Consider the following 72,089-nt stretch of genomic DNA (forward strand, 5'->3'; position numbering starts at 1 on the left):
CATTAACCGAACCTTTTTCTGATTAAAGAATGAATTTTATATAAGTTATCATTTACGGGTGTGAATAGGAAAAAGAGAGAAAGAAGATACGTCGGTGTGAACAGTAGTACTAGTTTTCCTCCTCAGAGATGTGACAAACTACAATTTCTCCTGTACTTTCACTGTCACAATTAGGCAAGTATGAAACTGAGACATATTTTCCCTGTATGGGGTTCTTTAGTCAAACCAGTGCTTTCAATGTGGAAAACATATTCGATTGTTTACATATAATATACGGACAATCTTTTATTTTAATACTATATGTACCTGTCACAACGCCTAATTTCCTTTGAATTTGGGATGGCAACATGAGTCCTGGCCATCAAAAACAATGTTTCTCATGTATTTTCTAGCTTTTTATATGCAATGAATTTTAATTATAAAAAGTACAGATGGTTTAACAAAATGAGTAACAAGAAAATAGTATATATGTTACTATTGAGATTTGAGGAGGGGAAAAAAAAAGATGCATATTTATTGGTGTCCTTTGAAATAGGACAATAGAGGAAGTTCTTATATTGTAGGACAGAACCAAAATTTATTATGCAGAGATATATATGATGACATCAAATAGATATTTTTTTCCCTCTTGTTTTACATGTACATTTTAATGAAAAGATCGCACCTACCCGGTCCCCAATCTCGTGTCCCAATTTAAATATCTTATTATGAAATATAATGGTACAACCGTACAATTATTAATAAAAAAAGAAAATGTTTCTCAAAAAAGAAATAAAAAAGAAGATGATAATGATCTCTCTAAAATGTCTTTATTTTATCGCAAAAAATTGTGGAACGAGAACGACTTTTCATCAAAATTTGTTTTTTGTTTTATTTTTTATTTATTTTTATAAATGAAAATTACATAAGAAATTGAAGGAGTAAGATCGCCTTCATTTAGGACGTCTTGGAAGTTGGAAAAAAAATAACAATCAAATTGAGATTAGAGGGAATATATATTATTAAAGTTGTCAACAAAAACCAATTATTTACTATTGAGTATTGGCCAAACTTAAGTTGAAGCACATTGCTTATTTTGAAAGGCGATGATTGCTTAGCTTTAACATGCATATGTTGATACATATATATACACAGTTCGCAATATGATAGTGATACAATCCAACAATTATTATTTAATAATAACCATGATTTTATGTAGCCAATAATTACCAGAGGTTTTGAAAGACAAGAATGCAATAGTAGTAATGTAGTATAGTACTGTCCCCAAGAATATGCCTTAGATTTTATTGGCTCTGATAGAGTATGACATTCTTTTGTAGGTAGTAAGAATATATAACGTATCCAATATTCCAATTCCTAAGTTCTATAATATATATATCCACATTGAAGGACTTTGGAAATCCAAATCCAAATCCAAATCTTTATTTTTTTATTCGTGTGTAATCATGAACAGTGGACAATAATTTATGTAATGTAATTTTATATCAGTATAACCATGACCAATTGAGCACTCAACGAATACTAGGGACAGACATAAATTCAATGAAATATGATAGTAGTTTTTTTTTTCCACAACCCTATGTTGTTCATTCTAGGCATCTGCGACCTATTAGAGGACCCACAATTTGAAAGAAGCATCTTGCTTGATTCAATTATAATTTGCTTTACTAGTATTAAAGAATAACAAGCAGCTAATTCATTAATGTGATTTGTACTCTATGTCATTCTCATTCTACTCTTCTTCAATATCCAAAAATAACAACAATAATTAATGACAATGAAATGAATGAATGCAAGTGGTTTTATGATCCATAGGCATCTGTCCCCATCTGTTTAATTTCAGGAGTAGTTGGAATAATTTGGCTTTTTTTTTGGTTTAAAATAAAGTTGAGTCGGTATGTGATTTATATGGTTAATTTATCGATCCTTTGTATTAAACAAAAACAACAAAGAAGTACTCTTTCTCAAAAAACAAAGAAGTACTCATTCGAGAGAGTTTATTGTCATTGATTTATAGGTTTGTACACAAATCAAATAAATTGCATTAAATAAAAGTGTTATGTTCACAACATTCTTACAATATACTTTCACAATAAGTGACAAGTTGTTATAAGATTTTAAATATAAATTCACGATTAAAATTACTTTCTTACTCACCAATTACAGCAAATAACCACCTATTACTTAGAATTATTTATTGTGAATATAATATTTCTCTTAAAAAAAATCAAATAAACGCCAATTATGGAGCATTTAAAGCAGTGAAATATTGCTTCTTAGTTTTATGTCTTCCTTATACGAATATAAGGTAAAGAATTCAGCCAAAAAAAAAAAAAAAAAAGGTAAGGAATATAATTCATCAAAAAAAAAAATCGTATGGGTTAAGGTTCACTTTCTTTCAAGAATAAAGTTTGAACTTTCAAAACTTTTACGTGCATGAAAGGGAACAAAGAAAATCTTTGTATATCTTTCTTTTATCGTTCACTCATCTTGTAATTTCTTTCGAGATAAAAACCCTTCTTTCACAAACCTTTTTCTGTGTCTCACAGAGTGCAAAACGTTAAGCATCATGGCCTACAACACTGTCACTTTATGTAGACAAAGGCTTAAGAAACAAACACAGCCACACTTATTTGTTAGTATATAAGGGAGAATCAACCTTTTTATAACCTGACATCAATTATTCCACAGATTCGATTCTTCTTTTCTCCAGTTTATATGCAAGCTAAATGATAAAAATTGTACTATGATATATAGCAGAGACAACTCAGTGGCTTATGAAATCCCATCTCGGCTTTAGAAAAAGAATGGTACATAGTGCATGGAATGTGATAAAAAGATATAGCTAGGTTGCTTCCCTTGCTTTTTCGCTAAATTTACAGCTCATATCTCCATTGTTATTATCATTATTATTATTGAAATTGTCTGGGTTTTCAACTTTACCATATAATTGCACAATGCATGCTAGGGCATGAGCATGGTGTGGATATTATTGGAGATTGAATACCATTCTTCTATAAATAAGAGAAACATACGTGCAAGCAAATAAGTGAAACATCCGTGCAAGAATATAATTGGTTCTCATATATATGATTTTATAGCTTAGGTTAGACCTCGTGTCACAAAGATAGTTTTTTCAAAGAATGATGTAAATAAACAAAAGCTAATGTCTGTAATTCTTTAAACACATAGATTTGCTGATTAATTATAGTGTCAAGAAACATAAACAAAGAATCAAAATAAGCCTTCTATTGACATTATTTTATCAACACCAACCACTCCATGCCATCTCAATAACATAATGAGAAAATTTGAGTGTCTTGGTTTTCAAATTTGATATAACCTATTAGATACAGTGGTACGAATCTGACAACTGCACCCATTAATGTTTGAATCAAATAGATAGATACAAGATATCTATTTCAATATTTGTTGAGATCGATGAGAATAAAGACTTGCCTAACTTAATCCAAACTTCATGTCAGATGTACACATTACATTACCAGTAGTGGGACAAACATAGTGGCAGTACGATTTGTGGGTCATATGCTTTGAAGTTTGATCCACCATGGATGGCTAAGTCATATCTAACAGTGATCCACATAGCTATTTTAAGTAAGATGCAGCTGTAAAAGGAAGGAAAATGAAGAAATTTTGGGGAGAATTTAAGTCGTATACAATACGTTCTTCTGTGTGTTTCCATTCAAATTTGGATTTCCATGTTCATGACAGCTTGTTGTGAGATTGGATTATTGGGATTTGGGAGATTACTTTCTCACTATTTTCTTTTTAGGAGAAACCAACAAGATGGGGTTAAGAAATAATGTCATATGCGATTGGAAAAGAAAAATGACATTGTTCTACTTTTACAATATGAGTGGTGCATGCATGAGTGTATGTCAATTATAATTGTCTAGCCAAATTATTACAAAGTTTGACATTAATCAATTTATGTAAACTTGAAGTTTTCCCTAAATGACAAACAAACAAACACAGACAACAACCTTTATTGGGCAGTAAAGGAAGTTGATGGACAAGATTATTGTCACTACATATGGTCCCTATGCTAAACTCATTATTAGCCTTGGGTTTTAACTTTTAACCTTTTCATAGCTCTGGAAAAAACAACCTGGGCCATTTGTTTTGCAGTGGAAATTTCAAACTATGGGTGGTGGTACGAATTGTTTATTGTCAACATGTTTATAACATGGCCATCCAAGCTCGAATGAACTTGGAATAAAATGTTATTGGGAATCTGAGTGTGCTCTATATGTTCATGCAAAATGGTAGGCCAGAGAAAATCTACATCATATAGATTCATAATCTTGGTCCATTATTAAGGATATAACAATACGATACCCACTTTGTCAGTTGCAATATCATGATGGAGGATGATGACGACGGGTCATTAGGTCCCAATGTTAACACATCTTGGATTTTCGTGGTTCACATTATCCCAATGTTGCATCATGTATACACATAATGCAAGTAATTTTACACCCCTCTAGGTTTTTTTTATTTTTATTTTTAATATAAGTAAAAATATTATAAATTAAGGCAAAATTAAGGGAGAAATGCCTAAAACTGTCTATAGAGTCAAGTAAAAAAGAGATATTTATGGGCTTATCCCAATTATTGTGCCGTGCTTAACACACAATATTATGGGGCAAACAATTATTGTTCTTGTTTACAAAACAAAAATCCCAACAAGATAGGGAAGAGAGATAAGCTAAAATAGAAGACAAAAAATGGGAAATAAAATATGCATGGAGCATTGACTAAAGGGTGTTGGAAGACTTCAATTACTAAGAGGGAGTCCCATTCAAACTTCAAAGACCACAAAAGAGAGACGGTGGTGGACAACTACCAAATTATGCTCAATTTGTTGTCAATTCCGATGTTAACGACTTGACAATTTGCATAAGCTTACTGAAATGAATGAAGTTCACTTTCTGAGGCAACTTCATAGCTATTTACAGCTAACTGAGTCAAATGTGAAGTCATTAGATTCTTGCGGGAAGAAATGAATACATTCATATATTATTTTACTTTTCAATATTCACCTTTTTTTTCCCTTTCTTTTTTGATGATTTGTCTAAAATTTAATTGTTTCTTTTTATTGGGTTAATAATGGGGTTAAATTTTTTTTTTAAAAAAAAAAACTCAAATTTATAAAGGTGTTACTGTATTGAATAGAATACGATAACCTTAGTTTATGTCCAAAGAGCACTACGTACTTTGTACACAATACATGAAAAAGTTGACCACCTGAGCTTCAACAAACTTCTTTTTGTAAGGGAAGGAAGAAAAATAATCTATTTTGTTTTACATTAACAATAGTTTGAAAGATGATTCAGCATATCTCTTTCACGCTGGTCGCATGCTATATTAAAAAAGAGTTGATATGGAATGCAAGCACTCACTTAATACTGATAGAGCATCTTTATCACAATTATTCATCTTTTTCTTTTGAGTGTGTGTGCGTGTGGTGCTAATCAATGATGACAATTATTCGAAATTATATTTGTAGGTGTTTCAAATCTACGATTAGCTAACAAAAATAGTTCTACACATTTATTAAGGGACCTACTAGAAAAATATTCATTGCAGAGTTTTTTTTTTTTTTTTTTTTAAAGATGGTTAGAAATACTTAGGTACTAAATACCTGTTTGTAAAAAAAAAAAAAAAAAAAAAAAAACTAAATACCTCAATTATTACCCCCAGGTAAAAAATAGGAGAGACTTTGGGCGGGTGAGAGGGGTGGTTGGTTGTGGTGATTTAAGAGAAAATAGAATGGTGGAGCTCGATTATTTTCTCCCTAAGCCCACCAAAATCTAGCCTCTCAATTCGAGGAGAAAATGGGGGATGAGAGGGACTTTGATGGAAATTACCCATTTTACTCCTTCATTAAACAACCGTTTTAAGTTGTTTTTTTTATTTAGGACAAAACTTAAGTATTGTTCTTTAAGTTCCATTCTTAAAATTTAGTCATATGGCTACTTAACTAAAAAAAATATATTTCCATCTTATGAGAAAAAATCCACATGACAGAATTTTAAGTGGAGAACCTAAAAAATAGCATCTAAGTATTGTACCTGAGTTTTGCCTATTAATTTATTACAACTATACATTTTTTCCCCTTTATAAAATGTTTTTAAAGTCATGTAATAGAGTATGCCAGTAAATTTTTACAAATTTTATTTTTAATCAAACAAAATAGTTTTTCATCATTTTATTTTTCTACTCTCAACTAAATACACACAAGAGAAAATTAAAAAAACTCAGTATATCCTCTCCTCTTCATTTTCTATCCCCGAAACAAATGAAGCCTGGGTCCACTCAACATCCCCCCTATACTGAAACCCCTCCTCGTACTAATGATCGTCCAATAGTCCAATCAACAGGCCTGAAATGGGAGTATTTCGGCTTATGTTTTCCACTAACCCACGTCGAAGAATTAACAAAAATAATACAAGATCTTCGCCAAAGAGTAGGTAATAACCAGTTTAGCCAGGACATTGCTCATCAGTTCCTATCTCATACTCCATTGTGTTGGGTTGGGCTTATGCATTTCTAGTCTGGAAACATATTGTCATTGTTATATGGGCTTTAGTTTAATTTAGCCCAATAATTGACTGGATCACACTTGAGAAAATTAGAACTGCCATCAGCTTGGGCTAGACTACTAGGCCCATGATAATGAACTGTCTGCTGAGCAATGCCAGTTTAAACTTGGGCCTTCGCCTACCTAGAAGTGGACCAAGTGGTATCGGATAATCAGGATTACGACAAGCTGGCACGATAAGGTGATTAGGTTCCATGTTAACACACCTTGGATTCGTGGTTCACAGTATCCCAATGTTGCATCGTATATACACATAATGCAATAATAAGTTTACACCCCCTCTAGGTAATTTTTTTTTTAAATATAAGTAAAAATATTATAAATCAAGGCAAAAGGGAGAGGAGCCTAGAACTATATATAGAGTCTCGGACAAAGATCCAACCAGAGAGAAAAGAGATATTTATAGGCCATCTCAATTACAGTGTCCTGCCCAACACGCAATATTGTAGGCTAAACAATTATTGTTCTTGTTTACAAAACAAAAATCCCAACAAGATAGGGAAGAGAGAGAAGCTAAAATAGATGACAAAAAATGGGAAATAAAATATGCATGGAACATTGACTAGAGGTTATTGAAAGACTTCAATCAATGAGAGGGAGTCCCGTTCAAAGACTACTAAAGAGAGGCGGTGGTGGACAACCACAACTACCAAATTATGCTCAAATTATTGTCAATTCTGATGTTAATGACTTGACAATTTGCATAAGCTTATTGAAATGGATGAAGTTCACTTTCTGAGGCAATTTCATAGCTATTTATAGCTAACTAAGTCAAATGTGAAGTCATTAAATTCTTACAGAAAGAAATGTAACGCATTCACATATTACAGGAAGAAATGTAACGCATTCACATTGGATAACAATTTTTGTTAAACATAATACAACAATCTTTTTTTTTTTTTTTTTGAGAAACAAATAATACAACAATCTTTGTCAAACATAATATAACAATTTTTGTTAAATTTTCACATGTTATTTTATTTTTCAGTATTCACCTATTTTTCCCTCTTTCTTTCTGGATGATTTGTCTAAAATTTAATTGTTGCTTTTTATTGGGTTAAAAATGGGGTAAAAATAAATTTTTGAAAAAATCAAATTTATTGAGGTATTACATTGCCTGGTTATTAAATAGAGTAGGATGAATTTTTTGTAGTTTTTTAGAAAGATAATTACAACATACTGCTAATCCTGTAGTTCGAAACCTTTCCCTCTACACCTTTAAGTACTTTATGTATAAAAATGTGTTAATTCAGCTACGAGACCATTGTCAGAGTAGGATAACCTTAGTTTATTACGTCCAATGAGCTCTACGTTCCTTGTACATAATAGTAATACATATAGAATTTGACCACCTGAGCTTCAACAAACTGCTTTTTTGTAATAAGGGAAGGAAAAGGAATCTATTTTGTTTTTTACATGACAATAATTTGAATGAAAGACAATTCAGCATATCTCTTTCACGTTGGTTGCATGCCATTTTAAAAAAAGAGTTTATATGGAATGCAAGCACTCACTTGGATACTAATAGAGCATCTTTATCAAAATTATTCTCCTTTTTGTGTGTGGTGCTAATCAATGATCGCAATTATTCGAAATTATAGTTGTTGGTGTTTCAATAAAAGCCATTTTTTCTCTGTTCTTTCATTCATGAAAATTAATCTACCATTAGCAAACAATAATAGTTCTATACGTTTTTTAAAGGACCCACTAAAAAATATTCATTGCAGAGCTTTAAAAAGTAAACTAATGATAAAAAATTATATACTAAATAAGTAAATATATTGCTCTTGTAGCTCAAACCACACCCTCGTCCGCTTCCCCAAGCACTTAGTGCCTAGAGGGATTCAGATCCTCTAGATTTCCTAATCTACTCTACCAGTAGATTTCCTTAAATTCTAACCACTCTTTAATGATTTAATGGTCAAGATTCTGCCATGTCAGCATTCTACTAAAAACATTCTTAAAATAATAAAATAATGTTGCAAACAAAACAATTAAGAATATTGTTAGTGGAATGCTGACATGATAGAATCTTGACCATTAAATCATTAAATAATGGTTAAGATTTAAGGAAATCTATAAATATATACTAACTTTATTTTCCATTATCTTATTTATCTTCTCAATCAAATAAATAAGTTTTCAATTTCTTCACTTTTTCATTCTCCTAACTAAACATATGTGAGAGAAAACTAAACTTTTTTTTTTTATCATTCTTAATTTCATTATTTTCTATCATTCCATTTTTCCACCTTTCCGACCAACCAAACCCTAATTACACTCATCATATCCGCCAATACTGAAACCCTTCATCATACAAATGTTTGTCGTAGTAGTCCAATCAACTGGCCTGAAATGAGAGTTGGGCAGTGATAACCAGTATAGGGAGGACATTGCTCAGTTCCTGTCTCAAACTCCATTTTTTTTGGGTTGGGCTTATGCATCTCTATTCCGGATACACAGTCATTGTTGTATGGGCTTTAGTTTAAATTAGCCCAATAATTGACTAGATCACACCTGAGAAAATTAGAACTGCAATCAGTTTGGGCTAGACTAGGTCCATGATAATGAACTGGTCCGATCAGTGATGTCATTTTAAACTTGGGCCTTAGCCTGCCATCGCCGATCAGTGATGATGGGACAATCAGAATAACGATTATGTAAAGCTGTTAGCAACTTCAACCCAATGGTTTTCTAATTTGCAAAACAAAGACTTGAGCTTGCCCGTTTACTTCTAATGGGTTTTGGATGCCAATTAGGCCTAATTGGGCCAATCAAAACTAAATTCTTTACCCTTATTTTTTTTCACCTCCATTAGTTCAGAGTTCAGACCAACACACACACACACACACGTACGCACACACACACACACACACACACACACACAAAACCTTCATTTCGAGGTAGACATCAAATATCTAATGGAATCAACTAAAAAAATTATTTAATAGAAAATGCTAATGTTATTACAAATTTTACTGCAAAAAAAAAAAAAAAGTAATTAACCCCAAATAGTATTGATAAAAACTTATTTCTTTGTTAGGATATTTATAATTTCTTTTGAGGAGATTATACTTTAAACCTATAGCTTAGGGGAATAAAAATTAAACCTTTTAGTTTAAAAAATAACCAATAAAATCCCAAGGTTTCAAAAACAACAAATTAAACTCTGTAATTTCAAAGACAACAAAATAAATCATAATAGTGTATGGTAAAGAATTACTGAATTATATATATATATATATATATATATATATATATATATATATATATATATATATATATATATATATAGTCTACCAATTTAAGGTTAAAAAATACAATATATCCTTTTTCTTAAATTTTTTTAAAAAGAGAGTAAATAAAGGCAGTATATTTGAGAAGAAATATGTAACTATATTTAGAGAAATGTCATGTCTACAATATTTTCATAACAAATCCTATGTGGCATGCTATTACATGTTGTTATTGGTGGGGTAGAAAAGTAATTTCAGTGGTAGTTTCAAATTAGAACCAATAACAACTAATTACCTATGATTTGTTGTGAAAATGTTGTAAAAGTACCACCTCTCCTATATTTATATTATATAAAAAAAGACTTAAAAAGAAAGAAAAATATATTTATATAAAATTTAAGAAAGACACAAAGTAATAGTATTAATGATGTGCTTATAAAAAAAATACATCAATGATGTGAATGAATTTAAGTGATATAAAATTTTTCACTAACATTAATGACATGCTTATCAAAAGATACATCAATGACGTGAATGAATTCAAGTGAATATAAATTTTTTTACTAACATCTTGCATAATCGTTCAAGTAACATGATGTAATTGATGCATAAATGAAAGTCATATGTTATAGTAAGATCATGGTAAAGTGATGTTGCATAAATTATAACTTAAAATTTATAAACTGTAAAGAGATTGTTCTTTTAACTAATTATCTTTTGCAAATATACCTAAATATACTTTGCAAGTTCCAACAACTTCTCTTATCTCTTTTATTATATGTAAATATTAAGATTTTTTTTTTTCTCATCTCCTCCACCCAAACCCAAGAGAGGGAGAGATAGCAATGAAATTCAAGAATAGCATGCACGGGTTACATTAGTCTTTCACTAAGGCCATTCTATCGACATACTCTCATAGCATTAGCCATTCATCACCTTCATCCTTGTCTCTTCCTCCACCAATGTTCATGATTATGACCAACTCACCAAGGTCGTGAAGTCCAAATATCAAACATAACTCGACAATCTCTGAATATGTGATTCCTCAAGTATATGTTGTACTACCTTGTCTTTTGGCTTTTCAACAATACAAACACATGATATTCGCAATCATGGTTGATATGCCACTTACGAAGAGCATAGTGAGGAATCAAGTATTTGTTTGGCTCTAAAGTCTAAACATAGAGAAGTTGACCCTATAGGTAAAAGTTGACCCTACTTGCTTGAGGGTTGTCACATTTGGAAATAGTGGACAATTCTCTAGAGCAACAGTTGTTTGTAACAAAACTAATAGCTAATGGAGCAAATTTGGGAGGAGCGATCTAGTAACAAGAATACGGAGGAATCGGATAGAAACGATAAAGAGATCTCGACAAGCCTAGTAAGGAAGAGGATAAAGTGATAGAGAGAGGAGATTTTTGGCAGTGAGAACTATCAAAAATTGTTGAGGTTAACATAAAATTAAAATCGGCATCTCTAGTGATTGGAGGTTACAGGTTATTGGTTGATCAGTGGATAGATTATTGGTTGATCCTTGGAATTGGAAATTTTTATTTCTTGAATTTAAATTGTGCGCAGCATATCTATTATTTGTTTAGTAAAATGATGATGTAGCATATTATTATTGTTTGATGATGTAAAATGAGTTTGCTACTTATTGAATGTATTTTTTTTTTTAATCTATTGAGAAAAATAAAAACAAAATGTTTTCGAGAAAGTTTAAAAAATGGGACAAAATTAAAAAAATAAATTACTTCAGTTAAAATTTACAAAACCTAGAGAAAATAAAAGACAACTAAAAGGGCTTTAGTATGGGGGAGGCAAATAGGTAAAATGCCAAGTTTAGCAATTAAATATAACAAAAGTGTGCTACATCAGTGGAGCAAAAGTCATATTTTTTAACTATTGAGTTACAATGTCCAAAAATAGCTATGCACTGTAGCTAAAATGCTAAAAATAATTTTTTTACTAATATATTATTTTATTGCATTAATGGTGGTAATTGTCGTTTATTGTCGTAAATAATAAATATATATTATTTTATTGTGTTAAATGCTATAATAAAATTCCATGTTAGGTATTTTGTAAAGTAAAATATTAAAATAAATAAAGTAATTTTTTGTAGTGTCAAATTACTAAACTTTTGGTACCACGCTCTAATAGAAATAAACTAATAAAAGTAATTGGCAAAAATAAAGTGATTGATTTTCTAGCCGTCCGATATAGATCAACCACAGACACTACAACCCAAGAGCAAAAAGCGATAGCGTATTGGATCCCAACCCATCTCCAAACTCCTAATTCCTTAAACCTCAGTGAGCTCATATGGCCATGGCAGCAAAAGCAATCAACTCCCCAAAACCAAAACCAAGTAGACCCATCTCCCAAAATGAGCAGCACAATCCAAAACCCCTGAAACCCACATCCACTTCTTCTTCAATCTTCAGAAAAAGAAATGCTGAGAAGAAGAGTTTGTTCCCTTCTCTCCAGCTCAATCCTGATCCCATCGTTCAAACCCAACCCCACACTCCAACCTCTATGCTTCGTACAATGCCAATGCCCCATATTGACATCAAAAGTTCCTGTGATTTTTGAAGGCATTCGAGCGTACAGCCTTTTGAGTCTGAACGATTTGAGGGACAAAGTGCCGAGGAAGCAGAAGACGAGGAAGGGTAGAGGGATTGGGTCAGGGAAAGGCAAGACCGCTGGGAGGGGTCACAAGGGTCAGAGAGCCAGAGGCTCAGGAAAGCTCGGCTTCGAAGGTGGTCAGACCCCACTTCGTCGTCGCTTGCCCAAGCGTGGTTTCAAAAACCCTTTTAGCCTCACTTTCCAGGTACCCTTTTCTCATCTAATTGTTGTGGTACTCTTTGTTTGGTTGGTTACTGAGAAAGTGAAGGAATGTGAAAGAAAATTGGAGTTTTATTTTTTTTTTAAGGATATGAATGGTGGGGTTTTGGGAAATGATAGTTAGATTGGTATCTAGTTGATATATATATATATATATATTATGCTTCCTAATTTTTAATTTTTAAGATTTCAATAGCACATACTTCATTAGTTCTCTTTATGAATGGTGTTTTGTATCGGGTATTGCAGATAGTAACTATGTTCATTCCTTCATAGTGTTGATCCATATGTATATATTTTTCCAATTGTAATTCTTTAGATTACTTCGTGTTTAATTTCACAAGGTAATCTCATATCAATAGAATTCTTTTTATACCTATAAAAAAATAAAAAAGCTTTGTTTTTGGATTTAATTTCTTGTTAATTATTATTATAGAAATTATTGAGGATACAAGTCAATATTGTGATATCTAAGTAAAGAAAATAGTGCAAATATTGTAATAGCATTTTGCTCTAGGTTGGTATGTTATTAGAGGGTCCAGGGGTAGCTCTGTTGGCTTCAAGTTATCATTCATATGCTAAGAAACTGTGGGGGTGAGAGAGGCATGTAACTTGTTTATCATCAAATAGTGTGGTAAAAAGTTTTGAAATTAGGGGACATTCTTATATTGATTGATCAATGCTCGTGCCTTTAAACCACCAACTAAAAAAAAATCTTATGCCCTTAAATTACAAGCTTAGATTGTAGACCATGTTCTATAACAATTTTGGATAAATTTGAAATTTGTTGAAATAATGTTCTTGCTAACAAGTGGACACAATCTTTTTATGTACAGCGGGAGTGCCAATTGATAAGTATTTTACCCTTTCTCTCATTCTCAGGAAAAAAAAGAAAGTAATAAGGTCAAAATGCTTTGACCTAGTGGACAAATGGGGTGGGATTTTGGAGTGTCATTTGCAAATGTTTCTGCTAAGTGATAATGGAGATCACAAGTTAAAAGGTCCTACCTGGTGGATGGAAAAAAAAATTATGTGGATAGCATTTTGGGAAATGACCCAGCCAAAGTGTGGTTGATCAAAATTTTTTGTGGATGGCCATTTTAGGACTTGAACCCGTGAGTGAGTTGATGAAGTTAGAATTTGGGGCCTGGAATATTACTAAAGTTATGGATTTTCGTCCAATATTTCTGCCAGATATTGGGCCATGGAATAAGTTTTATAAGTCACCTGGCTAGTATTTAAATTGTCCTTAGAATTAATGCTGTATGTTCATCTCTATGCTTAAGAAATCTGACATATCTGTAGAGCCTAAGAATCAGGAATGGTAATTTCCGGGAGTCTGGGAGGAAAATACAACAATATTGCCAACTTTGTATGCTTGTTGCATGCTAAAATTTCAATAATTTGGTGGTGTTGGGCACCTTGGCTATGCCTTTTCTCCTCTTAACATTGTTATGTTTATTTTAATTTTTTTTATCACTAATTTGCATCCAAATAAGAAAGTTTGCTTATCTTCTTGGTTTGGATATCAATATTTCGGTGCAGAAGTATTGGCTATGGCAGGAGCTCTTATTATCAACTTTTATTCTCTATCTCTCTCAATATTTAGGATAGATTGATCTATTTTGACATTTTTTGTTAACATAGTGTTCTGTGGTTCGAACCTTACCTCCCTTCTCCCCCACTATCTACCTATCAAAAAAAAAAAAAAAGTACTTCCTGATAACTACTTGAGTATAAATGCCAAGCTTATAAATCTTTATCTTTTTCTGGCAGCCAGTAGGCTTGGGAAAAATTGCCAAACTTATAAATGCTGGGAAGATTGATTCTTCTGAATTGATTACAATGAAAACACTAAAGGTACAGTGACTTTCTTCTCTAGTTATCAAATTTGAACCATTTGATTGATTCACTTTGTCTCATTCTGGCTATAACTATTGCAATAGGATACAGGGGCAATAGGGAAGCAGATAAAAGATGGAGTAAGATTGATGGGACGTGGTGCTGAACAAATAAAGTGGCCAATTCATCTGGAGGTAAATCTTTATCCTTGGGCTTTTTGCTTGTGTTTTCTGTTCGTTGGCCATGGCATCATTCTTGCTTTGCTCTTCACATTGAATTTTTCACTTTTCTGTCTTAACTGTTGCAACTTTTGTTGGCTGGATGATGAACATATCTACCTGGTGGGTTGAGAGCACTGCACTTCTTTTACCAGATGTTGAATTTGAAATAAAAAAGGAAAAAAGAAAACAGAAAAAAATGTCATCTATATATATTCCTCGACTTATATTCTGGTGCCATATTATTTTAATCCCACAATTTAGGTTCAGGTGGTTTCATTATATTTTCAGGGGGTTGTAAAAGTTATCATTTTCTAACATCTTATTTCTGATGTATATGGATGAGAAGAATATATATATCTGTTTGTAAAAGTTCACAGCTAGTAGTAAGTTTGGTGACTCTTGGTGTGTACCATAATTTTATTTATGTGCTGCATTTTCAATGAGACATCAGATGCTCTTAAATTGAGAATCTTACTTATACCTATATATGACGTTGACAGATTTCAAGGGTCACAGTTAGGGCAAAGGAAGCAGTTGAAGCTGCTGGTGGGTCTGTCAGAAGAGTGTATTACAACAAATTGGGCTTCCGAGCACTGCTTAAGCCTGAGTGGTTTGAAAAGAAAGGCAGGTTGTTGCCAAAAGCAGCTAGGCCTCCCCCAAAACAAAGGGATAAAGTTGATAGCATCGGCCGATTGCCAGCCCCAACCAAACCTATACCATTTTCAGTTGAAGAAAAGGAGGAAGCCTCCAGTTCATCTGCTTAATAAACCAACCACTTGGTTTGTTGCCTCATTTCAGAATTGGAACTTTGATGATGAGTAATTATGTTAGCAGATTTTGTTTCCTGTAAGATTCTAGATGCAATCAATTTCAATATGCTTTGGATAAGCTAATTGCTGTGCTTCAAAACAAAATTTGAATTTACAATGAGTCAAATGCTTTCGAGTGACCTCAACAGAGTGAGGAAAGCCTTATGCTTTGTTGTTGTCTACCTTATTTCAAGTGTCTTTAAATTTTTTGTTGAGCATTGCTTGATGGGTTCTAGAACTTCCTGTCCTCAGTGCAAGGACCTCACTGGTTTAGGATACAGATTCCAAGACTATCCAGTTGCGTGACTGGAATTACCATCATTCTGCCCAAAGCCTCAAACTTGAAGTTGATAAGCAATGCTTGTAATGTTTTTTGATTTCTCTTCCCTTTAAACTAATCAAATGGCTGCTTATCCCAAAAAATAAAAAATAAAATGGCTATGCAATAGTCTTTTAACATTTTTAGGATATCATTTTATGTTCAACTGATTGGAGCTATTTTAGAATTTTTATATTGAGTTGATCAGACACAGTGAAAATTGCAGCATTACCCAACGAATATCACCAAGTATTTGCTCTATTCCATTGACAATAACCCTTGATTTTGTGGGAGCTGGTTGAAGCTATGCAAGTTGTCCTTGTGCAATCCATGAAACTGTTTGACACGTATTGTATGTTTTTGGTGACTTGGTTTTATGGCTACTTACAAGAAGCCAAATTTCAAAAGCGAGCTTTGTGTGTGTGTGTGTGTGTGTGTGTGTGTGTGTGTGTTTATTTTATATGGTTCTTTGCACAATGATAGGAGTTTTGCTAGTGACACTTCTCCTAAAAACATCAAATTTGGTGTCACTAGACTCCCAACCTATGTTTGAAATAGATGAAAGAAGTTATCTATGTTTAGGGTTCTTAACCATTTTACAAAAGGAGACACTTTATGCCTAATATCATCCCTAATCCAATGACAAACTCCATCTATGAGAATTTTTCATTCTGCACTCCAAGAAGTTGGTGATGGTAGGCACTTTGTTTTTAGTAATTCCAACGGTAAACAAATATAAGTAAGCTGGGAGAAATACCAAAATGCGCTTACCATACGAGCACTAATAAATCAAGCGTCATTTCAGACTGCGAGTACAAATTTTTGACCATGGAGCAAACATGCTTATTAAGAAAACATTAATCAACTCAAACAATATGAAAAGAGGTGGCTTTGGGGGTATTTAAATCCCAACCATTATTGCCTATGGACTCCAATGACTTCAAGCAAACATGGATTTATGGACCATGAATGCCAACTAATCACTTTCATTACGGATCAAAACTTAGCTCAAATGAACTTTCTGAAGATGGATGACTTTGCAGTTCTTTGATTTCCGAGCCAGTGTTGCATATGGATTCCAATGGCATCCAAGTACGAGCTACTCCTACCATGAAAACCGACCACCTTGCCTTCTGTGGTGGTTGATGTGAAGAATGTTCCTATTTCCTCACCAAATGGACCATACTTCCCTCGACTGGTGTAAAATGTTAGCGACTTTATAACTTTAGGTCGCTCATCTCTACTGACTGAACCATAATAACCAGAGATGCAAATCAGTACTTCATGTGGGTACTCCAATTTTATCTGCAAAATAGCTCAACATGTAAATATAGGATAATCATTGTATGCTCATAAAACAAGGAAATGGTACATACAACTACAATAATAATAGTAATACCCGATGTGTGGCGGTTCCTCCATTACCTCCATGCTTAATGGACCAAACCGCTTGTCCATTTCGATCATACTCAATCTGAACCGAGCAAATGGCTTCTGCTACTCTTGTCAAATATATCTGCTTGATCCCCGAAAACACACCATCATCCCATGGTCTCCCTCCATCTCCACCCCATGGACCTGGTCCACATGGAGCTGGTTCTTTTATCACACCAAAAGCAACCTGGAATTACATAGAAAGCTTTTGATAAATAAACCATCCGTATAATGTTTCCTAGAGGCATACAAATAGGAATGCAGAGAATGCTTCTAAATTACCTCTTCACTTGGTACTTGCTTTGCTAATGCAAGTTTATTGGACCAGTGAGGATTATCTAACTCAGAAACAGCAGGTTCGTAAGGTATAATTGCATTGGAAGCACAATGATTCAGTGGCATTATTTTCCCTTCTATAACATGTACACCTAGAGCATCTAAGAATAAACCTTTCCTCCCGTGGATACCGACAATCTTTCCTTCCTTCAATTTGGTGGCGAAACTGGTTCCTTGTTCTTCTCCAAATGGCCCATACTTCCCTTTATTGGTGTAGAAAGTGAGTGACCTGATAACACTAGGCCCCATGTACATCAGAGGACCATATGAGCCTACTATATGTGTCAAAATTTCAGATGGGAAATCAAAGATTATCTGCAGAAAGTGCACAACAAATATGCTGGTGAATTTTGATCCCAAACTAATAGGTACTGTAGATATAAGTATTTAAACGCTATATGGAAAGAGCTTGATTCACCTTTTCATTTTTAAATCCTCCACTGCCGCCATGTCTGTTTCCCCATATGGCATCCCCATCACAATCATACAAGGCTCTTATCCAAACAATTCCAACATTGCGTGACAAACTAATTTGTCTAATACCTGTGTAGGTTCCATCATCAAATGTAGACCCGCCAGTACCACCCCAGGGTCCATATGTTACAGCGCCATCAACTTTTGAGGGCACCTTCTCAATGCTTGGCACCTGAAAATGAAGCTTTAATCTAAGTTTCATCTTGTGCAACATATAGAAGTGAAAAAGTAAAACTTTTTTTCTCCCTGGAATAGAAATTTCCTAATAGAGATTGCTCAATACTAAGCATATGAAATGAAGCTTTAATTTAATTCCATCTTGTGCAACATATAAAAGAGAAGAAAAGAGTAAACTCCCTATTATTTTTGGACTAGAAATTTCTAAAATAGAGGTTGCTTACCTTTTGTTTGATCTCTACCTCGTTGTATTCTGTAGTAGAAAACTCCCTAGTTTTTTTCTGTAGAGGGTTGCCATATTCATCCTTTTGTCTTACAGCAAGAACTATATCAAAGTTTTCTCCAACACTTCCTTGTATTACAGAGTAGCCAACCTTCTCAGTCCCATTAGCAACGTAGCTTTGTGATTTGAGCATAACATTGGACGAATATTGCTTCTCAACTGGTTTCAAATAAGCTCCAATTGCATCAAGATACCAGCCAGACTTGCCATGGAACCCAACAATCTTGCCCCCAGCCATTGGGAATGAGAAATAGGTTCCTTGTTCAGTACCAAATGGTCCATATGTTTTCCTGTTGCTTTCAAAAGAAAGTGATCGAACAAACACTGGTCCCCATTCATTTAAGCAACCATAGTGTCCATGTATTGAAGTTAGGAACTCATCTGGGCAGTCAAGCTTGACCTGCAAGGCATAAACCCTATTAAACACCTTTTAGATTCAGAATTTTTTTTTCATTGTTTATACTGTACATAGCAACTTCATTGATGGTTAACTCCAAAACAAGATAATGACCAATTTCAATATTGTTATGTAAACATTTCTAGATGGATAATGCTATGGACACAGCAAAAAGCCACAACAATGCTATGGATAATGCTATGTAAACATTTCTTGTATGACTAACCCTGTCTATTTTGTTGCTTCCATTTCCACCATGCTTCTCTGACCACATTGAAATCCCTTTGTTGTCATATTCAATTTGGATGGAGTCAATGCCCACTCCATGAGCTATCACCAACTGCCTCACAGATGAGTAAACCCCATCGTCCCAACACAAGCCATGCTGGCCTCCCCATGGCCCAACTGTTATTGGTTTCTTCTGGCTAGCCTCCAAACTCTGCCGCAACAACATTCAACCGATCAGTCAACTTTCCTAAACTAAAAACAAAGCGACATGCTACAAAACATACCATGTAAAATTCATCCAAAAAAAGGCAAAGAACTGAAACTAGTATCCTTGTTTACCATTTTTCAGCAGTGATCAAAGACTTGAGAGGAAGGTCGAGAGAGCAAGTTGAGGGGCGTGGACAAGTGTTGCACTGACTTGTAAGCAAGATGGGAGAGGAATTTATAAATGAGAGCTTAAAGGATGTTTTTTGCGTGTGGAGATATATAAAAAAAAATTCTAGCTTACAATTTTGTAGAAGCTAATTCTTGTTTCCACTATGGAGGGAAAACATTCAATGGCAGAGAATCAGATACCCCATAAATCCCCAGAAAAAAAAAAAGAAAAAAGAAAAAAAAAGCATCATTTTTCTTGTGTGCATGTAGGGGTGGCAATAGCTAGAAGAGTCCCATTCCCATACTTGATACTCCCATGCATAATGCATCTGTGACAATCATTTGTGACAAATGATTTTACGTTTATTCTTATTCTTATTTCAATTTGAATTGCACAGTCGTTATTCTTTGTCTTATTTTAATTTTTCGTACTACAAAATACAATTAGTCAATTACAGGAGAAAAGGAATTCAGAATAGGGGCCAGCCAGCAGGGTTGGCTAGCTCTTTATTCTGTCTGCCGAATTTGAATATGTTTGTGCATCGAGTTCACGATCTCAAAACATTAAAAATAAAGTTTATTTGGTGCCACAAACTAGTGCACAATTTTGTGCATAACTCGCATATGTGGCGAGTTGTGGTTAGTGGAGAAGTGACCAACTATCAGCCCTCTACCAACCACAACTCGCCACATGGGCGAGTTGTGCACTAATTTGTGGTACCAAACTTTTTCTTAAAAAAATAAAGATAAGGGCAAATCATTGATTATTATTCAGCTACGTACTGGAAAATATAATCACTTTTTTGATGGTTTACTTTGTGCTTTTGTGGTATGGAAATGGTCACTTATTATGGGATATTTACAGGATCTTCATGCAGTACGGAATTTACGTAAGATTTTTCTCTCTAATATACGCAAAGAATCTCGTTTTCAGCATTCTATATTATACAAATCCGGAAATCCCATCACTTTATGCCATCGATTTACCACTCGATTCCAGACCAGAGTGTCGCCAGCTCAAATCGGACGGCTTCTGGCCTTCTTAGTGGTGCAGCTGATGGTTTTATCTACACGTCAAAATTACCAAGTCGAAGCAAATAGCATGGTTTCAAGAACCAAGTTTATATTTTCCAAGGCTGCAAATCTAATTCAAGAAGCCACACGCCTCATGTTATGTTAATTTTCTTCGTTGTCTTCAATAAACCTTTTAAAACTTAGAGTAACCACATTAGTTCTATTTTACACATCTATTTTTACAAAACACTCACATCAATTCATCTATTTTTTCACCTCTTTTAATTAAATAATCAATTTTCTCAAATTTTTAATTATTTCTCTTAACTACTCGAATATATATATATATATATATATATATATATATATATATATATATATATCTATCTATATATACACGCCCTCTCTCTCTCTCTCTCTCTCTCTCTCTCGATCAACTCTCCCCTGAAAAACTCTCTCTCTCGATCAACTCTCCCTAGCTCCGATCCATAAGCACCGAGCTCCGATCTACGATCCACGAGCTCCGAGCTCCGATCCATGAGCTCTGATCCACGATCCGCGATCCACGAGCTCCGAGCTTCGATCCTCGATCTACGAGCTCCGATCCACGATCCACAGGCAAGACTCACGAGCTCCGATCCAGTCAAGCACCGGTCGTTCCGATTAAGCACCGATCTGTGTTTGTGTATTTCTGTTTTATTTTTTTTTGAGCAAGTGTATCTCTGTGTTGATTTGTCTATGTGGATGTGTTTGTGTGTGGGTGTGTTTGTGTGCATCTGAGAAAAAAGAAGAAGATGAGCAATTACTGAGTTTGTTGAGCACGGAGAAGAGAGAGAAAAAAATGTGCGAACAGGAAATCAATAAAATAATAAATGGATGAGTTACAGTAGCCATGTATATTTACACGGTTACTGTAGCTCGTGGATGGATTTGCACAATTTTACACCCTTTTAGAAGAATTGATGTGGAGCATTTTTGAGGCAAAATGTGTAAAAGTTGTATGTTTTTCTATTTTACATGATTTTAGAGGAACTGATGTGGTTGCTCTTAGTTATAAGGTGATTAAAGAGATGAGAATTCAAAAAAGAGACATGTATCTCTATATATGTTTCCTCCTTTATGGATCAAAAGATATAATGCAGAAGCAGCTGGACCCCTGCAACTTTTTCCATATATTTAAAAGAAAGCTGGGCATTGTGGCTTCTGCGGATACCTGAGGGATCAAATTCTAAATGCAGAAGTAAGGTTCTCCAATTTACCCTACCTGCATAGATGGACCTTTGCAACCTTTTTCCATATCTTCAAAAAAAAGCTGAGAATTGGCTAGCTGGTCAGCGGATAAAGTGGTAAACTCTGCAGAAGTACTGAAAACTTTTTATTTATTTATTTGTTTGTTTTTTGGTCGTTTTAATAAATATTGGAAAAGTGGTAGGCTCTCAAAGAACATGGTTCAAAGAGGCTGAGTTTAAAAAACCTTACAAAGTTATTCGTTAGCACCGAACACTGATATAGGTAGTAGGTACCACCTGGCCAACACATGGAGTGAAGAGTGGGGAGAGATTTGGGATAGAGAATATAGTCTCAACCTAAGCTTCCACCCACTGGAGTACTGGACGATGGTGTATTTTTTTTATGACCCAGCCACTTGCAGATTCTGGCCATCATATACATGCAGAAAATTAGAAATGACAATCGAGTTCTGGTCAACCACAATAAACAGGTCTATTTCAGGTTGGAGTTCTCATTCTAATTGTTAACGTGTAGGGAACTAAGAGCTTCTCATCCCATCCCAGACCCTTCCCCTTCCATAACAATTTCTGATCCTCAAACGATTGTTCCATGCAACAAACTTAAATCTCAAATGGGAAATGGCCTTTCTTATCTTCATCAGCTTGGATACTAGTGGCAACTATGCATGCCATCAATAACACTGGGGTCAGGCCTGTCCAAACTCCAAAGTCTCAGGCTCTCAACAGATCTGCTCCTTTTTAGAGCATACCCTAATTGGGTTGAATAAGATGCACTTATTTCAAGTAGATTAACATAAGAAAAAGTGAAATAAATACATCTTGTTGAACACACGACACTGATGTACTCTTTAGTGGGTGAAATTGTTGCAGACCTTGCTCATAACCATGTGCTCATGGCATCCACAAACCATAAATGCCATGGAATGGAACCTATAACATAATGTATCAGCAAAAAGGAATTTAGAAACTTGTTCATTCATATTAGCATCAATAAAACTACGATAAAAAACTTGAATGAGAACAATTTGAGTCCTTCAATTAATTATTTTGAGAGAATATGACGACTCTCAACCTCATAAAAAAATCACTAGGACTTGTACAGATTTTTGAAAATATATGGATTTGGCTTAAGTTCATCATATTGTCGACCCACTCACCCCCTCACCCCCCACCTTTTTTTTTCCTGAAGTCATTATTGTGTTGGCTTGATGGTTGCATACACACCTATTTATGTAATAAGAGCCTTCAGATATCATGCAGCCAGAGAAAAAAAAAATTTTACTTCTACAATATCAACTCTATAAAAATCACATCTTCCTCGTAGACACAACTTTTGCCTGATGAGAAGGATTGCCCTGGTTCATATTGAACCTGCCTTACTCTGTGGTGTGAAATGATGCACCTTAGGACCATAGGCCCTAGGTAATTTGTTGCCATGATAGCTGATGAAGCTAGTCAAGATACCCTGGGGAGATTAAGAAATTAATCAATCAGACAATACCAAAAATGAGTCATTAATCGCATATTTAAGAAAGCATTATTTTAATTGGCAGAAGTTATTGCGGAACAGCATAAGAAGAATTACTTGTCAAATTATATACCAGTTCGTAATCATGGGGTCCAAGCTTTAGGGCAAAAAAGTCAATTGCACAAGAATCTCTGCTATGCAGGACATAACCTGGCTAATTACTCAGTTCAATTACCAACTAGTTCTTATCAGACTTCCCACTTGAGAATTCAAATGCAAAATGTAAGTGCACAATTGCACCTGGCCCCAAGAACAGTTACGGGCCCAGGCCCAATGAGCCTTAAACAATATGAATTTGTAGAGTGTGGGCTTGAAACCCAGGTTAGAAGTATGTGGGGATTAAATGACAAACTAAGGATTTCGAATACTTGGAAACAATAAGGAATATTGTAAATTGGCCTCCTCGGACGTAAGCCGAGAGCTGTTCTTATATTATATCTCTTTCTTAGTCTTTTCTTTCTTTTTAGGTTACAAAAAGTCCTCCCTTTCTCTTCCAGGTTTCTCCTTAAATACTTCTCTTTTGAACACTTTGTACACGTGTTGCCCCACCTCCCCCTTAGCCTAGATATTTCCCTTCTCAGTGCCTTTGAATAGTAACCAGAAGTTTCTCTTCTACTGTTCAGGTGTCACTTCCCCATAAATGCGGCCAGGGTGGTAGGTGCAGGGTCTTTAATGTGGAGGTAGCAGCCTTTATCTTTGACATTTCTTCAACACCGGTGCTTCTGGGGCGTTCTAGGGTTCACCCCTTTTAACCATTGGCCTTAACCATGTCATCCCCTAATCTTTACTATGAAATCCCGAGTTCTTCAATGTTCATCCGAGGATAAGGTCACCCTCGGCTGGATCCTCGGCTCGGCGTATGGGCCGACCCATAGTACTAACAATTTCTAAACCCAGGATCAGGTCGGCCTTCCTTAACACGGCCCAAAAGGCCCACATTCCCATCAGGATCTTTTTGCCCCCCACACAAAATATTAAAAATTTGTATGAGGGCTTCCTTATCAATTAAGTATATGGAAGTAATTTGACATAGAAACAACAACTACCAAGATAAAATTAGAATCAAGTAATATACTAGAAGTGGTTAGAAGACCAAATGTATCTTTATAATTTCAAGCCATAGAAACAATGATTATCAAGATAAAAATATAATCAAGTAAGATTTGAATTGAGAAAAGAAAAATATACACATCTATTTCATCTAATGGCATAATGCACAGTGATTGTAGATGAAAGAAGACTGATGTTCGCACAACATACTTTGCAGAAAATATAATCCATGCCATGTAGATAATGGTAATTACACGCAGCCAGTGAGTCTTGAACCTCCACCTTTTCTTACAATGAGAGCACGTTCCATTGAGCTCATTGGTGATAACTTCATTCAATCATAGGAAAGAAAAAGAAAAAGAAAAAAATGCACAAAATTGACCATTCATGAACAGGAACTTTTTGATGGGTCACACAGATAATCACTGTAGCAATGCAATTTCCTTTAGAATCAGTAACTCAGCTAGTGTCCAAGAAGACTATCAACAAATGGACTTCCTATGGGATAGACACATATCTTCTCATCAGAAACTGCCTAATAAATGTAAATAGATTCAAATCTCTATCCAGCTCAGCACAAAAGCCTACTCATCAGCCTACAGTTCAAAGAAATGCACACAGATATAAAATCTGATTTTTCAAGAAAATACATGTCAAAAGAATATTAAGTAGCCAGGATAAGTCAAATTTTAAGTAAATTTTTTTCACTTACATGCTGTTACAAGATCCATGACAGCTTGAAGTATATCTGGAACCCATCCGACACGCCTCTATTATTTTGATGGAACTGATCTGATAACCAAATTCCCAAATTGTGTCTTCCTAGTTCCTACTCTACCAATAATCCTTACAAGAACAATGCCCATTCTTAAAATGATGGAGGCAGTTTGAGTCGTTCAAATATATTTCACATCCATATGTCGTTGAGATATATTTGGCTGTCCTATGGCAATCTCCACAAATTCTCAGGTTTTTTACAATCCTTATAACTTTAGGTGCAGAAGGAGATCCTATAAGGGCAAAAGCAAATGCAAGTTTTTCACTATGAACTCCACCAATCTCTTCCCTCTTTTCCTCCTCAATAGAAAGTCCATATTGCATATCGAGTCCCTTGACTTCCCCTTTTATTCTTTGTATCCAAGAATATAGCACATCCAAGGACTGATCACCTGCAAGAAAAGTATGGACTCTGTTTTTAACTTCAATCCAGCATTGCCCAAGACATTTTCTTGATGCATTATCTTTTTCAAGCTTTGTCATTTTTGAAGCATCCTCAGACTTCCCACATAAAGCATATGCCTGAAAAATTAATTGGTGAATCAAAAAATTCCCTGGCTCTAAGTCAAGCAAATTTTCCCCCGCACGGATTGCCAAGCCAATATTTCCATGAATCCTACAGGCAGTTAGTAAGGCAGCCCAAGTGAAGGAGTCAGGTTCAATGGGCATTTCTTCAATGAAATCTATTGCATCTGCAAGCCTGCCTGCACGGCCATATAGATATACCATAGCTGAATAATGTTCTAAACCTGGTATAATTTGATACTCTTCCGTGATGCTAGAGAAAGCTTTCTCCCCCTTATCCATCATTCCAGCAAGACTGTAAGCAACAATAATATTTGCAAAGGTACCTCTATTTGGTCTGACTCCAAACTTTTTCATCTGATCAAAGAGATCAAGTGCAGTATCTGCATGACCATGTAAAACATATCCACCAATCAAGGAGTTCCAGGTGATGATATCTTTGGAAGACAATCCATCAAAAATGGTTCTTGAATATATTATATTCCCTGACTTGGCATAAGTGTCAATAAGAGAATTTGCAATAGGAAGTTCAGTCTCTAAGCTTCTACGGAATGCACAACCATGGATCTCTTTTACCTTCTTCCCAGCAATTAAATTTGCACACGCAGGTAAGACACTCAAAATTGTAACTGAATTGGGAATAACATAGGAAGACTGCATTTGTCTAAAAATACCCAACGCCTTGTCCTTTTGCCCAGTTTGCAGGTAACCAGCAATAAGAGCATTCCATGAAGCAGTATCCCGCTTAGTTTTCCCATCATTTTCCATTTTCTGGAAGAGATCCATGGCTTGATCCTCATCTCCATTTTGCATATATCCCGAGATCATCATATTCCACGTCACAACATTTGGCGATACACCTGATTCCTGCATTTTCATAAGGAGTTGATGGGCTTTACCATAATAGCCAGCCTGGCAATATCCTCCAATCATTGAGTTCCAAGTGTATACATCTTTCTCCAATACCGTATCAAAGACTTTCCAAGCTGCTTCCAATTCCCCACACTTGGAATACATGTCAGTGAGAGAATTTCCAACCAATAAATCATTGATTAAACCCATCTTAACAGCAACAGAATGGATTTCCAACCCCTTATCTAGTGATTTCAAAGTTGAACATGCTGAAATTGCACTTGTAATCGTGACCCCATTTGGCTTAACCCCTTCCTGAAGCATATCCTTGAACAGATCCAATGCCCGATTGTTCTTGTTGTTTTGAGCATACCCCGAAATCATAGAAGTCCAAGTAAATACATCAGGAGTTATTCCAAAACTCTCCATCTTCTTCATCAATTCCTTTGCAACATCACACTGCCCTAACTGATTATAACTAGTAATCAATATGTTCCAAGTCACTGAACCCGGTTCAACCCCTTCTTCAAGCATTGCATCAAACAATCTAAGAGCTTCCTCAATCTCACCCTTCTGGCAATACCCAGATATGATTGCATTCCAAGTGGTTGAATCTCTCTCATCCATGTTCTCAAAAAACTTCCTTGCCAAACTCAATTTCCCACTCTTCACATACACAGCCAAAATCGAATTGTTAACAAACAAATAACAACTCATCCCAAGCCGAACCACCAATGAATTTATCAACTTCCCCGTCTCAAAATCCCCGCAATTTGCACACGCCTGCAAGACTTTTGGGAACAAAAAACTATCAGGCACAACACCATCTCCCATCATCAAAAAGAAAAGCTCCACAACCTCCCTCCACCTCTTCCCTCTCGAGCACGCACCAATCATCGCCGACCAAGTGTACAAGTTTCTCTCACCCATTTCATCAAACACCTTGCGTGCATCGTCCAGAGATCCACATTTAGCATACATGCTGACAATCTTAGTCTCAACATATGGGTTTACATCATTAACTAAATTAATACGCGCATGGAGCTCCCGACCCAGTTGAATAGAGTTCATATCAATGCAAGACTGTAACAGATTGATATAAGTATTGGAATTTACCTTGGACCCAGATTGAGCAATGGAGTCAAGAGCGGTTATGACCTCGCTGAGGCGGCCATTTTTGCTGAGGGAATTCAAATGAGCGTCAGTGAGTTTTGGGTGGGTTTTTACGGGGAAAGAGATGGTGGGTTTGGTTGAGAACTTGGATTGGTTGGCTAGTTTGGATGGGATTGGCAATGGAGGGCTAGCGTTGCAGAGTATGACTAAGTTCTCCATAGTTCAACTACGTTTTGAACAATTTCTCACTCTCTTTTCTTAGTTTTCTATTTGAAATTATTTTTGAATTTAGAGGGTAATGTACGGATTGAGATATTGAAGAGAATGAAGCTGAGGATGGAAAGCCAGGCGCCAACATTGTGGGTCCCACGCACCAATATTATCCGAAGAGTGGAAGTTTAGGAGAGAGAGAGAGAGAGAGAGAGAGAGAGAGGGGGGGGGGGGGTTGGGGAACGGCTAAATCCCTTTATTTTTTAAGTATGTACTAAAATTTAATGATTTGTTTTTTCATCAATTATAATTTTTTATATTTAGTTTTGTTATTGGATAAACATTGTTGGGTTGTTTAACTTATTTTTATATTAAAAAAAAACTATAAACTTATAGTTGTTTTGAAAAAATGGATTAGTAAAAGAGTGTTCATATTTTGTAGGTAATGTTTTAGTGCAAGTTCGACATGTATTTTTACCAGACTGTCCTTTAGTTTTGTCTCTACTTGAACCTAGGGGTGTAGGGGTATTTTGGAAAAAAAAAAATCTGGTTCAAATAGAGGAAGCCCCTTAAATAGTAGTATAGATAATTCACTGTGATTTGGGCGAAAATCACTTTACCTACCTGTGGTTTGAAAAGTATCACTTAACCCTTCGTTTGTTTTCCGAAATCCACCTCTGTTAAAATCAGGGCTAAATAGGTATTTTTTCACACAAATTTTGAACATGAAGAAAATACCAAAAAATAAAAAATAAAAAGCTTAAGTCCCATTGCCTCCCTCAACCCTTTGGCTAACTCCACCACTGCCCTCCTCAACCTTAGCTATCAACATCACTGCCCTTCTTTATCTCCTTATAGCTGAATTTTCGAACATAGATGAAGGGCCTGCACTTAACCCCAAATCCCCCCTAAATGCCACCCCCAGATCCCACCCCCTAAAGAAAAAATAAAATTAAAGAATTTCTGACATATGGCATTAGCAATGCCAAGAGAGAATGTGACTGTAATAAAAAGATCCAAGGCCATGCCTTCCTAAAATTTTCGCACTGGCCAAGAAGGAGGAAAAGTTTTTGAAGATTTCTTATCTAATTTTTTAGAATCCTCCAGCTTTCTGTTTTCCTCGCGAATAAGAAATACCAAGACTACTAGCATCATAAGAGCAACTGCTGTGATTGCAAGTCCAATGCCTAGAATCAACATCAGGCGATAGTGATGGTGGTTTTTGGTTAAGGGTGTGCCAAGCATTATTGGGTTTGGGCTCGCAGCAACCAATGGACTTGGAGAAGCCTCGGGCGTGTGCGAAGGTGGGGATGGCACTAAAATTGGAATAATGATTGCAACAAATTATTATCAGCCGCATATACAGCACCATAAGGAGCCCAAAAAAAAAAAAAAACAAAACAAAACATGAAGAGCATAACAAAATCATAGTTAGATGGGGCAATATGATTGGAAAAAACTTGCCTAGTTTCCAGGCCTTTTCTTTATTTCATTCTTGAACAGAACTGGCCTTTCTGTTTATGATGGAGTTAGCCAAAGGATTGAGGGAGGTAATGGGGCTTAGGCTTTTTATTTTTTTGGGTATGTTCTTCATGTTCTTCATCTTCAAAATTTGTGTGAATGGAGAAAGAGACAAATACCACTTTTTGATCTTGTTTCTCTTGCATTTTTGCTCTATTTTTTGTTTTGGGAGGAGAGAGACATAAAATTTAAGCAAAAATACCTATTTACCCCTGATTTTAACAGAGATGGGTTACGGAAAACAAACGGATCATGCCACAGGTGGGTTAAGTGATACTTTTCAAACCACGGGTAGACAAAATGATTATCACCCAAACCACAGGTGGGTTATGTGTAATTACCCCCCCTTTTTATAGGAAGTATGTACTAGTTAGAACCACACAATGTGTAGCAATATATAAATATTATGTCATGAGATGTAATATATAAAAATTAAAAAGTAACAATTACTTCAAGTAATTTTTTTTAAAAGATTTCTATAAGTATTTTTTATCTTTTTATCTCTAGAAAGTACAAATATATCATACTATTATATTTAGTATGTTTGATTAATTTTTTTTAAGGTGAATTATATTTTTCTAACTTCTGTTGTAGCGTGTTATATTTGATATACAAATAAATTTTTTAAGTTTTAAATTTATTATTCAAAATTCTCATCTATGCCCATGGTGAAGGAAAGAACCTGGAGCTAATGGTGATGCTTATGTGGACAATTTGGTTTCGCCAAAATCAGCTAAGGAAGAGCAACAAAGACTACCCCATTATGCCGGTGGTTCCAACTGCACAGGATGCTCTCCAAGTCTTTCGCCAAGCTAATACCACCTCCCCTTCTCAAATTTCTATTCCTGCACCCCCACGAGTTAGGTGGACTCCTCCCCCAGCAAATTCACTTAAGGTAAATTTCGATGGTGCTACTTTTTGGATATTGGGAAGGTAGGTTTGGGAGTGGTGGTCCGCAACGATCAAGGTCAAGTTCTGGCCTCACTTTCACAGTAAATTTCGCTACCTCACTCATCCGATGTGGTAGAGGCTTAGGCAGCAGCCCAAGCCATGCCTTTTGTCCTTAAACTTGGTTAGTCCTCATTTATTCTTGAAGGTGATTTTGAAGCTGTTATCAACACCCTCAGTAGTGCAGAAGTGTCCTTATCCTTTTTTGGCCATATCCTTACATTAGCCAAGGCCACCACAAGAGCCAATTGTTGTATTTCCTTCTCACATACCCGTAGAATTGGTAATTCTATAGCTCACAACTTAGCTAAATATGCTAGACATGTTGGAGGTTTTTGGGTGTGGATGGAGGATGTTCCACCACATCTTTACTTTGTTTTGTACACCAATAACAGTTGAGTTTTTCTTCAATTAAAGTTTCATGACTTCATTCTCAAAAAAAAAAAAGAGAGAGATTATCATGATAATAAAAATTTATCACAAAATTACAATATTATCTTAACTAAAATTAAAATGAAACAAAAGCAATAAAAAATAGACTTTATAATAATTTATTACTAAAAAAATTGATAGGCATATTCAAATTCATAAACATGTAGATTGTATTTTGACATAAACTCAGATTCCTATTTCCAAAAAAACTAAGTATTAACCCAAATCAAAATTCAATCAAAGCTATAAAAGGGAGAGAGAAGACTTTGTAATGGGAAATTAAGGGTCTGATTGGTAGGAGGATTTTTGTTTTTGTTTTCAAAACAATATAAAAACAATTTTTAAAAAATTGAACTTGAAACTAATTTTTAGATAATAGTTTTTATATTTTATGTGTTTAGCTCCCACTTTTAAGAATAATTTTCAAAATACTAAAAATAAAAATGGACTAATTTTTTGGGAGAGCATTTCTATTTTTGAGATTTAAAAAAAAAATATTTACAAAAAGTAACACGTAGTATATATATATATTATGGATAATGATAATGGAATAGAGCTCATCATGTTTTTGTTTTTTTGTTTTTTTAATGATAAGTTTCAAATTTAAAGTGTGAGAATTCTTTTTGTGATAAAGTTAAACTCCTAAATTTAAGAAATAAAAGAGTTTGGACAAATATGTGGGGTTCACTATTTTCAATTTATTTACAACTATGTCATTAAAAACAATTTCTGTACCTTGAAAACACCCCCTAAGCCATTTTCAAAATCCCGTTTTAAATAAGGAAAATAGGATGCAGTTTTTTGAAAACTGTATTTAGAAAATATTTTCAAACAATAAGTTCAGGTGTGGGGCCCACCATTTCATGGATTGTAAAACAAAAAACTATATTTAAATATTCTTACCAAAAAGCCCCTAAAAAAACACAATACAAAAACACATATTAAAAAAAAAAAAACTATTAGCCTTAATCAAAATTATAAGAAAGAACAAAATTCACAGGAAAGTAAAGAGAGAGAGAGAGAGAGAGAGAGAGAGAGAGAGTACTAACAGTTTTTTGTGGGGAAAGTATGAATTGAATAAGAGAAATGATATTGAATTTATACAAAATAAAATAGGGAGAAGAAGAGTCAAAATATAAGAAAGAGAAAATGATGAAGTATAACAGTAAAGTAAAGAGTAGTGAGGAGATAAAGATGTAAAATAGAGAGTAGTGAGAAGATAAAGAGGTATAATAAAGAGTGGTGGAGAGATAAAAAGGTAAAGAGTAAGGGGAAGAGTTGAAGGAAGTGTAATAGTTAATGTGGACTAATAGAGAGAATAAGAGTTATTATATATATATATATATATATATATATATATATATATATATATATTATTTTTAAGAATTGGGAGAAAAAAAGTTTAGAAAGAGAAAATAAAAAGAAGGAATTAAATGGATAATGTGGCTGTTGATATGGCTTAACAAGAGCGTATTTTAGATATATAATATAGATAAACTAAGAAAGATATTCATGTGTCCTACTGCACTTTTTGATTCTATTCATGGGTCCTATTACACTTTTTGATATTATTCATGAGTCTCACTATACTATTCAGCTTATCTTTTAACTTTTTTTTTTCTACATTTTCAGTAAAAAAGTTTTTAGTTTCAGCTAAATAAGCTATTCCAAACATACACTCAATGTCCTTATTTTTTTGAACTCGATTTTAACAAAATCGAATTCTAGGTGGAACTTGATTTTTGAACTCATTTGAACACTCTTGACAAACAAACTCTAAACATCAACCACTTATCATTTGAGGGGTATTTTGTCTTTGGTTGCCGTTAACATTTCGTTGTAGTAAACAATAATTTGCCAAAAAAGAACTCAAGGAAATAATTTCCGAACTACTCAGCTACTACATTTGAGGCGACAAGAAAATAAATCAGTACATTTTTGGTACAGTTGAATTGATAATTTTGTAATTTAGAATGAGAAAAATTCCATAATTGAATCTTGTGTTTTAAAATGTTTTGCACTTATCTTCGTATTTCTCATCAAAATATACGATAATAATTTGCCAAAAAATGGGCACTCATTGCATTTAGTAAATGTCAAATTCTCAAAGTCATGACTCATGATAATATTTATGTATGAGTACTATAAACCATAACTACTTTGGCCCTTATTGTAGTAAAAAACTAAAAAAAGCGTCCTTTCACCATGGTAAATATTCTACATGGAATTTTTCATGGGAATACTTCTTCAAATATGAATTTCACTAGCCAAATATCAGGGCTTACCACCAAGGACTTTAAGTGACAATTTCAGTGTAAAGTATGCATGCAGCAATAAGTAATTAAAAAAAAAAAATCAACATTTTAAAATATAAATTTCACCTATCTGCCACTGCTTCACCTTGTTCTTGTGGCACGTGGTGAGAATGCCTGTTGACTCTTTTTTTTTTTTGGGTAAACGAACTTCTTGTTTATACTTTACCTTCTTCTTTTTTTCTTATTCTTCTTCACTTTCAATTTTACACTCTCTTTCCCATTTCCTTTCTCTCTAGAATTTAGATAGCCATTGTTTTCATTCTCTTTTTGAATTTGTAGAATTATAAACAAGCTAGTATGGATTCCATGGCCATGAGCACTCAAAGGTTATCACCACCACCACCATCATCATCATTATCATCGCTATCTTCATCTACTTCTCTTTATTCAACACCTCAATGGAAACATGACGTTTTTCTCAATTTCTATGGCAAGGACACACGCAAGAATTTCACAGACCATCTATATACTGCTTTGAAACAGAAAGGCATTGACGTGTTTAGAGATGATGAGAAACTCAAACGAGGAACATTCCTTGATCTAGAGCTAATGAAAGCTATAAGAGAATCCAAGTATCACAAACAAAGAATTAAAACTGAATATTCTCATTAATTATTAAGAGTGATTACAGGAACTACATTTATACTAGTCTGTACAAGTGTGAAAGCAAAAATAACTAACTAACAGAATTAACAACCTATCACACGTGCTAGCTTCAGGATTAACAAACCTTCTCACGTGTTGTCACTTAAGTAAATACCTAACTACACTAAACTACATGCCGTATAGAAACTACTTCTTATTGTCGTTTTGTCTATGCTCTGCTATTGATGTGTCTGCACTGTGATCACTGCTATGGCCACTGATCTTGCTAGCTTCTCCTCTGCTCTTGCTACTAATCCTGTTAGCTTCATCTATACTCTGATAGCAATCCTTATTCTCTCAAAAAACTATGTCTTTTCAAGGTGATGTTTGGATGAACTTGCCAAGATCTTACAATGCATGAAATAGACGGGACTCATAGTTTTGCCAGTTTTCTACTATGTGAATCCCTTTGTTGTACAGAATCGGACAAAGACTTTTGCAGAAGCTTTTGCTAGACATGAAGATGATCCTAAGGTTAGCAGAGAAAAGTTGCAAATATGGAAAACTGCATTGAGAGAGGTGGGCAATATCTCAGGATGGCATTTACATGACAGGTGATGTTATGCACCCAATTGATATTGAATTAGTTTAGTGTGTGTTGTGTAGGGGTGACACATATGTTAGTCTAGTGCATTTAGAATTATCCTTATAAATCTACATGATATTTTCTTTTTGGTTGATTCTCGTTACACACTCACTGTTGCACACGAAACGCGATTTCAGTTGTAATTGTAAAATTGTGAATTTCACAATTTTAGCGTTGTGTTGTGTAACTATCATCGTTCTTGAGGGAACATTCAAAGTGTCCCCTGCATACAAACTTGGAAAATATTGGACTTTTGGTAAGAACCTTTGAGTTGTTTGAGCTATGAGGCATGGTAATCATTTAATCAATAACCCTCAAGCCAAACTGACATAGACTTATGTGGTCCAGTTGCCTTCCTCTTCAGTTCTCGGTCATTTAACATTTGTAACCATTTGCTACATGTTATTGTTCTTGTTCATTTCTTTTGCTTGCAGTCTAAATGTAGGAAAAAAAAAAAACTTAATTCAAGTGATTTATTTAAAGGAAAAGTAATTCATTTTTTTTTCTCTTTTTGAAAAATGAGATGATTTTAGTATCAAAATTGAGAAAGAACAGTTGCTTAAATTTTAAAAGAAATTTTTTTTAATTGGTGGCCGAGAAGAAGGAGAAAGGGAAAAAGGGAGGGGGGCCGGCTTTCTTATTTTGGCTAGTAGGGAGGTAATGTGGCTGGCTATCCCTAGCAATCCAAAAAAATTGGACTAAGGCTTGGTTGTTGTAGGAAGGTAATCTGTTAAAAGCCTTAAAAACTTGGGAGTACCTATTTCTCTAGTGAAGCTCGACTTCTGCACTTTTTGACACACTGTGTTCATCATCGTGAACATAAAGTATATTTGATTTTCAATAAAATTACATTACTTCTTTCTCACCAAAAAAATCTCTAGTGAAGCTAAATGTTACAAAATTACCGAACATTTTGTCTAATATGGCTACCAATGTCTCATCAAAGTTAATTTTCTTTACATTCTTTACAGGCCTGAAGCAACAGTTATTCAAAAAATCACTAGAAGGATAGTAAGTGAATTGTATGGTGACTTCTCAAGTCTCTCCAAGGAACTTGTTGGAATGGAATCCCATATGGAGCAAATGATGGCCTTCTTAGGTACAAGGTTGGAATTGGATGATGTTGGCTTTATTGGGATTTGGGGGATGGGGGGAGTGGGTAAAACGGCTCTAGCAGAAGTCATTTATTGCAAAATTTCTAATCAATTTGAGGCTAAAAGCTTTATTTCTGTCGATTCTATTAGAGAAACAGGAAATCATGGTCTAGTTTCTTTACAAAAACAACTTCTGTATGAGATCCTCAAGGAAAGAGAAGTAAATATATGGGATGTGCATGGGGCGATCGATGTGATAGGAAAAAGATTACATAATAGAAAGGTTCTTATTGTTCTTGATGATGTGGATGAAAAAGACCAACGAGATGCATTAGCGATGAGGCACGATTGGTTTGGTCCAGGGAGTAGGATCATCATAACAAGTAGAGATAAACACTTGTTGGAAAGATATTGCATGGATATGATATATAGGTTAAAGGGACTAGAAGATGATAAAGCCCTAGAGCTCTTTAGCTGGAGAGTCTTTAAGAAACCCCGTCCTAAAAAAGATTTTGTAGATCTATCCAAAGGTTTTGTTAAGTACGCTCAAGCCCTTCCTTTAGCTCTTGAAGTTTTGAGCTTCTCCTTGATTGATAAAACAAGAAAGGTGTGGGAAGCTACCCTAGATCAACTAAAAGAAAATCCAAATAGAAGAATTTTGGATACACTTGAAATCGATTATAAGGGACTGGAGTATTCAACAAAAAAACTATTTTTGGATATTGCATGTTTATTCAAAGGAGAAGACAAAAATCGAGTTGCAGATATACTAAAAGATTCTGGTTACTACAAGGATATAGAAATTTTGAAAGACAAATCTCTCATTACCATTTCAGGAGGAAAATTGTGGATGCATGATTTGTTACAAGAAATGGGTAAGGAGATTGTTTGTCGTGAAGCACCTCAAGAGCCTGGGAGACGTAGTAGGTTGTGGAATGATATGGATATTTTTTCTATATTGAAGAATAATACTGTAAGTGGATTAGTATATAGACATAAACTTAGATAAGTGTATATTTTTATAGTTCTTGTAAATGTATCTTGCCTTACTCTAATTTCATTGTTCCTGGTTACTAGGGGATGGAATTTGTTGAAGGCATGGTGATAAACTCACCCCCACATAAAGAAGAATTGAATGCCAAAGCCTTCTCAAAGATGAAAAGACTTAGGCTGATAAAAATCTACAATGTGCAACTTCCTCAAGGCCTTAATTATCTTTCTAATGAACTACGAATGATGGACTGGTGTGATCATCCTTTGAAATCCATGCCAATTAGTTTTTGGCCAACCAATCTTGTTGAACTCATCATGCCTCGCAACTGCATCGAGCAACTACCAACGGGATTTGCTGTAAGTTTTTCATAAATGCAAGTGTCTTTCTTTAAAGGAAACAATAGATTATGTTCTTAACAACTTAATTTTTCATATTTATATACTGCTTTATTACAGAACTTGGACAAACTAAAACTCATGGACCTTAGTGACTCTTAACACTTAATCAATACTCCTGACTTCAATGGATTCCCAAACCTTGAGAGGCTGATTTTTCAAGGTTGCACAAGATTGTATAAGATTCATCCATCTATTGGAGCTCTCAAGCGGCTTACTCTATTAAATCTGAAAGATTGCAAGCATCTTCATAGCCTTCCACATGAGATCAACATGGAGTCACTTGAAATTTTTATTCTTTCTGGTTGTTCAAGACTTAGGAATTTTTCAGAGATCGGAAGAGATATGACACAATTATTGGAGCTTTATCTGGACGGAACTGCCATAGAAGAACTACCATCATCATTTAAGCATATAACTGGCCTGATTTTATTGAATCTTCAAGAATGCAAAAATATTTCAAGTTTTCCACAGGTCATTTGTAGTTTGACTTCTCTTAAAATTCTCAATCTATTGGGATGTAATAGTCAACCACCTAAATCATGGCATTTTCCTGGACTTTCCTTCATCTATGCTACACTTGTTTTATGGAAAAATAGTTTCTTCATTGCCAACATCCTGAACTCGAGCCGATCAACCTGTTTATGCCTAGGTCATTTTCAGGGTTAAGGTCTTTAGTATCTCTAGATCTAAGTGACTGCAATCTGCTGGATGGTGCATTTCCTGGTGATCTTGGATGCTTATCTTCTGTGCACCTTTTAGACCTGAGCAAAAGCAATTTTACACGCCTACCTGATAGCATCTCTCAACTTCCTAAACTTAGATTTCTTTACATGGATAACTGTAGCAAGCTTCAAGCATTGCCAAATCTTCCACTTAGTACACAATTTGTAATGGCAAGAGGGTGTGCTTCATTGCAAAACTATAATGATGTTGTTGTGTGGACTCCGGGGTGAAGCAAGATATACTTTTATTAATTGCCTCAGCTTGGTTGAGGATAAAGAATGAAAAATCATGGAGGTTTCTTTGCAAGATATACACTTCCGACCATTGTGGCAAATATACATGAGGTCACCTCTCTCTCACTCACACACACACACATGTACTGAACATCTTGTTTCTTATTCCTTTTTTCTTTTTTAATAGGAGCAAATTCATCAAAGTGAAGGATTTTACAGCGTTTTACCTTAAACTAAAATTCCAGGCTGGTTTAACCGTCAGAGCCTTGGGTCATCTGTAGCTATCCTATTGCCTTCTCTTCCGTATGATAACAATAGCTGGAGTGGAATTGCTGTGTGTGCTATTTTTGTAGTACAAAATGCTTCAAACGTCTTTCTTGGTAAAGAGTCAAAATATTTTCATGAGTTCATGTTTCATTTGGACACAAATAGAGATTGTGTAGATTTTCCCCTAGTCTTTAATATCCCTAAAGACAAATTCTGCGTTGGTTCATTTGGACTATGGTTACATATATCGTGTGCATGGTTTAAGGATCATTTGGATGAATGCTGCTGCATTAGCACTTCACTTAAAACCAACAGCCTAAGTGTTGAGATTAAAAGTACTAACCCAAATGTGGAGGTTGAAATGTGTGGAATCCATCTTGTATACAAGCAAGATGTTAAAGAGTTAGCGCAAACATTAGTCTAGTGCATGCTAGAGTGCTCAAATGCATTTTATTACCGATATCTTTTACATCAAGTAAATAAGTTGCCAATCTGTAACCATGAAATATATTTTGGTTGCTATTTCACATTCCAAAGGTAAAATTTAAGTCTGAGAAATTTACCTGAATGCATCATTTATGGAATTTCTAAATCAAACTAAAGATTTGTTTTTTGCTACTTGCAGGAGGCCTCAATCCATGACAGAGCTTCTATCAAGTACTGAACATGTACAAGAAGAAGGTTGTACTTAAAGGCAAACATTTTCTTCATTAATTATAGCAGAAACTTCAAAAAATGTATGTCCCTCTTTTTGTTTATTCAGGTGTACCAGTTAGGAATGGACAACGTGAAAGTACTCTATCAAGCAGACTTGATTCTTGGACTAGAACATATTTGAAGGTCTCTATCTCTCCATCTCTATGTATGTGTGTACGTGTGCTTATAAGTGTGTGATTCAGCAAAATATGCAAAAAAATAATACTAATATAAGGAGAATCTGTGCATAGACTTACAGAGTACATACAGTAGAAAAGACAAAAATGTTACAAACTTAGGAAGGAGAATTTTACAACTATCACATTCCACTCTGTTTGGAGAGGGCAGGTCCACACAAGAAACCTAAAATTAAATAAATAATTGCCTTGAAACATGCCCCCTTGGAGTTGAACTTTGAGCCCTAAAAGCACCATTTGATCATATTTGTTTGTGGTATCCCTTTTATGGCCAATATGTTCTTTGCCAACACATTTATAGGATTAAACTAGAATGACATTTTTCAATCCCTATAAATCCGATGCTTTATACTTTCTTTTGTCTGATCCTAGAAATACTATAGATTTTACTAGATAAGCCTTACTATTACAAACAAATGTGTCAACTTTTGAATAAAAAGTAATTAAAAAATTTATTTATTATGGTAATAAATTAACCTTTTCTCTTTCTTTTTTCCTAAAACCATGTTATACAATTTACACTTATGCTAAAAATAAATAAATAAATAAAAAAATTTACAACCTCTTGACTTATATGTTTTAAAAAATGGACAAAGAAAGAACAAATGTTTTTATGAATAGAATCTTTGTATTTTTTGTTTCTAAAAAAATTTCTGTACAATAAGGTGCTATACAAAACTGAGCATATACAGATACAACAGTTGTCTTATGAGGATCTCTTGATTAGACTAAAAGCAAGGACAATTAATGTTCCTTGATTTCAGTCACAATTAAGGGCGAACCAAGATATGCAACATGTGCTAAATGTGCAGTATACAACATGTGCAAAATATTTGATATATTGACATCCCCTTAAACTCGAGGTGGCGCAGAGGAAGCCAACTTGAGTTTGAAGATGAGATTATGAAGATAGCCTTATAGATGGGACTTAATGAACACATCAACAAGTTGGCCTTTAGAAGAAAATGAGTGCAAGTGAAGGCTACCTTGTTTGAGATGAGATTGGATAAAGTGACAATTGATCTCAATGTACTTGGTCTGGGGGCACTCATGAAAGACATCATTTTAGGCAATGTGGATAGCATTCTAATTGTTGTAGTGGACTTATGGTCTGGGGGGCCCTCATATTTGCTAAGAGCCATTGGAGCCGTTGAAGCTTAGACATATATTCAACAATGGCTCATCACTCAGCTTCTATACTAGAATGGGCTACAACAGAATTTTTCTTGTTACACTAAGAAATAAGTGAGGTGCCAACAAGAAACAATAGCCAGCAGTGGAATTGTGATCAATAGGATCACCAGCTCTGTGATATCCCAAATTTGAGTGGAATTGTGATCAATAGAAGCTTAGACGTATACTCAACAATGGCTCATCACTTAGCTTCAATACTAGAATGGGCTACAACAAAATGTTTCTTGCTACACCAAGGAATATGTGAGGTGCCAACAAGAAACAGTAGCTAGTAGCGGAATTGTGATCAATAGGATCATCAGCTTTGTAATATCCCAAATTTGAGTGGATTTGATTAGATTGTATTTTTTGAGTGTGTGTTGTGTGAGAATGTGCTAAGTCCAACATCAAGTGTTTACTAGGTGGATCTTGGGTTTATAAGTGATTATGAAGAACGCCAATTGTAACTTGATTTGTCATTTTGAGGTATGAGCAAAGATTTGACTAGCGCTTTCCTCGGGTCATTACTGAGTTCCACATCGGGTGTTTACAAGTTGAATCTTGGATTTATAAGTGATTATAAGGAGCTCCAATTGTAATTTTACTAGTTCTTTTGTGGCATATGCACAAATGTGGCTAGCGCTTTCCTCGGGTCATTACAAGCTCAATTTGCATCAGATTATGCCTGCAGATCAAGGAAAGACTAAGAGGAGAAATGGAGACCACGGAAAAGTGTTCTCTTCTGCTAACCATTTGGTGATAGAGAGTGCATCTGGAAAAGGCTCTCCACAGGTGGCAGTTAGCTTCGCATTGACCTCCATAAGGACTGGTTATTATCTTGTTGTCAATCAAACCTGCTTTGTACGAGGTCAAACGAGCATTTAGCCTGCAAGAGATAGTAACCATCGGGAGAGAAGGTAACCCCAAGTCCCTACAATGGACCACTATAGGATCAGTGGATGAAGAGAGCAAATTCATAGGAATTGGGAACAAAACCTTGTTAAGCAACAACTAGATTGAATTGGCAAACAAGCACGTGAGGATTGTTTAGGAGAGCACAATAAAATCGACAAGACCTTATTAGAAGAATGCACATATCCAGGAGGAGGCTGTATCTTGTATATAAAATTTGTTATGAGTTTGTATTAAGTAAAGGGAAAAAGAGTAATATCATCGTAATCACCCACATATATGAATAATATTTATGTGTGTTAGGGTAATTTACTTTGTAAACCCTAAACACACCACCTAAGATAGAGTATCAAAGCCCTAATTAAATCCCCACTGCCACGCTAGAGTCCATTGCCAGTGACCACCCAAATCAAGTTGCTTGAGTCGGGCGATGACATTACATGTCCAAGCCTCGAAGCCCAGCCCTCACTGCAATGACCAATATACGAGTTGGCCTCTCTGAGTGCCGTCAACCTTGTTTGACTGGTCGCACTCTTCCTCAGGAAAAGCAACTGTTGGTTATTGATGGGTGTATGCTATGAAGTACTTGCCCAATGGTTCTTTTGAGCGTTTGAACGCTTGACTAGTTACAAAAGGGTATTCCTAGACCTATGGTGTAGACTATTTAGAGACGTTCCTCTCTTGTTGCGAGCTTCACTTTGGATTTTGATATTTTTAGCTGCTGATTGGGTTGGCCACTCTTTCAATTAGACCTCAAAAATGGATTTTTATATAGAGAAATTACCAAGGTTTGTTGCTTGGGGGGAGTCCAGGAAGGTGTGTATGCTACATAAAGCTATCTATGGTTTTGAGCAATCTCCTATGGCTCTGTTTGGTGAGTTTAGTGAAGCAGTGATCAAGTTTAGATTGTAGTGTTGCCATTTTGATCACTCTGTGTTTTCTAGTACCTCTGAAAGAGGAAAGATCCTGTTGATAGTTTATGTTGATGATTTTATTATTATTGGTGATGACAAGGAGGGTGAGGGTTGAATAGAGCTCAATCTCACTGGAGGAATGTGCAAGGATGGCCTTGGGCCATGGGGGCATACTGCATGAGCGGAGAGAAACATCAGAGTGCCCATGTGTAGAGAGACTTGGCTCCATGGAAACATGGCGTATTGATATCCAGTTAAAATAAACGAATAGAAAAAGAACAAAAGTTGTTCTTAATAGATTCTATATATTTTTCTGTACAATGAGGTGCTAAACAAAACTGAGTATATATAGATACAACAATTGACCTATGAGTATCCCTTGATTAGACTAAAATCAATGACCAAAATTTCGCTTCATTTTTGTCACAATCAAGGGCTAATCAAGATATGCAATGAGTGCTAAATGTGCAGTATACAACATGTGCAGAATATGTGATATACTAACATTATAATTAAAATACCAATACAGTAAACTTAGTCAAGCTTGGTTTACATTTACATGTCTTTCAGAATCACTACAACAGTCGCCGTGCTTTTAATCACTGTTTTCCTGGATGTCAAATTCCACAATGGTTCTGCCATCAGAGTTATAGGCCTTCAGTGACGATCCGACTATCTGTGAATTTGTATAATAATCCTGATTGGATGGGATTTGCACTATGTGTTGTTCTTTCATTTCATGATCATCCAACCGACATTCGTTTGAAGTTGGAGTCAAATATTTCTCATAACTTCAGTATTTTTTTGAAGACCATATTTGGTGTCGTCAGTCCATTACTTCCCAGTAGCATCACTGAAGACAACAAATTATTTTTGTTATATGGACATTCATTTCTTTGGGTATCATTCATACCATGCGGGTTGCTTTCACATCAATGGAGTCAATGCACCTGGGTTGAATTCTTGTTTCTAAGCCATAGTCCAGATTTGTCTGTGCTGAAATGTGGGGTCAATCTTGTATACCAGCACTGTATCAAAGAGTTTACACATATAATAACTAAATGCATAACCTCATATGGTGACTATTTGCATTTCATTAATTACAATGAAATCGGTGGAGCTAACAACTCTCATGACCCCGTACACCATCAAAGGTTGCCCATTTCTCAGGGGGAGATTAGTGAGGATCCACACCCTCCCAATCAATTCCACAGATCTGGCCCATTGGTAAGAATTCTATAGTAATTGTGCAAATAGGATTATCCTAAGAAATACAATCAGATCTCTCTAATTGGACACTAATTCTATTTTGCAGGACTTTCATCCGGCCACTTTGTACAATTCCTGTTTCCCTCCGAATAAAATTCAAGAGTGGTTCACTCATCATGGTTGTGGGCACTCTGTGACAATTGGCCTACCAACAAATTTGTTCCGTGATAGCAATTGGATGGGATTCGCTCTATATGCATCTTTTTCAATGCACGGGGATGCAACTGCCTTCCTTAACAATTTGTTTTTCAAATTTTCTCACCGCCTACATTGTCGTTTTCAAACGCATGTGGATGGTATAAATGATCAAATCCTTGTTTGTCATACCACTGAAGAAGAAATCATATGGTTACTTAGTCTAGGTGAATTTATTTGGATATCCTACGTACCAGGTAAGCCATTTAAGGATATATTGCACCATCAGTGCAGTTACATTAAGGCTTCATTTGGAAGTGATTGGCCAGGTGTAAGGGTGCAGAAATGTGCACTTCGTTTTCTGTACCAACATGATCAGGTGCAGTTTGAGCAAGAACTAAGACACTGGGATTCCATCTGTTAAATGATAGCAGGTCAAGAGAAATAAATGAGTGAAACCCTGTTGATTAGTTTGGATTTGGAGGAAATGTCATACTCTAATAAGGAGTTTGGAGTTGAAATATTACTGAGACTGTTTTTATTAATTGGAGACTGATGAAACTAAGATTCCCCTTGGCAAAAGCTACTTGCTGGTAATTAAACAAAAGTACTATTCACTTTCACTCATTAGTCACAATATTGGTTCTTCACAGGGCTTTGATCAATGCCTAATCTATAATTCATGTTTTCTTGGAAGTGAAATGTTGGAGCGATTCAGCCACCAGAGTGACCATGAGCCCCTAGTGACAATACAATTTACTCTAAATTTGGACAATCATGGTAATTAAATAGGACTTGCTCTATGTGCTTCTTATGCAGAGCATCTGGATTTAAGAACTTCTTACCACCTTATTTGTCATGTGAAAACCAACATCGGTAGTGTGAAATTTTGCCATATCTATTGCCCAACTAAAGAAAATCTCATGATGTCACAAATAAGTGGATTCATTTGGTTGTCCTATATACCATGTGGGTTGTCTCCAGATTGGCTGAAACATTGCATCTGTATTACGGTTTCCTTTGCAACCAATTGCCCTGGCTTGATGGAAGCATTAATATGAGGAAGAGTTTAAGAAAATACTAAAGCAGTGGGCGAAATTCTAGTCTGATAATTGGGGTATCATGCAGCATTGGACTATATATAATAGAAATGGAAATAAGTAAAAACACCATGTTGAAGCAAGACCTAGTATTGGGAAGCGAGTTCTAGAATAATCTCTCCTATTGGTCTGCTCACTGCTGCCTTCCCTTCTCAACTTATTGGTAAGTCCTCCCTCTAGTTTTCAAATTTAAGTTAATCCCATAGAGTTTGTAGATAAATCTGATGGAAACATTCTTTCAGATAGAGGACTTTGATTGAATGATGAAACCCAGAGTACCTCGCACTGACAATTTTTTTTATTTTTTATTTTATTTTAAATTATGATTTTGTGATTAGATGATGACAAATTTTACCATGGATTAACTTGGGCTTACATGAACAGTATATATATATTTTTACATTTATTTGTTGGGATGAATATGTTCCCCCCCCCCCCCCCCTGGATGTATAAATGATTTTGCTCCACTTAATTTTAAGTTCAGTCAAATGATTCTAAGCGGCCTTAAATGATTTTTTTTTTAATTTTATAAATACGATGGAATTTTAACCTATGGTGTTTGCTCCATGATGATTTTTCTCTATTATCAAGCCAAGACACTAATTGGTTTTTGGTGTAGATGAGATTCAAATCTTAGATCTCTTGTTTGATGACAAAAAATTTTACAAGTTGAGCTAACTAGAACCCACGGCCTTAAATTTTTGTGTTAAGATTTCTAATATTATATCATATACTTATATACTATATAACAAAAGTCAGGTCGTAGAATATTGCTATGATTGATTGAAAATGTGGTAATAATAAAAGACAATAAGAAGAAAAGAGCAAATAAAATCACTTCCTTGTCAGTGAGAACCTATATTATTATATTATTGTTGTCACTGCATTTCATTGCATTCTAATACGTTTGGGAAAATTATTTTGGGCCAACACTTGGTTTGTTGTCCATACACACCATATTACCAGTGCAAATGAACTGCTACTGTGGTAAAGTTAGGTGAAGATCTTGTTGAGCAGAGTTTTGATAGTTCCTTGCTCAACTCGACCAGTCGACCAATGTTGCATATGGACTCCAATGGCATATAAATAACATGCAGCTCTTCCATGGAACCCAACAATCTTTCCTTCAGTCTTTGTGGAAGTGAAGTATGTGCCTGTCTCCTCCCCATACGGTCCATACCTTCCTCTATTGGTATAAAATGTGAGAGATTTTATTGCTTTCTTGCATTCATCTCCAGCAACAGAGCCATAATAACCACTTATGCAGCTAAGGGTTTCTTGTGGGTACTCGAATTGGACCTGTTTGTTTTTTCGTAAATAAAAAAAAAAGTTACATACAACATATCTACGTTGAAGTTTGCAAATAACTGAGAAGACTAGTATATATGTAAGCACTAGTAAGTAGTGAAATATATATAGTACCACATGGCAGGTGCCCTCCTTGTTTGCTCCATGTTTAACTGACCACATGGATTGGCCATTGCGATCATACTCGAATTGTATAGAATAAATGGCTTCCCCCCTAGTTAGGAAAATCTTCTTGACCCCACTGAATACTCCATCATCCCAGGGCTTTCCACCATCTCCACCCCATGGCCCTGGTCCATATGGAGCTGGCTCTTTCACCATTCCAGCAGGGAGAACCCCTGGTCCACATGGAGCTAGTCCTTGCACCTGTTAGAATACTTGTTAAATGATTAAATTCATCATTGTCTAATGGTTCAAATTTTTGGGGAGTAGTGAATAGTGATTGTCATGATATCAGAGCACATTTTCGAATTGTGTCTCCATTCTATGTCCCATTTAAAAATGGACGAAATTGACCAATATTATTAATTATGGAAGACAATTGCAGAATAGAACAATCAGAGAAAATGCTCAAATCTTCAAAGGAGTACTCAGTACTTACCTCAGAAATTCTAATGTCAGTCTTGTTGAATACATCATAAGAAGGCCGAGGTAGTGACAGTTTCCCTTCCAAGACGTGGACTCCAATACTCTCCACAAACCATCCTTTTCTTCCATGGAAACCGACAATAATCCCATCTATTGAACCAGAGGAGAAAGGGACCCCTTGTTCATCTCCAAAAGGTCCATACTTCTTCCTGTTAGTGTAAAATGTGATGGACTTGACAACTGTAGGTCCCCTTAAGATCATTGATCCATGATATCCGCTTATGTTAGTCAAGAATTCACGCGGATAGTCAAAAGTTATCTGTTCAACAATTAACAAGTAGAAAAGTGTGTATTATCACAAAGGCATTGTATGGATCTCCTAATCAAGATTATCAGACAAAGATTGGAGCTGTGTAATGCTGATTAGTTATTAACCTTGTCTAATCTTAGTCCTCCATTTCCACCATTCTTGTCTCCCCATATGGCTTGTCCATTGAGATCATAACAAACTCTAATGGAAACAAGACCACCAGAACGTGTCACATGAATCTCCCGGACACCTGTATACAGTCCATCATCAAATAGCATTCCACCATTACCACCCCAAGGTCCATATGATACAGCTTGTCTCACACTCTTAGATCCCTTGGCAATCTGGGCAGTAGTATACATCTAGAAGAATTTAAACATGGTTCAGTTTAATCTATTTATACTTATACAATGATAACATAAAAAGATAAACAGGCAAAAAAAAAAAAAAAACACTGACCTTGTCCTTGGTTTCAAATTCCCCAAAAACTTTGTTTGGTATTAGCATTTTATCCTCATTATGCCTCATGTTTGAATAACCCTTGGCAGCTTGAGCAGTGCTAAACACCTAAAACATATTTGTAGGTTATACAAATGTATGAATATGAAAATTCTGGTTTTGACTCCTGATTGTTTGAATTATCAAATTTGATTATCACATGTTTCTGAGGTAAATCAAAATAGTAAAACATTTCCAATGAAAGTGATGTTAGCTAAACTATAAATTTACTACATTATTTTTGCAAACTGATGTGACATCAATTACAAAAAAAAAAAAAAAAAAAATTGACATTGAGTTATTATGTTGACATTAACGAATCACATTTATTATCACGTCAATTTGTAAATGTTATATAGTCAAATTTATAGTATTTTTACCCTTTTTTTTTTTTTTTTACAATTATAAAATCACACATGCATCACCAAGAGGTTGCCCACTGTAAAAGAATTTTGACACATGATTTATCACATGGAACTTTCAAACACTAATCATAAAACAAAGAATCAAAAACACACCTTGTCCGTAGTTTCAACATTGTTGAAAACTTGGTTATTAGACACAAATGAATAGTCCTCTTTCTCTCTTCGAGCCTGCCTCATTTTTGAGGATGCTTTCTCAGCTTCGGCATTAATAAACACCTGCAAAGTAATACAATATGAATGTGGTTCATTTAAATTTTGGTATTGAAGCCCAGTATGTATAATAAACAGTCACTTTGGCCTTGGTTTCAATTCACTGAAAACAACATTAGGTGCAAACACATGATCTTCTTTTTCTTCTAGTTCACTAGTATCCTCAGTTTAACTTAACGCACTTAAAACCACCCTTTTTGACACATTATTTGTCACATAGAACTTTCCAACACTAAACCATAACACAAAGAATAAAAAACACACCTTGTCCATAGTTTCAACATTGTTGAAAACTTGGTTGTTAGACACAAATGAATAGTCCTCTTTCTCTCTTCGAGCATGCCTCATGTTTGAGGATGCTTTCTCACCTTCGGTAGTAAAATACACCTGCAAAGTAATACAATATGAATGTGGTTCATTTAAATTTTGGAATTGAAGCTCAGTATGTATAATAAACAGTCACCTTGTCCTTGGTTTCAAATTCATTGAAAACTACGTTAGGTGCAAACATATGATCTTCTTTTTCTTTTACTGCATGTCTCATGTTTGAGGATCCTTTCCCAGCTCCGGTTGTGATAAACACCTGTAAGGATTTTCCATTACGATTCAGCCATTGAACCTGTGAATTTTTTTTAGAAGCTAAGGCTACCCACCCTTTCATTGGTTTCAAACTCAGTAAAAGGTCGGTTTGGTTGGAACGCATGGTCTTCTTTTAGTGCTGCTGTTTGTCGAATGTATGAGGAACCTTTAGAAGCTTCAGTAGTAGTATAAACCTGGAAAGATTTATAATCTTAAGTATGGTTCATTCAAATAGAATTATGTCTAAGTTATAATGATTTAATAAGAAGAATGTGACCCACCTTATTGTCCACATTTTCAAATAACATATTACCCATTTTTTCTCTGACAGCAACCAAGATGTCATAGCCTTTGGACTTTTCATTGATTCCATTATTATGCTGCAAGAGAGGCTTCAGATACACTCCAATAGAATCAATGTAAAAACTGCTCCTTCCATGGAACCCCACTACCTTACCACCAGTCACAGGAAATGTGAATGGGGTTCCTTGTTGGATACCAAAAGGTCCATATCTTTTTCTATTACTTTCTAACACGAGTGACCTGACAATGAGAGGACCCCATTCAATGATGCTACCAAAGTGGCCACTAATGGAAATCAGATGTTCGTCCGGATAGTCAAGCTTGATCTGCGAAAACAATATGAAAGGAGCTTTGATTGTATCACACTCTCAACATATAATTTCTACACATCATGTACTATCATGAATTAAATGTGTGGACATTCTTTAAAAATATGGACACCAATTTGAAGAGGTGGACATTGTGTGTAAGAACTATATATGAAGTGTAAATTAAAGTTTAACATATATATATATATATATATATATATATATATATATATATATATATATATATGATTTTGTAGATCAAATAGTAAAACATTACTAATGTATATTGGGATGGATATATAAGTAGTCGCAAATCCACATGATGCATGAGAAAATGTAATGCAACATATAAATGTATTTTGCATTCAACAACAATTAATACATAGTAATATATTGTTTTATATAGATGGAGAAGATGTTATTAAAATGACTTTTTTTATAAAAAAAATACCATAATTGGTTGACTAATTTGAACATATTCAAGAATATTATAAAAAAAAGATGTACATCTCCATTCCATGGAATACATGTAACATGTTACATTAAGTTTATATTATTATATAAGTTTATAATACTTTTTTAATTTTCTTTCCAAATATAAGTATAATGCCTATATTATTGAAACTTGAATTTTAAGATTATCTTTTGAATATTTATCATTTTTATTACTTTTTTAAGGGCCCATACTTTTAATTTATAATACCTATTTTTGTTTGTATTTTTTAGCCCAAAGCTAAAGAGTTAGGACTCAAGTAGAATAAAATTTCATCATTTATCAACCTAAAAATTAAGAAATAAAAAACTGAATTTTTGAGTCAAAAAATAAAAAGGCAACCTACAAATAATAATCAATTTAAGGGCCAGCTAGTTAAAAATTGGACTGAATAGACCAAAGTGGAACGAATAGACCAAAGTGGACTGAAATATATCAATTGGACTAAAGTGAACTGCGATGGACTGAAATATGCCAAACAGACCTAAGTGGACTGAAATAGATCATTTGGACCACAGTGGACTGCGACAAACAAAAATAGACCAAATAGACCTAAGTGGACCGAATGAACTTTTTTTTTTTTTTTTTTTTTAAATAGATCGATTGGACCAAGGTGGACTGCAATTAATGGAAATAGACCAAAAGAGGTTAACCGAATGGACCTAAATAGACCTAAGTGGACTAAATTGGATCAAATAGACCTAAGTGGACTGAATTGAATCAAATAAACCAAAGTGGACTGAATGGACCTAAGTTGACCTAAATAAACCAAAATGAACCAATATGCAATATTGATGTGACTCAAAAAGAACATAGCAATAATAAATGCTATGTTTTAGTTTTTAGATATAATAGAGATGAAAATATCTAATGGTCAAATATTCAAAATATTAATCCAATAAAAATTATAAAATTGTGTAAAATCACAAAGTGTTACATCATGTGTAATATACACACAATAAGATTTGAATATATGGTTTATGTTCTACAAAAAAAAAAAAAAAGAATATATGGTTTATGCTCTATGATAATTGCTCTTATCATTAAGTAACACCAATGGATTTCTTTTATATAGTGAGAATTGATCATAAATTATTTATTTGATAACAAAACATTCTACTTTAGGCTAGTGATAATTTTGACCTTATCTGTTTTGGTACCACCACTCCCACCATGCTTCTCCGACCACACTGAGGAACCCCTGGTGTCATACTCAATCTGGATGGAATCGATTACAGCTCCATGGCTGATTATTAGTTGTCTTATAGTGCAGTAAACTCCATCATCCCAGCGGCCACCACATTGGCCTCCCCATGGTCCAACTGAAATGTGGCTCTTCTCATATCCATCACAATTCTGCAGCACCACAATATTCAGTTTGCACTCATTTTTAGCCCCAAAAAAATATCTTGAAAGGAATTAAAACCAAGAAGAACTCATGCATGCATGCATAAAAATGTTAGTGTAATAGACAAATTCCTTAGAAGATTAGCTTGTTTGGTTCTCGAAGGTAAGAAAGATGGTGAATGCTAAAGAATGCTCCATTCTAGTGTTCGTTTAGAAACAGCTTATTTAGCTAAAACTAAAAACTTTTTTGCTGAAAGTATCGTAAATTAAAGTAAAAGTTAGCTGAATAGTATAATGAGACCCATGAATAATACTCAAAAGTATAATAAAACCCATGAATAGAAGTAAAAATAAGCTGAAATTGCAAATAAACTAAAACTTTTAGCTTGTCCCAAATAGACACTTAGTTATGCTCATCCTTTCAGAACTAAATGAAAGTTAGCTGGAAAGTAAGTAAAGCAAGATCAATCAACTTACCATTGTTTTCCAAGAATGACAAGAAACACCACAATGGAAGCGACAAGAATGTGGAACTTGTAATATTGCAAGCGAAACAGATGGAGAGGAAGATCTTTATAGAGGTAATTGGTCATTTAAATATTATGTAGTGGAAGGAGCTTATTCCATTTTCCATTATTGAGATGAAAAGAGAGAACCCAATCTATCAAGAATCATCACAGAAAGTATATAACTTTAATTTGCAGAAAATGTTCCACGCATTTATGGTCCAAATAGCACCACCAATATATATATATATATATATATATGGTTGCTTAGATCAAATTGTTTCATCTTGGCTGAAAAGAATTCCTACTTTCACTTTCTGATACCTTTTGCCTCTGTATTTTCTCCAGACAGAATCCGAATTCTTGCTGGGTGTTAGCAACTTAATTAGCACATTAATTTGGTTCAGTACATATAATAATACTTAATACTGTCGAACTAATCAACCTAAACCAATCTGAACCTGAATGCGTCGCCTAAGGATTTTGTCTAACAAGCCAAGCGCCACACGTTTCTGCACGCATGGGCCACAAGCCTTCCGCCAAGTGTCCCCACATGATTCTAACACGTCAGTCATGCTGTGCCATCAGAGACCCCAGACAATGCCATGTCAACGCATTATGCCACATCACTAATCAAGTTAATGCAAAACTCTTGTATGCGTCGAGCGCATGAGACATATGTCTCACTAACATGTGAGATCCACAATATATGGAGCCTACATACTACTGAGAGATATGTCTCATGCGCTCAATGCATGAGATACCGTCTCTCAAGTTAGCTCGGTGTGCTACGTTTAAATTTATAAAATTTAATTTTTATTATTACAAGAATTTATTTCAAATTGAGAGAATTCCAGTTCCCTTTCGGTATGAGCTAGTTTGTTGTCAATCAATCATACATAATCAATGGGTCTTATTTCATCAAATTGATAAAATGCCCATCAAAGATATATATATATATATATATATATATATATATATATATATATATATATATATATTATGTCTGGATCTTAATGTGGGTCAACTTAGGCTCATCCTTATCATAACAAAGCCATAAATTGATCCCTATTTGGGGATAACATATGGCCCAATCCAAGTACAGCCGAACCCAAACTGCCCAACGTAATATGCTAGGATCGTATCGCTTGACCCTAGTCCGAATGAACACGTTACTCCGTTATACTTGAATGCCTCTCAAACATAGTTACGTCTTCTTACAAATAAAGGAGCAAAATTAGAATTTTATTTATTTTTAATAATCTTACAATGTCACTCGGTTATAAGGTTCTTAGAGTTTAAGAATAAGTTAACTCAACGGGTAAAATTTTTTACGGTTGAATAAGTGATCTAAGATTCAATCCTCGTTTATACCAAAAATCGATTATGTCTTGATCTGATAATAAAGAGTTATTACCAGAAGCAGGCCTCATAGGTTAAAACTTAAAAAAAAAAAAAAACAAAACAAAAAACAATTGTGGGAAAAAAAAAAAGTGTCTTATATATATAGTCAACAATGCCGCTGCAGTCGCACGGACTAGAAATACAATTCACAAGTATAATGGGCCAAGAATGAATTGAGAACGGGCCGCCTTTGAAATTCTGAAGCGCTGGTCTATCTTTGAAGCACGATTGAATTCTGAAGTGCTAGCCCATCTTTGACACGCCTATTTTTCTATATTTTCAAACATCATCTTCTTCTTCTTCTTTTTAATATTTTATTTTTCTGAAGCATGTGTCCATTCTAGATAAGAGAGTGGTTATATATACTTAAAGAAAAATTGCACTAACCTCCCTTTATTTGTTATTACACTCAACCCCTCCCTCCCCTTTTTAATTAATTTGAAATAAGAGTATAGGACACTCACCTCACCTAAAATATAAACTATTTACACTAATTAAATGACTAAAGATCGTTTTAAAAATCTCGAATTTCCTCTTATAGGGAGTGTAAATGACATTTTGAGTGGGGAGTAAAATAGGAATTCAATATTTTTTTAAAGTATTTTTTCAATCATTTTGAGAGATTTGTGTAAATAATTTGCATTTTATAGAAGGTGAGTATCTTATTTCAAACTAAAAGTATGATACTCCAATTTAATTGATTGTGTGATGTGTGTGGGTGTATGATGAGTCCCACATCGGATATATATTGAGTAGATCTGAACTTCATTAACAACTATAAAGAATCTCAATTATGACTAATTTTTTTAAGGTATAACGCAGATATGATTAGTGCTTTTCTTATCTGAGAGAAAAGTAAAAGACATCGTTGGACCAAGGGTAGCGTTGCTCTTTGGTCAGGGAATCGAAAAAAGAAAAGAAAAAGAATTATATATATTTAATATTTTTTTGTTAGTTTAATACATTAATTTTTTCTTAAAATTATTTTTGCACACCCTGACTTAAATTTTATGCACTCTTATTACAAGTATTCCTGACTCTTAAGTGTTTGTGAATTGTAAGTGTCATTTTTTATTATAAAATTTTTATTAATTATATGTGTATGGGTATGTCTAATATTGATTGTGTGCATTACTTTTTTTTTTTAATAATATCATTTGTGTAAATAATGACATGTACGTGGATGTTTGTGTGTACAATATAAATATAATATAACTTTATATAATCTAATAATTAGGAAATAGAGATGATTTGCTACGTGAGTGTGTATAGTTATCATGTTATAATAATTTTTTGTCATAAAATTAGAAAAATTCAAGAAAAAAATTGCAAAGTTAGTGATTATTCAAGCATTTGATGGGTTAAGTAAACACGTAATGAATTATTTTATGTATGAATGAGTGTGGTTGTGTGTGTCAATAATTAATGTAGAGCCAATGAGTTAAGTTTAGTCATTTAGTTTAAATATTTTTATAAAAACAATGACAAATAAATATTAACTGCATAAAAATAAAAAATTTAGATAAACTTAACAAAATAAAATAGTCATAGCTACCCATATTGGCAATAAACACTCATAATGAACTATCGTGTAACAATTCAAAAATTGAAAATTTGTTAAAAATTCATGCTTTTTTTGTTTTTTTTTTTTGTCTATAACTCAATATATTCAATTTCTTTTTTTATTAAATTTTTTTTTAAATTTAAATTCTTAGTGATCCTCCTAAAAAAAAATTTTGAAACCGCCGCGGTTGGTGCAAGAGGTATTGCGGTATAATTCCATGTGATCCAAAGGTGTGATATTTGAGAATGAAATTGGCTTCCCAACTCCCAAGGTGTAGTTGCCATGCTGTTGGTCATGATAACGTACGCCTCAGACTCAGAAGTCAGAACCGTGGAAGTGTGGAACGGCTCGCACCACCGACGTAAACGGAACGGAGATCTAATGGGAGTGTGCGACTGGGACCAAATTAATAGATAGGATTAGGACCTAGGAGATTTAAAAGTAATGGAGAAATTAACGCCAAAGGAACTGGTGTCCCATTGCTTACTGTTTACTCACCTCTAAACTAACAACTATTTCACTATTCTGTGTTTGAACCATTTATATGGGGAAAGGAAACAAAGAAACAAGTACATTATGCATAAACCAAAACAAATGGTCACATCGAGATTTTGTGTCTCTAGAATTAGCCTGAGGATCCCATTTTCCACAACCATCATTGATTGAATTTCAACCTTGTTATACGACGTGTTCAAACTCTAACGCACCATTATACTGTTTTTGCAATGCACTGTTTGATTATGATTAACTAGTCGCAGACTCGCGCAATGAGCGAAAAACATTGACTTCATATTCTTTTTTGCCAAGTAAAGAATAAGAATAGTAATTGAGGATTATAAGTAATAGTCTCAAACTCATCACACAATAATGTGATTACATTGTAATATATATATGAGATGAGTTCAAGTTACATCTGGTATAACTCTTATAAAGTTATACCTTTTTTACACTGTAGATTTGTAAGTAATTTAACGGCTAAAAAAAATATCATTAAATGCTATTACTTTCCACCTCATTCGTAATTAATACTAGCATTTTATCTCTCCTTATTTATTTATTTTCACTTGATTAAAGGGCACAATGTCATTTTTAACAACTAACATTTCTATACTTGGAAAAGAAAACTATATGAGACAAAAAACTATACGGCTAACAACTTACATTGGATAGCTTTTCAAAACTAAAATGAATATGGTTCTAATTGATCACACGGGAGAAAAAAGTAATCAAGCACAAGGAGAAAATTCAATGGATTCACAACCAATTAGTTCCAGTCAACTCTTAAAAAAAAAAAAAAAAGTTAGTTCTAGTCTAATTGAAAATGAACTTGTTCTTCTCAATCAATCAAATTAAAAATCAACTACTATTTCCAAGCACTTAGCTGAAGTTACTTCACCATAGAGGCTCAAAATTTGTGCTTGCTTTTTTCATCTTCACCATCTCTTTCTTGCGGATAGTATTGCCTGTGTGTTGAACTTGTAGATCTTGCCGAAGCTAATAGTCAAGTAGTAAGGAATTAATATGCTATAATTAACATTGTGAAATGGACTTGCAAAAATAATTTCTTTGCTGATACCATTTGTAACAACTTCTACTAATTTGTCTTCTAACACATTTCCGAAAAGTTAGCTTTCATCATTATTATGCTTCGTGAATCAATCATTCACTCAAATCTTGAATGCTAGCTAATATATATCCTTTTTGGTTACACGGTGATGTTTGGATTAACCCTAAGAAAATTGAAGAACTCTACTTCTGCAGAATTGAGAACATATTCTGAAACAATGCTTATGTAACTCCTGTGATATGATAGAAGTTTAGCACTTTAGGAAAACCTTTTTTTTTTTTTTTTCCTTCTTATTTTGTTTATTTCATCTACTGTGGAATTGTTTAAAATTTTATCCATGCCCACATGAATGATTCAGTTCATTCTTTTTCAGATGGCTATGACATGCCTTCAACTCCATTCTAAAATGGCCCTCCAAGCTACCCGAGCACTAGAATAAGCAGAAAGCACATTCAAGGCAAAGGCTGTTGTTCTCCCTTTCAAATAAAAAATGAACTAAAATGACATTGTGCCCTTTAATCAAGTGAAAATAAATAAATAAGGAGAGATAAAATGCTAGTATTAATTACGAATGAGGTGGAAAGTAATAGCATTTAATGATTTTTTTTTTAGCCGTTAGACCACTTATAAATCTACGGTGTAAAAAATGTATAATTTTACAAGAGTTACACCAGGTGTAACTTGAACACATCTATATATATATATATAAAATATTTTATGCAAGTAAAGAAGTTTACATCTTGATTTTTGTATAAATATTTTTTTTTTTGGTAAGGAAACATGTTGCATTTTACTTTCAATTATTCTATATGATAATATTTGTAATACGTTATAATATAGTGACATATGCATCAAAACACAAAACAATTAAAAAATGGAAAATGTATAATTTTTATTAGAACATAAAAATGAATCTTGAAGGTTTCATATGAAAGCTAACATTATTTTGCACTTTTTGAGAAGTTAATGAGCAATTTATTCAAACTTTGTTTCCATTTTATCACATAAGAACTATTAAACAAAGTTATAACAATTTATATTTTCATAATCACTAAACTCATATATGAGAATCAACTATTACAAAAAAAATTTCCCCAAAACATATATTGATTTCTATTTTTCCTTTCCATACAATTAAAAAAATGTGAAAAACTAAGGCAGCTAAATGCATAATTGACCTTAGTCAATCAATAAATAGCATAAAAGGGGTAGGGGAAAACAAACGTATTCACCGTATAATTGTTTATATATGTCCATAATTGTTTTTGTATATATTAACACTCTTGATTTCTATAATTTTTATGTAGCAACTATATCTTGTTTGATATCACCCAGGTCTTCAGCTTTAGGCCAACTCACTGCATATAAACCAATGATCATGAAAAAGAACCTAGCAAGATGAAGTCAAACAGATTTTCTAAATTTTAACAAATAGAAGATCAAGATTATAGATAAATTGATATGAGAGAGAGAGAGAGAGAGAGAGAGGTAACTTTGATAGTAGATATCAAAAACAAACATGTAGTGATAATTAAAAAAATTTCCATCACAAATACTATGCTTATTGGTTTTAAGAGAGATTAAAAGAGAACATATATAAATATAAAAATTATGTAGGGGAAGAGGAAAAGGTATATACAATACATAAGTGTTGAGAGAGGGGAAGGTTAGGGAAGAGGAAGACTTTGTATGTTTTGGTAATTGAAAATTGTATTTATAACTGGTAAATTGCATAGTTAATGTGATGATATATATATATATATATATATATATATATATATATATATATATATATATGTTCCTATAAAAAAAAAATTAAAAAAAAAACTCATCATATCCAATATGGTAACATAATAATAAGTCTGAATAAAGGACTTTTGGGCTACCATATAAGTTTATGAAAAATTTGAGACTTTCCTTCATAAGTGAGAATTTTATGGGTTTTTTTTTTTTTTTTCAATTAGACAGAAGAAATATATAGGTAGGGAACGACTTTCCCCCCCAATTATACCAGAAGGGAAATTGTACGTAGAAATTAATAGTTTTAACTCTTGCCTTTTAGGTTACTTCCATCCCCTTCCCTAAAAAAAAGAGTACTTTTTAGTTACTAAAAAAAATATATGCCTCTTAGGAATAATTTAAGAGGAAAATTATACCCACTTTAGGGTAAAAAAATTGATTACGTATCTAAAAGAGCTAATAGTGAATATTTAAGTACACATTATTTAAGAATTACTATAATAGTGGAATTTGTAGTATGCATCCAAGAATTTTTTTAAGTACAAAAGAAATTCCTAGTTGATTTCCTGTTCTATTTATCTATATATTATTTCTATCTTATTTATGTATAATTAAGGAGTATGATGGATTGAAGCACAACATATCATAGCCAAATTGAACTCAAAATAAGATATAAGAAATAAGTTTAAGCTTTTTTTTCCTCAAGAGAATTAGATAAGTTTAATTAAGCTAACTAAGGTAATATGATTTAATTCGTGTTGGATTGTACAAAATCATTCTATTTGTTTATATATATTGGTTAGCATGATTAAATTAAGTTGCAGGATTTCTTAAGAATGAGATTACACCTAGGTATACGCTTCAATTAAGATAATTTTTTAATTCCAAGTAATGAACATTAGTATTACCGTGGAAAATATAAATCAATACTGCATGCATGTCCATGGTCATAAAATGGATGCAATAGTTAAACATTGTAAGTGTCCAAAAGTTATTTCCTTAAAAATTTTAAATTGTAAGTTTTTTTTTTTTTTAGTGAAGATAAATGGTAAGAATTAGAGATTAGATCTTTTTGTATAACAAAAAATATATATATATATAGTATGTCTGACTTACGATAATGTAATTTACATCATAATTTGTCGAAAAATATATGAAAATAACCATATAAAGCTAAGTTATAATCTCAAATACAAAGAAAACGAGGAACACCATACGGTCCATACCTATCAATCATAATATTTTGTTTCCTCTTCCAAGTTATCCTAAGAAATAAGAAGTTCAAAATTAGCATAGATTTAGATGAGATTGAAAGAACATTAGCAAGAATTTATATGGTATTTAATTTAAAAATTACAAAGCCATTTAGAAAATAAAATAAACAAATGGGAGGCAAATGATCATGTACTAAATCAATAAAACGCATTCCACTTATTTAGACACAAACAATTTTAATGGGTAAAACACAATTATGTAAAAAAAAAACTATAAACATGAATACAAAAAAGAAAAAGAAAAAAAGAAGACTATCATTTGAAAATTCAAAAAAAGAAAAAGAAAAAAAGAAACATGGTATTTACAACCCTAGAAAAGAAAATCCAGTACAAACCTTTACATCGTAATTTTTCAAAAAAAAAAAAAATGAAAATAACCATATAAAGCTAAGTTATAATCCCAAATATAAAGAAAAAGAGGATCATACGGTTCATACCTATCAATCATAATATTTTGTTTCCTCTTTCAAGTTATCCTAAGAAGGTAAAAAATTAGCATAAATTTAGATGAGATTAAAAGAAAATTAGCAAAAAATTTTATGTAGTATTTAATTTAAAAAATTACAAAGCCATTAATAAAATAAAATAAACAAATGGGGAAATGGTCATGTACTAAAACAAAACAAAAAAATGCATTCCAATTCCTTAGATACAAAAAAAATTTAATGGGTAAAACGCGATTATGTAAAGAAAAATTCTGGACATGAATACAAAGAAATAGATTATTAATTGAAAATTGAAAAAGAGAAAAAAGAAACATAGTATTTACAACCCCGGAATAGAAATCCAATACAAACTACAAACCATAAAAATTGCAATAGAAAAGCAAAGAAGTTGAAGGGAAGAAAAAGAAAAACTGACCTCAAATAAACTTTCCAATTTTAATTGTAATTTGGTGACCTCAAATAGACTTTAATTTCAAAATCTATATATAAAAAATTAAAGAGGGAAAATGGGATTGATTAAAGAGGATGTGTGAAGTGGAAACCCAAAAAAAAAAAAAAGGAAAAAAAAAAATTTGTGATGTCGCTATGATGTGGCTCAATTGGAGCGTAGTAATAATAAATGCTACGCTTTAGCTTTTATATATATAGATTATTAGCATCAAAGGTATCATACCATATATATCTTAGCTAATAGCTAATTGGATTTAGAACGATAAATTGAACATTGCCATTAAAACTACAAAGTTAATTAACTTCAAGATTGCTTTTTAAAAGATCAAATTGTGTACTTTTGATCATTAACCTTTGATTTCAAAATCATCCTTATTCTGTAAAATGTATATGGTCCTTCCCATTATGTAATAGGTGGGAAAAAAAAGTTCTTCCTATTATGTAATAGATGGAAAAAAACTGATAACGTAACAAAAAAAAATTTATGAGTTCAATGCCACACCGATGACATGGAGCTTCTGACGACGTGTTAATTTTTTTTATTTTTTTTTATACAAGTTAAAATTTCTACTCTAGCCTAATTTAAGTATATATGTGTGTGAAACTCCCTCTTGGAGACTTGAACTCCGGCCTTTGCCCTCCACACCCCACACCCCACACCCCACATACACTTATACTTATAGAGTAACCATCGTACCAAGGGTGTGCGGTGGTACAACGTGTTAATTTCTTTCATCACATCAACATATTTCATCCCTTAGATCATTAGATGACAGTAATGATATTTTTCAAAGCAGTTTTGGAAGTATAAAGATTAAAATTGATGATGTCATTAATCAGAGGTTAGACTCATTCTACTAACACTTGCAAGAAATATAGAGGCTCTCAAAAGGACCGATAGGGGAGATCCTCTAATGCTTAAATCAGTAGCAAATCAAAGAAAAACTTCTCAAGAAAATTGAGAATGTGTACGTAGCTTCTTAATTAAGAAGGGATTACTCAAACATTTTTAGATTTTCAAGCATACACAAATCCAAAGCAAGGAGTTGGCACTAAAATGACACAGATGAATTACATTGGAAAATTTTCAAACAGATGAGCAGTTTAACTAAGACTTTCCGCAATCATTATATGCTTTATTTGATGAGGTTGTATTAAATTTGGTAATCATAAACAATAAATTTAATGACACAAAAGATTCAGAATTTTTTTTTTCTTACAATTAATTATTCAAGTGTTATGCTGTGCATTCTAAAAAAAAAAAAAGTGTTATGCTGTGTTTAGTGTACACTAAAAATAGTGTCAAAGACTCAAAATGTGACTCATCTAAAAGTATAGAAAGTATCTTATAGGTTTTATACGCTCGGTCTGTATAAGATTTTCTCCTAAAAGTAATATTACACCCCATAACTTGTCAATGTTATAAAATTTTCTACTTAACCAAAGACAATAAAAAGAAAGAGAATATAAAATCCACAGCAGCAAAAATATTTGTTACACTTTCCAATACTTGAGTCGGTTACACAGTAAGTCTTTTTTCATTTTTGCACTTCCAGAATTTAATTTTGTGCCAATCACTTGGCTTCTAGTGCATACTCCATAGTCCATACACACATTACTGGTAAAAATTGAATTGGTACTGTGGTGGGCAGTACCCTTTGGGCTCCCTGCAAACTCGATCACTCGACGAGGGTTGTATATGGACTCCAATGGCATATAGGAAAGAGGATGCTCTTCCATGGAACCCGATTATCTTTCCTTCATCCTTTGTGGAAGTGAAATATGTGCCAGTTTCCTCCCCATATGGTCCATACCTCCTCCTATTTGTATAGAATGTGAGAGACTTGATCACTTTCCTACATTCATCTCCAGCAATAGAGTCGTAATAGCCACTTATGCAAGTAAGGAATTCTTGTGGGTACTCAAATTGGATCTGTTTGTTATTTCATAAAGAGAACATTATATACAGCCCTATTACAACAAACAATAACAACAACAAAATATAACAACAAAACAAAAAAAAAGCAAATAAGTTAAGAGGGCAAAAGTACCATAATTGTAACAAAAAGTTTATGGACACAAAATTTTTCATTAACTTTTTTTACAACGAAATATGTTGTAAATTGTGATTGATGTGTAATAAAAAATATGGTAGTAGTAGGCCTATCACTTATACGGTTAGACCAATCACAATTTATCATATTTGCAAATTGTGAAAAATGTTGTGCCGTAGAAATCACTCTTACTGTAAAGCATTAGCAAGGTGTAACATAGTACCAGATGGGGGGTGCCCTCGTTGCCACATCCATGTTTAACTGACCAAATGGATTGGCCATTGCAATCATACTCCATCTGTATAGAATAAATGGCTTCACCCTTGGTAAGGAAAATCTTCTTGATCCCAGTGAACACCTTGTCATCCCATGGCTGACCACCATCCCCACCCCATGGCCCTAGTCCACATGGAGCTGGTTCTTTCACCATTCCTGCTGGGAGACCCACTGATCCATATGGGGCTGGTCTTTTCACCATTCCAACCATGAGAACCCCTTGTCCACATGGACCTGGTCCTTGCACTGGCCCAGAAACAACCTGCTATAAGATAAAGATTTTAGATGACTAACATAGTAACATGTTAATGGACTAAAATGAGATTATCAGATTAGGACATTTCAATGCTCAAATTTAATTTTGTTTGAGTTTCAAAGAACTAGTTACGTACCTCGGGAATTCTCATGCCACCCATGTTGAATGCGTCAATAGGAGGACGAGGTAGTGCCGGTTTTCTTTCCATAACATAGACTCCAATGCTGTGAACAAACCATCCTTGTCTCCCATGGAATCCTACAATAATCCCATCTTTTGAGCCAGAGGAGAAAGGGATCCCTTGTTCATCTCCAAAAGGTCCATACTTCTTCATGTTAGTGTGAAATGTGATGGATTTGATAATTGTTGGTCCCCTTAAGATTAATGATCCATAATATCCACTTATGTGAGTCAAGAACTCATTTGGATATTCAAATCTTACCTGATCCACAACAACCCACCATAATTTGTATGAGACCAAATTATATATGTACATGTTTCATTAGGCTCAAGATATTAAAACAAAACATGTTGTAAGAAACAGTATAAAAAAACATACCTATAGGCTATAGATATATTTCAAATTTCAAATTTCAAATTTGAACTAAAAACTCAAGACTAAAACAACAGTTATATATGTTATGTTATTTCTTTTATTATATTTCGATTTAAGAGCATGCTTAGATTAACTTGATATAATTTTATAAGATGTTATAAAAATTCAACTAATAAAAAATTAGTTAAATTTAGTAAATATTTATCTTCAAATTTTAGCTGTGTTTTTAAGGAATATAACAGGATTCGTCGGAGATAATGTGTGATAAATTTTTTCATGCACTTATTTAGCCAAAAAAGAAGACTCATTTATTGTCTCATGTTATTATAAATTCAAACGATTTTGCTTTTTTGTTTAATTTAAATCCAATATATAGACTGATCTAATGATTCAAATTATAGAAAAATATTAATACATGAAAATGTTGATGTTTAATATAAATAATAAAAAATGGAACTAAAAATATTAATTTTAATAATTTAATTGCTAAATATAATATTATAACGTTTGACCAAAATAAACAATTTATACTATTTATAAAAGCATTGAATTTTAGTTAACTTAAAATATTGAGTATTTTTGTCTAGTTTGTAAATAAAAAAAATACATATGTATATGCAATATATGGTATCGTATGTATACTTTAGAGCATTCATATTGAATCTTGTAAATGCCATATGTTAGTAATATTTAGCATCAATGCCCAAAAACCCCCTATTACCCAGTCTTGCAAAGTTTTGGAATTGCAACAAATATTACAATTGTGCTACAGTGTCATCCTATTTTTATGATGGTATTGTAGCTCAATTGCAAAAAAAAAAAAAAAAAAAAAAAATCAAATTTATTCCTCATCTCATTCTTTTAATCCTTTTGATTTTTTCTCTCTCCTCTATCTTTCTCTTTCTCTGGTCTTAGTCCATTTCTTTCTCACTCTCTCTTTCCTCACATCTCTAGTGGTTGGGCCTCCATGCCGACGAAGCAAAGATCAAAGCTTCTCCACCGATCTATTGGCTGAGGGGTATTGTGAGTCGGATTTGGTGGCAGAGGAGTGGTGGGTTGTGGGTTTAGGTCGTGGTAGGTTTGTGGCATGGTGGTTGTGGGTCTGGGTCGTAGTGGGTCTCTGGTGGGTGGGGTGTGGTGGGGCATGGCGAGTCATTGTGGTGCAGTGGTGGCGTGGGGTTTTGGGTTTTGTTTGGTTGTTGTGTGTGTGTGTGTGTGTTTTTTTTTTCTCTTGGTGGTAGTGTGTGTGTGCGCGCGCGTGTGTGTGTGTGTTTTTGTTGGTGATTCTTGTGGTTCTTGTTGGTGGGTTTGGTGGTTTTTTTAATGGGTTTGCAAGTTGGCATAGTGGTGGCGTGGTGGTGGTGGAAGTTGCTGGCTAGTGTCTGGTAGGTTAAACGGGATGTGAGTGGTGGTTTTTTAATGGGTTTTGCTGGAGCCCGGATGCCTGGAGAGAGAGAGAGAGAGAGAGTAAAAAAAGAAAATTTAAATAAAGTGGCAAAAGAAATAGAGTTTGGAAAATTGGGTGTGTTGTAAAATGGTATGATATAATAAATAAAGTAACTTTTAAGATGGTAAAATGAGATGTGATATTGATTGTATATATCTCTAAATCAAAGATTGGAGCCATGTGTGTTAACAGATTAAGATATTCACCTTTTCCAATGTCAGTCCTCCACTGCCACCGTTCTTGTTTCCCCATATAGCTTGGCCATTGCGATCATAGCAAACTTTAATGGAAAAAAGACCACCAGAGCGTGTTAATTGAATCTCACGCACGCCTGTATAGCATGATCCATCATCAAATTGCATTCCTCCAGTGCCACCCCAAGGTCCACATGACACAACCTTGGATCCCTTGGCAATTTGGGCAGGACCATTATATACCTATAAGGATTTATATATTTTTTAAAATTTTAATCTATATATGAATGCAATTATTGAATTATATATATGATGCAACAGCAGAAAATACCACCAACCTTGTTATTGTTTACATATTCTCCTACAAACCTATTTGGGAACATATTATCGTCAGTCTGCCTCATGTTTGAATAGCCCTTGGCAACTTCGGCGTATTCACCTAAGAATCTTTTTGGTTGGAACATGTTATCTTCAGTATGCTTCATGTTAGTTTGCCTCATGTTAGAATTACCATTGACAACTTCAGCATATTCTCCTAAAAATCTGTTTTGTTGAAACATATTATCCTCCATCTGCCTCATGTTAGTCTGCCTCATGTTTAAATTACTCTTGGCAACTTCAGTATATTCGCCTGAATATTTGTTTTGTTGGAACATATTATCCTCAGTCTGCCTCATATTTGAATAACCCTTGAAAGCTTCGATAATGCCAAACTCCTGAAGCATATATTTGATTTCGACTTTATACAAATATATAAACACAGCACATAAAACATTTTCCGACATTTGGTTATTATGATTTAAAATTACTTTAGAACAACTAAATCAGCCTAAAAAATACAATACAAATAAAATTATTTTAATAAGCACAATCAAAATAAGAATGGAACAACATGAAAAAAAAAAAAAACCTAAAACTATTAACTAAATTTACAATTTCATTTGCGTAGTTACAAAAACTTGAAATATATAGAAGGGCATTCAAAAGTTTTTTCGTGTGACTTTGAAATGTTTGGGGTCGGTTCCCAAAGTTTTTAGGCATATAATGGCTATTTTTGAAGTTTCTGAAGTTATTTTTGTCATTTCAACAATTATAAGGGGTACTTTTTAATTTTGGTGGTTTAAGGGGAGTATTTTAGTCCTGGTAAAGTTAAAAGTTTTGAAGGTATTTTGATCATTTTGAAATTTTCAAAGTTATTTTGGTCGTTTTGTAAGTTCGGGAGTATTTTCGTCATTTTGAAAATTTTAAAGAAATTTATATTCTATTATTTTAGAACTTTTCAGGTATTTTCGTCATTTTAAAGACTTCTAAAGATGTTTTGTAATTTTTAAGGTTTAATGTTATATGTTTTGGATATTTTAGAGATATTTATATCATTTTACTTTTTAGGATATTTTGGATCTTTTAGAGATTTTCAAAAGTATTTTTATCATTTTAGAGGTTTTAACTCTTAAGGAACTTTTTGGTTATATTGAAGATTTTTGGTGGCATTAGGAGGTTCTAACACTATTTTGGTTATGTTGGAGATTTTGGGGTATTTTGTCATATTAGAGATTTTTGTTTTGCTGAAAATGTTTTAAAACTCCTAAAAGGTACATAAAATATTTTTCAGTCCTAAAGAAAGTGATTTTCCTAATCAACAAAAAATGAATGTTGGACCTTTTTCAATTGCCCGATACGCTTGTGAAGAAAACCTTTTTTTTTGGGAAAAATTGACCAACTAAACAAATGAAAGTCGAAAGCGTAATAACAATTTGAAAACCATTGAATGGTTTATAATATATTTTCATTGAACCACATGACATAATCACATATTTTAATATGTAATTTTTATTACATGGTATATGATATTTAGAGAAAAATTTAAAAACACACCTTATTCTTAGTTTCAAATTCATTGAAAACTCGGTTATTAGGCGCAAATGTGTAGTCCTCATTCTCTCCTACCACCAGTCTCATGTTTGTGTATCCTTTCTCATATGAGTCATACTCTTCATAATTCTGCATCACAATTCAGTATACACTCATTGTAAACCAATAAAATTTGCATGAAAGGATGTAAATTATAAAACAAAGGAAAATACATACACAATAAGAAAAAAATATATGGTATATGCCAAAGATTGATTCTTTAGTGGCTATCCTCGTCTTTACAGAACCAAATGAAAGGTAGCTGAAAATTAAGTAAAGCAAGATCAATCAACTTACCATTGTTTTCCAATAATGAGAAGAAACAGCACAATGGATGTATGGGACGAGGGAAGTTGTATTGCAAGTCTAACCGGAGGAGTTTGAGGTATTTATAGAGAAAAATGGTTTTTTCATGCTAAACACTACTTTCCAAAATAACTTCTACTAAGAATTTATTCTCTAAATTATAAAATTCCTGAACGCAACTTCATTCTAAGTTCTGTTTTTTTTTTTTTTTTTTTTTTTTTTTTGAGAACATTCTAAGTTCTGTTTTTGAAATCAATCAAGAATCACCACCGAAAGCTACTTCACTTTGAACAAAATGATATATATATATATATATATATATATATATATATATATATATATATATATATATATATATATATGATGATATATGTTTCATGCGTCAGCTCCATATATAATTTCATTTTTGTAGGTATATTAGAGTCTAAGGGTCCGTTTGGATAGAACTTATTGCTGAAAACTGAAAACTGAAAACTGAAAACACTGTAGCAAAATAATTTTTAAATGTGTGAATAGTACCGTGGGACCCATTTTTAATATAAAAAAATCTGTAAAGTGAAGTTTGTGGGTCCCATGAACAGTACAGGGGACCCACAAATGTGCTGAAAGTCAACAAAATGCGGCTATTGTTCATGCACAGTAACATGAACAGTAGCCTTGTCCCCCCTGACCCGTGCTGCAGCAGCAGAAGAAGAAGAAAAAAAAAAAAAAAAGAGAAAACTCAGACGCAGAAAACGCAGAAAACGCTGTATCCAAACACCCTCTAAGTATGTGTTTGGATAGGGTTTCCTGCGTCCACATTTGCGTGTTTGCGCGTTTTACTCCTCTCTTTTTTTTTCTTTTTTTTTGGCCACGCATTTCAGGAGCAAATAACACTGTTATGGATACTGTTTATGCACTGTTCATGAACAGTAGCCGCAACTTTTGACTAATTCAACTGTAAATAGTACACTATGTACTGTTTATGGGACTCACAAACTTCACTTTTCAGCAACTTTTTCATTAAAAATGGGTCTCACTGCACTATTCACACATTTAAAAATTATTCTGCTACAGTGTTTTCAGTTTTCAGCAATAAGTTCTATCCAAACGAACTCTAATTCTAATTGGGCCCAAGAAAAATAAAACTCTAGTGCCCTCCATCAAATCTGCCCAAACAAGTTAATTATTATTTAGTTGTTAAGGAAATATATATTTTTTTAATTATTAGAAATAGGACATGAAAGTTGCATTATGTCCCTTTTCCTTTGATCAACCTAATGATTATTTAAAATAAATCATTATTACTAGTATTTTTTAACTTTATTTTTTACATAAAGTAAAATCTTATGATCATTGATATAATTCTATTTAGTCTATGAGGACCTCTTGTAGGTTTAGTTTAGGATCTCAATTCTAATAACCTTGGTTTTACTTGTAAATTACTATTAAAAAAAAACATAGCAAAAATTTTAGAAGAAAAAAATTTCAAAAATTGAATATTTAAATATAAGAAAATGTCACATTCGCCTAAAGCCCCAAAATACATTGAGCTGAACCTGCTGTCCTGGTTCCAAAATTCAATGCCACCCTTCTTGGTAGCACATGGCTGAAGCCTAAAGGTCTCAATAAGGCAATAAGCACCTTTGAATGAATATTTGGGTCAATACCATAATCCAAATTACAGTGGCAAGCTTTTGCCAAATGGAACACTATGTTGCAACCATAGGCCAGTTGATACTCTGTCCACTTCCTTTTATTCTTTTTACTTTTTCAAATGAAGAAGAGTCCTTTGGTCAAAAATCGTCGTCCTTTTACATGTTGATAAGAGTGGAATCCTTTTGACCACTTTTTTGAAACACCATGATACCATATATTATCATGAATGTTAATTTGAAATATTTTTTTAATGATTAATAACAAATCATGTTATGAAGTATAATTTATAGCATCTCAAGCATAACTCAAAAAATTTCAAACATAACATAACTTTTATATTCTTCAAAAAAAAAAAACCTTAACAATTATATCACTATAACAAAAAAAATTTTGAGTGTTAATAATTCTGTGTATATAAAGTTATTATTTATGCAATGCCCATAAGCAAATGATTGCCTCTCGATTACCCAATCTGATTTGCCAAAAGATATTTAATTTATGTGAAAGGAAATAGGCAACTAACTAAGATTCCAATGCCATGGGGCCACAGGCTCTTTCGGGATTGGAATAGTATTTTATATCCTAATTTGAAAAGAAACATTTGATTTATGTTCATCAAAAAATCATTTGATTCATTTCCACGTGATCCAAGCGAGTGTGATATTATTATTTGAGAATTGGCATGTTGTTTACGTTGGTGTTGGTGACGATATCATAGATGACACACTCGAGAATCTGAGAAATGAAGTAATGAAAGATTGAAGACTTGGACAAGTGAAACGTTCGTACCGACGTAAACGGAACGGAGACTTCGATAGTAACGAGAAACAAACGGCGCATGAACGGTGTCCCATTGCTTACTATTTACTCATTTACTAAACTCGGGTTTGATTGTTTGAACCCTGGTATGGGAAAAGTAAGAAAGAAACAAAGAAATGAACGACTTTTGTTTTAAAAAATTTTGTTTTTTGTTTTTTATATAATTTTTTATATTCATTTTTAAACTAATTTTTAGTTTTTTTTTTAGTGTGGTAATATATCAAAATAAAAGTTACTAAAAATTATATCTTTTGATAAACACTAACTATAAAACATAAATAAAAGGTCTAAGATGTATGGATACTTTCATTTTTGGTCACATACCTATATTCAATGTGTATCAATACCTTTAAAATATGTACCAATTTTTATTTTATTTTATACAAGATAGAATTTATACTCTAGCTTAATCTAAGTATATATATGTGCGTGATACTCCTTCCTGGAGACTCAAACCCCGACCCTTGTCCCCCACACCTCACAAACACTTAAATTTTTTTTTTTAAGTGTCAATACTTCTAGGGTATGCCCATGATATGGCTTGAATACCATTGTAATCCAACCTCCAATAATGAGAGATAGCCTAAACGTGTAATAATTTTTATTTATACTTTCTATATATTGGTTTCAATGTTAAAAACTTATTTATTTATCTTATATTTGTTCTTTTGAATCTTGATTGTATTCTAAATATCCTTTTTTTTTTTTGGAGAGGGTTTTAACCTATGGCGTTCGCTCCTGATGATAGCTCTTTATCATCAGACCAAGATACCAATCAGTTTTTGGTGTAGACGGGGATTGAACCCCAGATCTCTTATATAACCATCGGAGACTTTACCAGTTGAGCTAACTGGAATCCACTTCTAAATATCATTTAAATGGCCATGGATTCACTTTATTATTTATTATTGCTCTTAAATTAATATATTCTAAAAATATATATTTAATAAGTAATAAATACACATATCCTTGATGTATCATACTCTAAATTTTTTTTTAAATATCGTATATTTGTACCCGTACTTGTACCCATATCATACCCATATTCATAACAGTGACCGTGCATATTAGTAAAAGCCAAACATACATGACCTCGTTTTTCTTTTCCATAAAATGATTGATTGAATTTCAACTCTGTTAATTAACGAATTTAATGTGTAATCGGTGGCAGTGCCACCTTATGGCCAGACCTTAAAAAAAAAAAAAAATATATATATATATATATATATATAATAATTTAAAATTTTATATTTATTTACCTTTGAAAAAATTTTGGGACCACCCTGAATTTTTTTTATTCCAATGAAATTAAATTTTGATCCATAATTTGAGCAACTTAACAATATATTGGGGTCTTTCAAGCAAAAAGAAAAAACTCAAAAAAAAATTGAACTAAAATATGAAAAAAATATATATATAATAAAACTATTACAGGCTAGGCAATGGCTTGATTTCTTCGACTAAGCACACTGCCCAATACAACACAATTTTCAACCTTTTATTATTTTTTATTACAGTATTATTTTTCCTCACCAGACATATATTACTTACTTCTCATTTTTAATTATTTTTTCTTGTTTATTATTAACCACACAAGTCTTCTGTCTCCTAAATTTTTTCATTTCATACTTTTAAATTTTATCACATCTTCATCTATACTTTTACATCTACGCTTTGCCTTTTTTCATATTCGTAACTTCTGTGTCTTCTACTAGTACTAGTTCGGCAATGCCTCTTCTCAAGTTTTGAGTTTCAAATTTCTTAATACATTTTTTTTTAGCTGTACATGTACCTTTTGTTCAATTCTTTTCTTTTCATTTTTTTCCCTTTGAGGTTTTTTGGTTTAAAGAATACAAATTTGTTTTGGTTTTAAATACAATTTTTTTTTAAGCACAGACTTCATGTCGGCCGAATCTTGAATTTCGGCCGATATTTACTGAAACACCTTGAAACACTCAAAATAGACCGGAATGACCCGAAATTTTTTTCAAAGTGGAATAGGATGGGTTACTATTCCGGTTTGTTTGCCGCCATGGTATTTTCCGACCGTTACGACTGGAACAGAATGGAATTAATAACATTGAATCAAACCTAATTACCTAAAAACTAATAAGAAATAAGATTGTGTAATTTATGCTTCCTAAGAAACACCCTGAACAAAATTCCTGGAACCGCCACTACAAGTAATGCACCGTTCGATCTATCATTTCATTGCAAAGCACGGTCTTTTCATTGAAACAATGATGATTCTTAATATCAATCTACAGGAATCAAATCTCGGCAATAATTTAATAAAAAGTTAATATCTTGGCAATAATTGGGTTTAGATAAAAAGGGGAAAAAAAAAAGTGCCACCAGCTTTTTTCCTGATGGTTCTCATGTTTGAGCTCTTAGGCACAAAGTTATTTAAAAGAAAAGAGTGACACATTTGCTGCATAGACATTTAACCATATGCCTATAGGCATGTTTGTACACTGGCCTTGTTAAGGTAGTTTTGTGTTTAATCATATTGGTTTCAAGTAATTTTTAGGTGCACAAGCCTATGAGAAATTTAAAATAGCGGAAGAAACTATTATCATATATACCTCCGCATTACCATTCAAGTAATTTAAAAAGATGGAAAAGCTTCTGCACAATAGTGATTTATAATGGAATTCTCTCCTAGCCTATGGTCTATGCCTCATAAAACATTTTTGATGGAAAACAAAGCTAGCTCTTTTTAAGCTGTTTACCAAAATTAACATCTATTCACCAAATAACATTTTAAATAACTGTTTACAAATAGAATTTTAATTAGATGGATTTTATATATCACTCTTATATATGATTAAATAAACA

At 33.6% G+C, this 72,089-nt stretch overlaps 4 protein-coding genes and 1 pseudogene across 4 annotated transcripts; 2 read left to right on the forward strand and 3 right to left on the reverse strand.

The window, feature by feature from the left end:
- Positions 1 to 12,171: 12,171 nt before the first annotated feature.
- Positions 12,172 to 15,762, forward strand: LOC142643593 (uncharacterized). Its single transcript, XM_075818285.1, has 4 exons — positions 12,172 to 12,694; positions 14,485 to 14,568; positions 14,655 to 14,744; positions 15,272 to 15,762. The coding sequence occupies exons 1-4, from the start codon at positions 12,317 to 12,319 to the stop codon at positions 15,533 to 15,535; spliced, it is 816 nt and encodes a 271-aa protein (XP_075674400.1). The 5' UTR covers positions 12,172 to 12,316; the 3' UTR covers positions 15,536 to 15,762.
- An 891-nt stretch (positions 15,763 to 16,653) lies between these two features.
- On the reverse strand, positions 16,654 to 28,074 carry LOC142607420 (pentatricopeptide repeat-containing protein At1g19720). The gene is made up of 8 exons (XM_075778951.1): positions 25,284 to 28,074; positions 22,776 to 22,797; positions 19,227 to 19,439; positions 18,545 to 19,003; positions 18,088 to 18,315; positions 17,616 to 17,984; positions 17,299 to 17,520; positions 16,654 to 17,204 (listed from the first exon to the last, which is right to left on the reverse strand). Exons 1-8 carry the CDS (start codon positions 27,929 to 27,931, stop codon positions 16,908 to 16,910), a joined length of 4,458 nt encoding a protein of 1,485 aa, XP_075635066.1. The 5' UTR covers positions 27,932 to 28,074; the 3' UTR covers positions 16,654 to 16,907.
- A 2,060-nt stretch (positions 28,075 to 30,134) lies between these two features.
- Positions 30,135 to 43,798, forward strand: LOC142607503 (TMV resistance protein N-like; annotated as a pseudogene).
- A 1,455-nt stretch (positions 43,799 to 45,253) lies between these two features.
- On the reverse strand, positions 45,254 to 51,431 carry LOC142643555 (jacalin-related lectin 3-like). The gene is made up of 12 exons (XM_075818231.1): positions 51,321 to 51,431; positions 50,640 to 50,852; positions 48,674 to 49,021; positions 48,467 to 48,586; positions 48,277 to 48,396; positions 48,078 to 48,200; positions 47,697 to 47,819; positions 47,140 to 47,247; positions 46,806 to 47,042; positions 46,384 to 46,689; positions 45,897 to 46,148; positions 45,254 to 45,773 (listed from the first exon to the last, which is right to left on the reverse strand). The coding sequence occupies exons 1-12, from the start codon at positions 51,321 to 51,323 to the stop codon at positions 45,468 to 45,470; spliced, it is 2,259 nt and encodes a 752-aa protein (XP_075674346.1). The 5' UTR covers positions 51,324 to 51,431; the 3' UTR covers positions 45,254 to 45,467.
- Positions 51,432 to 61,298: 9,867 nt separating this feature from the next.
- Positions 61,299 to 62,863, reverse strand: LOC142643583 (jacalin-related lectin 3-like). Its single transcript, XM_075818274.1, has 3 exons — positions 62,517 to 62,863; positions 62,072 to 62,386; positions 61,299 to 61,727 (listed from the first exon to the last, which is right to left on the reverse strand). The coding sequence occupies exons 1-3, from the start codon at positions 62,712 to 62,714 to the stop codon at positions 61,410 to 61,412; spliced, it is 831 nt and encodes a 276-aa protein (XP_075674389.1). The 5' UTR covers positions 62,715 to 62,863; the 3' UTR covers positions 61,299 to 61,409.
- Between the last annotated feature and the right edge of the window lie 9,226 nt (positions 62,864 to 72,089).

This window comes from Castanea sativa, chromosome 1 (assembly GCF_040712315.1).
Source record: "Castanea sativa cultivar Marrone di Chiusa Pesio chromosome 1, ASM4071231v1".
Classification (NCBI taxonomy): Eukaryota; Viridiplantae; Streptophyta; class Magnoliopsida; order Fagales; family Fagaceae; genus Castanea; species Castanea sativa.

What these genes read in the sequence shown, in the direction of transcription:
- LOC142643593 (XM_075818285.1), top strand. Translation starts at nt 12,317, where the DNA reads ATGCTGAGAAGAAGAGTTTGTTCCCTTCTCTCCAGCTCAATCCTGATC. An exon ending in CTTTTAGCCTCACTTTCCAG is followed by an intron (nt 12,695 to 14,484) that starts GTACCCTTTTCT and finishes TTTTTCTGGCAG; the next exon opens with CCAGTAGGCTTGGGAAAAAT. An exon ending in TTACAATGAAAACACTAAAG is followed by an intron (nt 14,569 to 14,654) that starts GTACAGTGACTT and finishes CTATTGCAATAG; the next exon opens with GATACAGGGGCAATAGGGAA.
- LOC142607420 (XM_075778951.1), bottom strand. Translation starts at nt 27,931, where the DNA reads ATGGAGAACTTAGTCATACTCTGCAACGCTAGCCCTCCATTGCCAATC. An exon ending in TCCATTCCATGGCATTTATG is followed by an intron (nt 19,440 to 22,775) that starts GTTTGTGGATGC and finishes TTGTTGCGGCAG; the next exon opens with AGTTTGGAGGCTAGCCAGAA. An exon ending in AGCAAGTACCAAGTGAAGAG is followed by an intron (nt 17,521 to 17,615) that starts GTAATTTAGAAG and finishes ATGTAATTCCAG; the next exon opens with GTTGCTTTTGGTGTGATAAA.
- LOC142643555 (XM_075818231.1), bottom strand. An exon ending in GAGGACTAAGATTAGACAAG is followed by an intron (nt 46,690 to 46,805) that starts GTTAATAACTAA and finishes ATTGTTGAACAG; the next exon opens with ATAACTTTTGACTATCCGCG. An exon ending in AGGAGGGCACCTGCCATGTG is followed by an intron (nt 45,774 to 45,896) that starts GTACTATATATA and finishes AAAAACAAACAG; the next exon opens with GTCCAATTCGAGTACCCACA.
- LOC142643583 (XM_075818274.1), bottom strand. Translation starts at nt 62,714, where the DNA reads ATGAAGAAGTATGGACCTTTTGGAGATGAACAAGGGATCCCTTTCTCC. An exon ending in GTGGCATGAGAATTCCCGAG is followed by an intron (nt 62,387 to 62,516) that starts GTACGTAACTAG and finishes ATCTTATAGCAG; the next exon opens with GTTGTTTCTGGGCCAGTGCA. An exon ending in ACGAGGGCACCCCCCATCTG is followed by an intron (nt 61,728 to 62,071) that starts GTACTATGTTAC and finishes AATAACAAACAG; the next exon opens with ATCCAATTTGAGTACCCACA.